Source organism: Triticum aestivum, chromosome 3B (genome assembly GCF_018294505.1).
Source record: "Triticum aestivum cultivar Chinese Spring chromosome 3B, IWGSC CS RefSeq v2.1, whole genome shotgun sequence".
Lineage (NCBI taxonomy): Eukaryota > Viridiplantae > Streptophyta > Magnoliopsida > Poales > Poaceae > Triticum > Triticum aestivum.
The window spans coordinates 805,705,040-805,777,128 of record NC_057801.1 but is presented as its reverse complement, the minus strand read 5'-3'; the positions used below and the strand labels follow the sequence as shown (position 1 = coordinate 805,777,128).

Sequence of the window (72,089 nt, the reverse complement as noted above, 5' to 3'; positions counted from 1 at the left end):
CCGTTAGGTATCTCGGGAACCCTGTTCACATCGTTCGGGGCCGTATGGGAAACCTCGGCCGGACTCCCTGCGGATGGAACCTGAATAGGCGATAAACCTGGACTAGAGGCTTAAGTGTTTAGGTAGGTCGTGGTCTACACCCACGTCGGCTTTCGCTTGAAGTCTGCCGAGCACATATCGTGTGCAGACGCTAAGTGGTGGAAACATGTATGAAGAAGTACACCCCTGCAGGGTTATCATAATCTATTCGAATAGCCGCGTCCGCGGTAAAGGACTACTTGGTTGCCTATACAGTTCATAGACAAGTAAATGGAAACTGCTAAAAGCCTCAAGATAAGTGTGAGTGCCGAGGATGGCTCTTCCGTAGGAAGACGGAGGTGGATCCTCGGTAGTGTATTGAAGTGGTGAGTAGTGGACTCGTGTGCGCAAAACCATTTCAAGTTGGAGTATCGTAGGATAGCCTAGCCAAGAGTCAAAGCTGGCTTGCTGCAATAACTCCACCAACCCTTCTTGATAATATGCATGTATGTAGGATCTGATGTAAGTCTTGCTGAGTACCTTTGTACTCATGTTGCTATAATCTACATTTTTACAGAAGACGCTGCAACCCCTTCTGATGGGTTCTATGTAGACGTTGACATCAACGAGTAGGCTAAAGACCCAGGTGGTGACCCTGAGCTTGTGAAGGACCACGTAGTATAGCTAGGCTTTCCAAGCCTCTTTTATTTTACTAGTTGTCTGTACTCAGACAAGTTACTTCCGCTGCTGGTTTGTATGACTGTATGACTTGTATGTTGGGTCGTGAGACCCGTACCTTTGTGTATGTTATGTATGGCTCCCTGAGCCTTAAATAAAGTACTTGTGTCGTAGAGTCATGTTGTGATGCTTCGTTGTATTTGCACATATCGAGCATATTGTGTGTATGATTGAAATGCTTGGTATGTGTGGGATCTGACTATCTAGTTGTTTATCTTTAGTAGCCTCTCTTACCGGGAAATGTCTCCTAGTGTTACCGCTGAGCCATGGTAGCTTGCTACTGCTCTGGAACACTTAGGCTGGCCGGCATGTGTCCTTCTTCGTTCCTGTGTCTGTCCCTTCGGGGAAATGTCACGCTTTGAGTACCGGAGTCCTGTTAGCCCGCTACAGCCCGGTTTACCGGAGTCCTGCTAGCCCAGTGCTACAGCCCGGACCCACTTGCTGATGACCGACACGTTCGAAACTGGGTCATGGATGCCTGTCCCTGTAAGTCTGTGCCACTTTGGGTTTACGACTAGTCATGTCAGCCCGGGCTCCTTATCATATGGATGCTAGCGACACTATCATATACGTGAGCCAAAAGGCGCAAACGGTCCCGGGCAAAGGTAAGGCGACACCCGTGGGGATACCGTGCGTGAGGCCGCAAAGTGATATGAGGTGTTACCGGCTAGATCGATGTGACATCGAGTCGGGGTCCTGACATGGACGATGCCCTACAATGCCCGTATGTACGGTCTCTGGAGATGTCCCTCCTGGGCACCATCCATGGCTTCTACATCAGGGTGCTCGCCGTGCTGCCATGATACGCCGCGCATCACCACGTACGCGGTGTGCTCCTCGTCGGCCACTGCTATGCCCCAATGGACACTGTCTCCAACATCATCCTCAGCACCGTCTGGTATGATGGAAAGTTCCCGCTCCCTGTGGCTGATCGTGGGACACGGGCGCATGACATCCTTGACACCTTCACCATGCTCAGGGTGGTCACTTGCTCCTTGCACGGCCTCATAGCTCTCCTCCATGCCAACTCTGGCAACCATCTGCCATTGCACGAGATCTTGAAGTACCTCTGCTACAGGAAGTGCGATTTCGCCACCATGGCACAACCACATCTACACCGGAGCTCTCCCAACCCTTTTGCCAGCGCCGCCGCTGCCGCCCGTCACCCGCAAGCGTTCGTTTGGGCAACATTTCTTTCATCCTTGGCGTCGACGAAGCTAGAACAGATATGGTCCTTGATGATGAGTGCCACTGTCAACAACACCGCGCTCTCTCACTGGTGGAAAAACAGGCTTCCGTCCAGCCCCATAAGTCGCGAAGCTGTAGGAACCGCGACTAATGGGACCTTTAGTCGCGGTTCTGGAGGTGAACCGCGACCAAAGGCCTGGGCCCAGGGCGCTCGGTGGCCAGCTGGCGCACGTGAGGGTCTTTAGTCGCGGTTGGCCAGGACAACCGCGACTAAAGGCCTTCGGGCACCTTTAGTCACGGTTTGCCAGGCCAACCGCAACTAAAGCCCCTCCCCTATATATACCCATCCAGCAGCCAACACTTAGCCATTTGGAGCCATTCTCTTCACAAGTGGGTGTAGGTTTGCTTTTGGTTCCTCTTATGCACATAAGGTGTTTGATGAAATGCCCCAAGAGCATGAAACAAACATGACATGAAGTGTTGGAGCCACACTCCTCGATCGCGGTTAGCAACTTGATGAACCTTTGATGTGTCATTGATAAAATATGCATGTGTGCAGTTCATTGTTTAATTTATATTGTTTGTAGCTAGTTAGTTTAACAAATGCATGATGGTTAATTATATATTTTATATTATAATAATGCAGATGAATCGGCAATGGATGTACGGTAACCGACTCTCCGGCGAGTTCACTACGGGTTTGAAAGATTTCCTCGTAGTGGCTAATGCGAACAAGCAGGGGGGTTTTGTTATCTGTCCATGTGTTATCTGTAAGAATCAGAAGGGTTACTCTTCCTCAAGAGATGTTCACATGCATCTGCTTCGGCACGGTTTCATGCCAAGCTATAATTGTTGGACCAAGCATGGAGAAAGAGGGGTTATAATGGAAGAAGATGAAGAAGGGGATGATTTCATCGATGAAAGCTATCTTGCTCATTTCGGTGATACTTTCATGGAGGATGCTGAAGGTGAAGGGGAAGGTGAAGAAGAGGCACGTGATGATCCCGTTGATGATCTTGGTCGGACCATTGCTGATGCACGGAGACGCTGCGAAACTGAAAAGGAGAGGGAGAATTTGGATCGCATGTTAGAGGATCACAGAAAGGCGCTGTACCCCGGATGCGATGATGGTCTGAAAAAGCTGGGCTGCACACTGGATTTGCTGAAATGGAAGGCAGAGGCAGGTGTAGCTGACTCGGCATTTGAAAACTTGCTGAAAATGTTGAAGAATATGTTTCCAAAGGATAACGAGTTGCCCGCCAGTACGTACGAAGCAAAGAAGGTTGTCTGCCCTCTAGGTTTAGAGGTTCTGAAGATACATGCATGCATCAACGACTGCATCCTCTACCGCGGTGAATACGAGAATTTGAATGAATGCCCGGTATGCACTGCATTGCGTTATAAGATCAGAGGCGATGACCCTGGTGACGATGTTGAGGGCCAGAAACCCAGGAAGAGGGTTCCCGCCAAGGTGATGTGGTATGCTCCTATAATACCACGGTTGAAACGTCTGTTCAGGAACAAAGAGCATGCCAAGTTGTTGCGATGGCACAAAGAGGACCGTAAGTCGGACGGGGAGTTGAGACACACCGCAGATGGAACGCAATGGAGAAAGATCGACAGATGGTTCAAAGATTTTGCAGCTGACGCAAGGAACATAAGATTTGCTCTAAGTACGGATGGCATGAATCCTTTTGGCGAGCAGAGCTCCAGCCATAGCACCTGGCCCGTGACTCTATGCATCTACAACCTTCCTCCTTGGTTGTGCATGAAGCGGAAGTTCATTATGATGCCAGTGCTCATCCAAGGTCCGAAGCAACCCGGCAACGACATCGATGTGTACCTAAGGCCATTAGTTGATGAACTTTTACAGCTGTGGGGTGGTGTCCGTGTGTGGGATGAGCACAAACAAGAGGAATTTGACCTACGAGCGTTGCTTTTCGTAACCATCAACGATTGGCCTGCTCTTAGTAACCTTTCGGGACTGTCAAATAAGGGATACAATGCATGCACGCACTGCTTACATGAGACTGAAAGTGTACATTTGCCAAATTGTAAGAAGAACGTGTACCTTGGGCATCGTCGATTTCTTCCGAAAATTCATCCAGTAAGAAAGAAAGGCAAGCATTACAACGGCAAGGCAGATCACCGGCCGAAGCCTGCGGAACGCACTGGTGCTGAGGTATTTGATATGGTCAAGGATTTGAAAGTCATCTTTGGAAAGGGTCCTGGCGGACAATCAGTTCCGAAGGGAGCTGACGGGCACGCAGCCATGTGGAAGAAGAAATCTATATTCTGGGAGCTAGAATATTGGAAAGTCCTAGATGTCCGCTCTGCAATCGACGTGATGCACGTTACGAAGAATATTTGCGTGAACCTCCTAAGCTTCTTGGGCGTGTATGGGAAGACAAATGATACAAAGGAAGCACGGCAGGACCAGCAACGTTTGAAAGACCCTGATGACCGGCATCCGGAATGGTTTCAAGGTCGTGCCAGCTACGCTCTGACCAAAGAAGAGAAGGTCATCTTTTTTGAATGCCTGAGCAGTATGAAGGTCCCGTCTGGATTCTCGTCCAATATAAAGGGAATAATAAACATGGCGGAGAAAAAGTTCCAAAACCTGAAGTCTCACGACTGCCACGTGATTATGACGCAATTGCTTCCGATTGCTTTGAGGGGGCTCCTGCCGGAAAATGTTCGAGTAGCCATTGTGAAGCTATGTGCATTCCTCAATGCAATCTCTCAGAAGGTAATCAATCCAGAAGTTCTACCACGGTTACAGAACGATGTGATCCAATGTCTTGTCAGTTTCGAGTTGGTGTTCCCGCCATCCTTCTTCAATATTATGACGCACCTCCTGGTTCACCTAGTCGAAGAGATTTTCGTTCTCGGTCCTGTATTTCTACACAATATGTTCCCCTTCGAGAGGTTCATGGGAGTATTAAAGAAATATGTTCGTAACCGTGCTAGGCCAGAAGGAAGCATCGCCAAGGGCTATGGAAATGAGGAGGTAATTGAGTTTTGTGTTGACTTTGTTCCTGACCTTAAGCCGATTGGTCTTCCTCGATCGCGGCACGAGGGGAGACTAAGTGGAAAAGGCACGATCGGAAGGAAATCAACGATATGTATGGACGGCCATTCTCTGACTGAAGCACACCACACTGTACTGACCAATTCCAGCTTGGTGGCTCCGTACTTTGAGAAACACAAGAATATTTTACGTTCTGACAACCCGGGGAAGCCTGAATCCTGGATTAGGAAGGCCCACATGGAGACTTTCGGCAGTTGGTTGAGAAAACATTTAATGAATGACAATGATGTTGTAGATCAGCTGTACATGTTGGCCAAGACACCATCTTCGACTATAACGACTTTCCAAGGGTACGAGATAAATGGGAATACATTTTACACGATCGCCCAAGATAAAAAGAGCACCAACCAAAACAGTGGTGTCCGCTTTGATGCAGCAACCGAGAATGGGCAAGAGGTCACATATTATGGTTACATAGAGGAGATATGGGAACTTGACTATGGACCCTCCTTTAAGGTCCCTTTGTTCCGGTGCAAATGGTTCAAGCTAACAGGAGGTGGGGTAAAGGTGGACCAGCAATACGGAATGACAATGGTGGATTTCAACAATCTTGGTTACCTTGACGAACCATTCGTCCTAGCGAAAGATGTCGCTCAGGTTTTCTATGTGAAGGACATGAGTAGCAAACCGAGGAAACGGAAAGATAAGAAAACGATCAGTACATCATGCGATGATCCAAAGCGCCACATTGTTCTTTCAGGGAAAAGAAACATCGTGGGAGTGGAGGACAAGACAGACATGTCAGAAGATTATAATATGTTTGCTGAAATTCCGCCCTTCAAAGTGAACACCGACCCAAGCATTAAGTTAAATGATGAGGATGCTCCATGGATACGGCACAATCGTAAGCAAGCAGGGACACAAGGGAAGAAATGATGTGTAATAATTTATTGTACCAAACTTTGTTGAATGGATCATGTGAATTATATTACCCGTGATGTGTTTGGTGTCCATTTTCGAATGATTCGAGATACCACTGATGATACATGAAATTTGGAGTGATTTAGTCATACTCCTGCCTAGGCGTATAATATGCATACTCGTAGTCTTCATAGCCGCCGTCGTCGTTGTACTGGTAGTCGTCGCCTTCTAAGTTGCCGCCGTCATCTAACCTTTAGTCCCGGCTGGTTGGTGCAACCGGGACTAAAGGTTAGACAGGACGCGTGGGTAGCGCACGACGCCCTGTCGGAGGAACAAGACAAAGCAGAAGCGGCGCCGTGCCTATAAAAGGAGCATCGATACGCGCGAAGATAGAGGCGTGAAGAAATGGCGGGAAGACATAGGCGGGAAAGAACTGGCGGGAAGACTGGCCGGGAAGAACTTGTGGGAAGACAGAGGCGGCCGGGAAGAACTTCTCTGAATTTTTTGATATATTATTTGTATTTTTAGAATTTTGAAATGAATTAGTTCTATTTTTCTGAATTTTTTGATATATTATTTGTATTTTTAACATATTGAATTGAATTAGTTTTATTTTTGACATATTATTTGTATTTGCCTCGTAGGGTTTGGAGACGGTTCGTAGATACAAAGGACGTAGAACTTTATATGCATTAAATTATGTATGGAAACTTGTTCAAAATTGTATATGGTCATCCGATGATATTGAATATATATTGTATATTCCTCTTGAATTCTTTTTGGTTCTAATTTCAAATTTGTTTGAAATTGTACATTCATATGCATGTATGTAGTACCGTAGAATATGTGAAACTCCTTCAAAATTAAAATAAAGCACAAAAGAAATAAAACAATACAAATTAAACAGAAAACAATACAAATTAAAAAGAAAACAATACAAATTAAACAGAAAACAGGTTTGGGGGGGGGGCTAAAACCCTAAACCTGCGGCGGCCTTTAGTCGCGGTCGGCCAGACCAACCGCGACTAAAGGTGGGGGCGCGGGAACGCAAAAAACCCGCCAAAAACCCTTTAGTCGCGGTTGGGCAGGCGACCCGCGACTAAAGGGTACCTTTAGTCGCGGGTCTCGTCGCCAACCGCGACTAAAGGGGGGGGCTATAAATACAAGGCTCCCTCGACGCCGCCCGCCGTTTCTCGCCTGTTCGTCTCTGCCGCGCCCTCGACGCCGCCCGCCGTCGCCCTCGCCCTCGACGCCGCCCGCCGTCGCCCTCGCCCACCGCGCGCGCGCCGCCGGCCGGCCTCGGTACTGCCGCCTCGCTCGCCCGCCCTCAACCCCACGCGACCTTCCTTCCTCTCCGATCATTCCTTCCCAGTCACCGCCGCCGCCCTCCCCGTCCGTGGCCGCCGCTGGTCGGGGACAGCATGACCCTCTCCGCCGGCGACGTGCCGACCATGTACACGGTGCTCGCCAACTCGCTCAGCGTCGACGAGGCGACGCGGCAGCACCCCGCGGAGTCGGCCCTCGCGCAGTGCGAACGCCGCCCCGGGTAGATGAGCAAAATCAGGACCGGGCCGGCCTTGAACGCGTAGTTGTTTTCAAGATCCTAAAAAAAAAAGTTGTAGCCTTGAACGCACGGCGGGACGACGTGTACGCGCAGGCGTGGGAGCCCGCTGCCAGCTACGCCCGCGAGACGGAGCGCCTCTCCGCCAAGGAGTCCCTCCTCGCCGTGAGCTTCTCCCACCTCGTCCCCTGTTCCCCTTCCTTGCAGGACGAATGGATAGTTGGCTACAGCCGGCAAAAAAAATTGAAAACACAAACAATTTTCTGAAACTCCGGAACAAAATTTGAAAACACGAACAAATTTGTGAAAATCGAACATTTTTTGAAAATATGAACATTTTTGAAAAATAGAACATTTTTTAAAAGGAGAACATTTTTTAAAAAGAAAAAGAAAAAGAACAATAAACAAAAAAAGAAAAGAAAAACGAAACAGAAAAAGAAAGGAAAAGAAATGAAAATAAAAAAAGGGTTGGGAACCCTCGTAGGTGCGTTCGCTCGACAGTTTCGGCGTCGGCTACAACGGGCCGGTGCATTAGCAGCAGTACAGCCGCGGAGGCTGCAACTGCAGCCCGGCTAAGACCCAGGCTCGGCCATATCCAGCCCTGTGTGACGCTCTTTGCATCAAAAAGTCGACGCGTCTCACAGGACGTAGCTCACCTGGGCCTGCCCATTTTGGGTTCGCGACATGACAAATTGGAATTTCCTCCCTCTCCGTGACGCCGTCGTCTGCCGCCCCGTCTCGCGCTCTACCGCGACACCCTCTCCCACCCCTTCCTCGCCCCCTCCTTTTGCCACCGCCCTTTCGCCACCGCCACCGCCACCGCCCCCCTTCTTCACTTAATTAATTTGTTTTTACTACATGTTTTCAGGACTGACATAATGGCGGACGATAGAGCTGACCCGATTATGGACAACTATGATCCGGACGGTGAAGCACATATGTTCGGCATCATAAACGGCGATATTCTATATGTGCCGACCGGAGAAGAAGAAGATGATATCTCTTCTTATCTGAACCTTGACGGTGAAGATGAAGGGCGCCGTCAGCAAGATGATGCCGAACAAACGTCGATAAACGACGATCTTCAAATGGAAGTAGCAACCACCTCCGGCGCCGAGGTATATATATACATTGAGCCTCTGGTGATACAAACTAACTGATTTGAATAAATATGTGTGTACTAACGCGCGCGACTCTTTCTTATTTTAGCCCTCGGCCGGATCGTCGAAACAATCGAGTACGTCGTCAAAGCGTGGCGCAACCAAGACGATGAAACAAGGAGAAACATGCACCATCGAGGTTGTCGACAGTGCAACCGGCAGGCCGCTGGAGCCCCGCAAGAACGCCACCAAGTTTGTCAGCCAATGCGGAGCCATTGTTAGAGACAACGTCTCGATCACCGTCCAGGAGTGGAATGAGCCAAAGAAGGCACGAATTGATGGTTTCACTTTTGTCGATAAGAGAACAAAAAAAGATTGCTTCAAGAAGCTTATGGAACATTTCGTTCTACCTCCGGAATACAACAAATTCGATGAGGAGGGTAACAAGATTGAGGAAAACAAGGAGAGGAGGAGGCTAGTCAAACAGTTCGCTCTTCATAAGATGGCCGACGCATTCCGGAAATTCAAGCAAAATCTAGCCCATGACTTTGTCAAGCAGAACAAGACTCCGGATTTCAAAGGACAATATGAGAAACTGAAACATGATTGGCCAGAATTTGTGAAGCAAAAGAAATCGGAGCAGTTCATTCAAATATCGAAAAAAATAAGGAAAATGCGGCTAAGAAGGAGTACAATCATGTTATGGGGCCAGGAGGGTATCGCATTTGGGTGCCTAGGTTGGAGAAGATGGAGAACGAGCTGAGGGCGCGAGGAATCCGTCCAGGTACGGAGGGATGGGACCCAAGGGCCAAAAGCTGGTGGTACGGGCATGGGGGAACGCTGAACCCGGAGACAGGGGAGTGTGTTTACCGGGGCAAATTAATTAAACCCACCCAAGCCCTTATTAACGCAATGAGGGATGCTCAACAGGGGAAGATCAAGTTCAACAGAGAGAACGACGCGCTGACAAAAGCCCTCGGGAATCCTGAACACGGAGGACGTGTACGAGGCATGGGGCACATTCCGTGGAAAATAGGGTTCCCCCAGAACGATGACCCGTACGGTTACAGAAGCCGTAAGAGAAAGATGGATCGGGAAGCAGATGTTGTGGCGCGGTTGGCATCGGAAATGGATGTGATGAAGAAAACCATGAGTGTACTAGTAGCCGAAAGAGATGCAGCTCGGGTGCAGCATGAAGATCATCCAGCGGATCTCGGAAGCCAGCAGCGGAGAAGCAGCGCGGCTTCCACGGAGGCCCCACCGGCTGGTGCAGATGCACCGACGATCGAAATTACTGCACCGGAGCCTCTGGTGGTCGAAATTACTGCACCGGAGCCTCTGGTGGTCGAAATTACTTCACCGGAGCCTCCTCGCTACCCCGTGGACGATATAAAGGAGATGAAAGAATGTCATCTGTATTATCCTATCGGGAACATGTCCATGAAGGTAGCCATCGGCAGTGCTTTACCATGTTTACCTGGAGCACTCCACCACAACAACCCCATTCAAGATGGCTATGCTCGTGTCACGGTGGAGGACATAGTCCAAGGGTTTGAGGACCTGGAGATTGACATTGCTACACCTGAAGGGGAGAAAAGACTTGGAGATGTCAAGCGCCATTTCATTCTATGGCAAAAGAAGTTTATCAAGTTTCCAGGCGAGGCGCCAAGGACAACAAGTCCACCCCCTACGGTGGTGGTGGTGGCGGTGGCGGTGGTGGTGGTGGTGGTGGCGGTTCACCTACACCTCCGTCACGTCAGCCGACGCCGCCCCCCAGTCCACAACGTCCGGCGGGTGATCAGCCGCCGCCCCCCAGTCCTCGTCCGGTGGGTGATCAGACGCCGCCCCCCAATCCACCTCCGGCAAAGAAGCAGAAGCAGTCCTGGATTATTAACCCGGACCCTTATGTACCTAAGACCACAAAGGTACCGGAGCCATCACTGAAGCCTCTCCCCACAAGGCCTTGGGAACGTAGTGCCGAGGAAGTCGACGCGGCCGCGGCTGCTGATTTGGAGAAATGGAAGGCGGACTGCAAGAAGAAAAGAGAGCCCGAGCCCAAGCCAGTATTTTCTGATGAGCAAAAGAAGTGGGCTAAGTCATTTTTGAGCACACCGTCCCAAGCCGCGAAGAATCTGCCTAACGACTATGCACGTGAACTTCGCAGGCAGGCACTCATGTTCAAGGAGAACAAAGAGCGGGAGAAGGCCGAAAGTAAAAAAAGCGGGAAACAAGTTGCCCAGCTCGGGGAACAAAGTAAACAATCGATTGCCCCGCTTATAGTGGAAGCCTTCTGTCCGGATGCCCCCGAGATCATACAAGCTGCGGCAGCACAGGGATTGACTGTAACGAGTGCCAGAGAACAAGCGGCCAACTTAGGTATTACTCTTCGTGAACTGTTAGGCCTTGATGAGGCGCCAGTGAAGGAGGTAGTAATTACATATGTCAAGAATGGGCCTCTCGTCGAGCCTGCGCAGGAAAAGGATCTACCTCCACAAATGAAAGGTCTGCTGAAATGGTACAAGGGTTACATAAAAAATAAAAACGCCAAAGAATATATTTATGCGGAAGTTAGACATGAGCATCACTTCAAACATTACTATGTACAAATTGAACTGAGTGAATTGTTCCAGCTTTTCAATCTGCGCGAGCTCGATAAATCTATCATCAGTTGCTACGTTCTGTAAGTGATTTATTAATTTCTACCCCATCTCGTTCATATTGCCTGCACTATATATATGTCCTAACTATATTGTTGTGTCCGCTATTATACATGCAGAATGAAGATTAAGGAATGCAGAGTAAGGAACATCCATGATGTTGGGTTCATTGACCCACACATCGTTAATGGACATGTGTTGGAGCGTTACCCCGCCGACGTGGAGGCAGACCTGTGGCAGTTTCTTACAAAGCAGGAACTCAAAAGTGATATTCTATTTCCTTACCATTTTGAGTGAGTGTTTCTGTCTTGAGCACATTCTCTTTTGTTTACTCCATGCATGGTATGTGGCCGGCTAATCGATGAGTTATGCATGACGTACTGTGCATGTATCGTGTCCGCAGGTTCCACTGGATTCTGCTAGTAATTAAAGTTAACACCTCAGAATGTCTCGTCCACGACTCTGTGAATATGGATCCAAAGCTTTGGGGCGGCATGAGAAGAATGCTGCAGAAGTAATTATTTTCATTCATTTGCGCTCTATATCGATCGGCCTATTTCGTTCATTTCCTAATATCAAGTAACTAATTAATAACTCTCTTGTTCATTTAATTTTCTTTGCCTCGTAGGGTTTGGAGACGGTTCGTAGATACAAAGGTCGGTGAATTCAAAAAAGAGCTAGAATTCAAAATGTTAAAGGCTAAGAATGCTGGGGATATTCAGCCACCGGAGACCAATCTATGTGGATACTATGTCTGTGAGATGATCCGGAGATACACCTCTGAGCGGGTTCCGAGTGATACCAATGCTCAGAGGAATAACCTCCGGTGGATGCTTAGTCCAGAAGCTCGCTTCCGACCACTTCAAGAGGAACTAGCTGGATGGTTCAGCAGGGAAGTCCTCCATCCTAAAGGAGAACACTATTACGAGGACGTAGAACTTTATATGCATTAAATCATGTATGGAAACTTGTTCAAAATTGTATATGGTCATCCGATGATATTGAATATATATTGTATATTCCTCTTGAATTCTTTTTGGTTCTAATTTCAAATTTATTTGAAATTGTACATTCATATGCATGTATGTAGTACCGTAGAATATATGAAACTCCTTCAAAATTAAAATAAAGCACAAAAGAAATAAAACAATACAAATTAAACAGAAAACAGGTTTAAGGGGGGGGGGGCTAAAACCCTAAACCTGCGGCGGCCTTTAGTCGCGGTTGGCCAGAAGAACCGCGACTAAAGGTCCTCCGCCCCGACGGCCACCTGGCGCCCACGTGGACGGGCCTTTAGTCGCGGTTCTTAAGCAACCGCGACTAAAGGGGGGGGGCCTTTAGTCGCGCCCGTTCGGTCGCGGTTGCGCAACCGCGACTAATGGCAGTTGCGAACCGCGACCAAAGGCCCTTTTTCCACCAGTGTCTTACGAGTCTTTGACCCACATATACAACATCCTCAGAGAGGAAACTCAGACGGCGATGATCCTGCCGGCTCCCAGACTATGCAGGACGGCAGTGTGCATTCTCACGAGGAAGAGGGAGACCTATGCTCACCAGCAGCGCTTCATTCGCGGTAGGATTGAACAGCTACTGCTGGAATGCGTGTGTCGCCATGCTTCAGAACCAAAATATGATCTAGATTTTATATGCGGTGTAGCCATAACATTAACCGGTCACCAGGATCAATGCTACCATGTCAATTTCATGGTGGCCACCAAATCCACATCCAAGAACACGCTTTTCTTTGCCGAGTTTTGGTGGGCATATCATCAGTCAAAGCCCTCCTTATGCTACCCTCAACCCCAACCGTATAACACGGGTAAGTACTAAATAAATAGACTTTTCAACCTTATTAAGTTGAGTTCTCCAGTATTTATTAAATAGTGCTTCTTAAATTTTTGGGTGCAAACTTCTCAAAATAAATGTGCATCCATTTGGCGTCTCCGGGATGATAATGGTGTGTGGGTAGAGGATAATGAAACCATGAGGTCGCTTATAGCTGATTATTTTCAAGTTTTGTTCTCCTCTGATGTTGATGTACCGGATGTAAATGTTTTAAATAAAGTGAAACCAAAGGTGACGTGATACATAAATAATTCTCTCTTAGCCCCTTACACAGCGGAAGAGGTGAAGAAAGCCCTTTTCTCCATGGGGGATCTCAAAGCCCCAGGACCGGACGGGTTGCATGCCATTTTTTACAATTTTTTTTGGCCAGTCCTGGGTGATGATTGGGTTCGAGAGGTCTTACAGGTAGTGAATTTGGGCGTGATACCGGAGGGGTGGAATACAACTACAATAGTGCTCATTCCCAAGGTGGACAATCCAGAAAAGATCACTCAGTTCAGACCAATCAGTCTCTGCAATGTTTATAAGATAATATCAAAGATGTTGTCTTCAAGACTCAAATTGTTATTGCCTGATGTAATCAGTGAGACCCAAAGCGCCTTTGTCCCGGGTCGAATCATTACGGACAATGTCATAGTTGCGTACGAATGTTTACACACAATGAAGAAGAGGAAGAATGGAAAGGTGTGGACACATGTGCTGTTAAGCTGGACATGCACAAGGCGTACGATAGAGTTGAATGGTCTTTCTTGGAAGCAATGCTAATCAAGCTTGGTTTTGATAGCAGATGGGTGAAGCTAATAATGGCCTGTGTACCGTCAGTTGAATATAAGGTCAAGTTTAATTCCAATGAGACCAATCCCTTTATGCCAACAAGGGGATTACGCCAGGGCGACCCTCTATCTCCGTACCTATTTCTGTTATGTGCGGAGGGCCTATCCGCACTCATTTCCCATGAGGAAGCCGAGGGAAACTTAAATGGTGTTCAGGTGTGTCGTGATTCTCCTGTCATATCTTATTTGTTATTCGCTGACGACTCACTTATCTTGATGAAGGCTACTCCGCAAAATGCACATTCTTTGAGATCACTTCTGGATGATTATTGTGCAGCATCGGGACAGTTGGTGAGTGAGGCAAAGTGCTCTATTTTCTTTAGTCCGAATACAGATGTGGATGTTAAAGCAGAGGTATGCCAAATCCTCAACATAATGACAGAATCATTGTCGGAGAAATATCTGGGTCTACCTTCGATGATTGGAGTGGATAAGGTGACTTGCTTTGAGCATATCATTGAAAGATTTCAAATCATGATCAATGGATGGAAGGAACGGACCCTCTCTTTTGGTGGCAAAGAAGCTTTAATTAAAGCGGTGGCCCAAGCCATCCCAACATATGCGATGAGTGTGTTTAAATTCCCAAAGAAAATTTGTAAGGGGATCACTGACGCAATGTCGCACTATTGGTGGGGTGACGAAGAAGACCGGAGAAAATGCATTGGTTTGCATGGTGGAGAATGTGTGTGCCGAAGGAGAAGGGTGGAATGGGTTTAAGAGATATACACAGTTTTAACATGGCCCTGTTAGCTGAGCAGGTTTGGAGGCTTATTGAGAATTACGATTCTCTTTGCGCCAAAGTCCTCAGATCGAGATATTATTCAAATGGAGATATACTCAACTGTGAGCTAAATAAGGGCTCTTCATTCGTATGGCAAAGCATTTGGGCGGGGATCCAAGTTTTTAAGAAGGGTCATATTTGGAGAGTGGGGGGCGGAACAAAAACAAACATTTGGGAAGATTGTTGGATCCCCAATAGTGCCTCAAGGAAAATCCTTACTGTGCGTGGAGGTCAGATGCTCTCGAAAGTATGTGAGTTGATTGATCCACACTCGGGAGAATGGGATGAATAGTTAATCCGAGATAACTTCTGGCATATAGATGCGGAACGTATTCTCCAAGTTCCCCTATATCAGCAAGTTACAGAAGACTTTGTTGTGTGGCATCTTAGCAAGAATGCTCAGTTTTCAGTTTGCTCAGCTTATCATAAACTATGGGAAGATACTTATATTAAGGAAGATGAGAGGAATACATATCAGAGTGGCTCAAACCCACACCCAGTTTGGAAGAGAATATGGCAACTGAAACTACCAACAAAGATTAAGATATTCATCTGGAAATGCTTACACAATGCAATCCCGTGTTACAATGTTCTCGCAAACCGTCATATAGGCAGTAAGTCACACTGCCCACATTGCACAGAAGGAGCAGAAGATGTTCGTCATGCATCGTTCGCTTGCAGCAGAGTTAGAGAAGTCTGGGCTGCGTTGGGACTTGAATTCTTGGCTTCAGGAGCTAGTACCAATCAAATTTGTGTAGGTACACTTGAGTTTCTTCTTTGTGATGATGAACACCAGGTACATGGATGGAATTTACCTGCCCGAAGTTGTAGCGGCAACCTGTTGGTATCTATGGTGGCAACGCAGACAGTTTGTTCGCGGAGAAACAATCCAAAATCCTCAGCGGACGGTGATGGCGATCCAAGCTGTAACCATGAACTTCGTCCGTGCTACTGGGAAAATGGGGAGCTCTCGTAAACTGAATAAGTGGCCGGTGGTTCTTGCAAATCAGCAGGTTCTGAATGTGGATGCGGCATTTTATGTGGTCGAACACTCAGGAGGATGTCGGGCCATAGTTCGTGATAACCGCGGTAACTTCATTGGTGCAGCCACGGCAAAACTAACTCATGTAGCTGATGTGGTTTGCGCAAAGGCGGCGGCACTTAGAGAAGGCCTCAAGTTTCTCCAGAATTTGGGATGCAACAGTGTGATAGTAAGGATGGACAATATGATTGTCATAGATGCCATGAAGGAGAATGAAGGCCAAGGCATGGTGGCGGCACCTATTCTGGAGGAGTGCATGACCCTTTTGCAAGATTTTGGGAAGGTTTCCATAGAGCATTGTACCGTGAGTCAAATGTAGTTGCTCATGAGCTAGCTAGGTGGGGAAGCGTAAACAGTCCGTCTGTGTGGGTTGATGCATCACCGAATTTTATTGTAAACATTCTTGTGGATGATGTAGCAGTGATTGATAAATAAAGCTAGCCATGAAGGCCTTCCCGTCAAAAAAATTGGTTTTGCCAAATGGTCGTTGCTACTACGGCCAGGAGTCCGCATGTAAGCTGGTGTATCCGGATGATTCCATCGACTACTTCTCGTGCGACATTACTCATGGTGGACTCAATGACATGGAAGGCATACTAGACACCGACTTTGTGTACTTTGACTCTGAGAGGAACGTGGAGGTTGCCAAGGTCTTGGAGAGGATGGGAAAGAAAGAAGAGGTCATGCAAAGGTCCTCTACCGGAAGGCATGCTCAATGGACCACTGGTCCTTTGTGTTAGTTTATCCGTTCTTCGAATTAATGTAGAAATGTTTGGAGAAAGTTGGATACAGAAGTTAACGAGAAAAGTTGGGTGTGGATTAGTGTAAACCTCAAACTTGTTGATTGCTAGCTTTTTCATTATCGACGGAAGCAAAATGATCAACCATTTGCCATCTGCCTCCGCGGTGATGATAAATTGTAAACCATCACTATATGTAAAACCTGGAAAATAGGGAAGGCCCATACTAAAGCCACTCGTTGCCCTTATTTGCTATTAGTCCTGGTGTTAAACGAACTCCCGGGATTGATGTGTGATTAAGGTATTCAGAATCCCGACTCGACTCCTTGGATCCTACGGAAGCATGTCAATCCAAGTCCCACTATGAATCTGGATTGGGTAAAATCCATGTTGATACGCGATCCAAATCATTCAATCCTATACAAAACTATAGAATCCGACCATGGTATGGACTATGCCCGATTCTACTAATTTATCTAAGTCATTTGTTTAGTTCTAGCAGATTATTAATGCCATCATCCAAACCCTTTTTCACATGACTCATAGCCCTTTATTCCCTCCCAAGCCCAAATGCTCAACCACCGACATCTTTGATCTGGATCTCAGAAACCCTAGATCAAAACTGAAGATCGGGCTGGTTGACGGATGGAATTGGCGTGAGAAGGCGGATGCGTCAAGATTGATCGGAGAAGGAGAGTAAAATCCTTCAAGGTTCAGCACTGCGGGTTAGCTATACAAGTGATCGGCCATTCATGTAAAAGAAACCTTCTATGTAAATTTCGTGTGTCAAAGGTTTAAATGTTCTATATATTCCCCTCTCATATTGCCATACAAGCAAGCTAGATAGTTGGTTAGCCATGAAAAGAAGTGGAATACAGCTCGCATTGATGTGTACGGTTCTTGTTTTATATTTAGTGTTAAAAATCTATAGAACTGATATAAGTTTCTGGCGCAGATATAAAATATCTTATTTGATTAAATCTAGTAGAATCCTCGATTCCACCACTCGATATTCATCTGACTCTGAATCCCGACTCTGACTACCTTGTGTGTGACTGCTTAGGCGATTAGCGCTTCCCTAAAAAAGAATAGGCGATTAGGGCTGCCATGCTGCCTGCTGCCTTCCTGCAGTTTCTCGCTCAAATTGAGATTAGATTAGGGGCAACGCCGGCACCGCAACCCCACAATCCTACACATATCAATTTTCCAGCCTACTATGCATGGTTAGCACTAAACAATCTACAAATCTCTTTCAACTCTTACATTATAACCGTAAAAAATGATGTAATTATTTTAATTGTGTGATATTTGATGTTTATTCCAAGACTTGCAGTTAGGAATAGAACAGTGCCGCTAAACACTATCAAGATCAATCCAAATTTTACACTATATATGAATATTTGAATAGAAGTTCTGTAGTTCGAAGATAGTCGACTTGCTTGGGCATTGCAGCAAAGTTATCTTCTGATTAAATTATTAATATTTTTGATCTTTCAGCAATTGTAGACAAATCTAGGCTAATACAAACGTAACCATGTTGTTGTAGCCTCGAAGCATAGAATTATTATAACATTAGATAGTTATCACATGGGATGATTTTTCATCGAATTAGCCCCCTATACCCAAATCCTAGCTCCGCCACCGCTCACCCTTGCACCATGCTCAACATCTGCACATTGCATCATGCATGATGGACGAGCTATGTTATGCGCTCAATAATGTTGAATCCCGATTCTTCTCTTTTCCTGAGAGTAGAAAGGTTTGGTTGCTCCATCATCATACTCAGAACATCTAACCCTTGGAAAACAACATGAAATTTAATAGTGGAACCAGCATGAAATTTTGGTAACACATTGCAAAACACTCTCTTGGAAAACAATTTGTCATGTAGTACCAACGAATTGCATAGAAATGAAATGAAGTAGTTATCTCTCTTTGTTATCATCGTTGATTGAAGAATAAAGTGTTTTTTGAGTTTCATGAAGCATCTTAAAACTATTTGCTTTAAAAAGTTTAACTACCTAATAAATCAATAGTTTGGAGATCAATTTACTGGTGAAATAAAAGATCTCTTCATACAACAAAGCTCTAACTAGAAAACTTGAACACTATCACTAGTCCTATTTGTACAATGTCAAGGAAATAAACACTTGTTTACAAGACATATTTGAATTTAGGAAGAGAGGACCAACATGTAGCGCCCTTTCATTGGAACTAGTGAACAAACACATTCAATGAACAACAGGATATCATGCTTGTAGAGTTACGGGAATTCGCCGGGGAGTATATGGGCCTTATTGGGCTTTAGGGGAAAGAGAGAGGGGAGGCTGCCCCCCCCCCCCCCCAAGGCCTAGTCCGAATTGGACTAGGGGGGGGGACTTGTCGGTAACGAGATTGAACTAGGTATGATGATACCGACGATTGAACCTCGGGCAAGTAACATACCGATGACAAAGGGAACAATGATTGTTGTTATGCGGTTTGACCGATAAAGATCTTTGTAGAATATGTGGGAGCCCGTATGAGGATTCAGGTTCTGCTATTGGTTATTGACCGGGGACGAGTCTCGGTCATGTCTACTACATGGAAGGGCATAGTCCAATTCAGACTAGGCCTTGGGGGGGGGGGGGCAGCCTCCCCTCTCTCTTTCCCCTAAAGCCCAATAAGGCTCATATACTCCTCGGCGAATTCCCGTAACTCTTCGGTACTCCGATAAATACCCGAATCACTCGGCATCTTTCCGATGTCGGAATATAGTCGTCCAATATATCGATCTTTACATCTCGACCATTTCAAGACTCCTCGTTATGTCCCCGATCTCATCCGGGACTCCGAACTACCTTCGGTACATCAAAACACATAAACTCATAATACCGATCGTCACCGAACGTTAAGCGTGCGGACCCTACGGGTTTGAAAACTATGTAGACATGACCGAGACTCGTCTCCGGTCAATAACCAATAGCGGAACCTGGATGCTCATATTGGCTCCCACATATTCTACGAAGATCTTTATCGGTCAAACCGCATAACAACAAGCGTTGTTCCCTTTGTCATCGGTATGTTACTTGCCCGATATTCGATCATCGGTATCATCATACCTAGTTCAATCTCGTTACCGGCAAGTCTCTTTACTCGTTCCGTAATGCATCATACCGCAACTAACTCATTAGTCACATTGCTTGCAAGGCTTATAGTGATGTGCATTACCGAGAGGGCCCAGAGATACCTCTCCGACAATTGGAGTGACAAATCCTAATCTCGATCTATGCCAACCCAACAAACACCATCAGATACCATGTAGAGCACCTTTATAATCACCCAGTTACGTTGTGACGTTTGGTAGCACACAAAGTGTTCCTCCGGTATTCGGGAGTTGCATAATCTCATAGTCATAGGAACATGTATAAGTCATGAAGAAAGCAATAGCAATATACTAAACGATCAAGTGCTAAGCTAACAGAATGGGTCAAGTCAATCACATCATTCTCTAATGATGTGATCCCGTTAATCAAATGACAACTGATGTCTATGGCTAGGAAACTTAACCATCTTTGATTTAACGAGCTAGTCAAGTAGATGCATACTAGTGACACTCTGTTTGTCTATGTATTCACACATGAATCAAGTTTCTGGTTAATACAATTCTAGCATGAATAATAAACATTTATCTTGATATAAGGGAATATAAATAACAACTTTATTATTGCCTTTAGGGCATATTTCCTTTAGTAACATGCGATAGCTCACCATGTGTGGCGACGAGATCGTCGGTAGCCATCCTCTCTCATTGTCCTTGAACCATTGGCCACCCTCGTGGGTTGAGGTCGCAGTGGATCCCACTGTTGCAGGCTTGTGAGGTGGTAGTGGTGATGTTGTTGGGTTTGTAGCCCTCCCGAACCCCGCTTGTTCGGACAAGGCACGATACGGCAACCACTGCATTGGTTCTCCCAAACCCTAAGTAGTTACCGACAACCGCGACAAAGGAGGAGGGCTCGGTGGGCTTGGCGGGCCGAGGAGGAAGGCGAGGAGGACCGCATGGGAGGTGGTGAAAGGCAAGGAGGACCCAGTGGGGGTGACGAAGGCAAGGTCTGGGAGGATGACATTGGGATTCAGAAAATAGGTGAGTGGCGGTGGAGGAGTAAGTCACACTAGAGTTAGCAGCATGGCACGAGCAATGTAGGGTTTTTGCCCGTGTATGATGTGATGTTTTCTGCTAGTGCAACTTTATTCAGTTGCTACATCTGCCTATGGTGGGCTTATTTAAGCTTGAATTACTATGGAAATGATTGGATAACAATAGGTACAATAGTTAACATATAGAGTATAGTTTGGATTAGTGTAAACCTTAGACACCACTATGAATACATTTTTATTTACAACTGAAATAAAGTGATACTATCTACCATCTGGCTCCTCGGTGATGGTTACATCATTATTACTACATGGGACAAAAAATTCATGTGTCTTAGATACCGTTAGGTTGAAGTATCCTGGATGATTTGGATCTGGAAGAATAACACTCTCGCTGTTTAACATTGCACCGACATCTGACATGGTGGGTCGATCATCTGCACTTTCTTGTACACACGTCAGTGCAATGTTAATGTACCGCCTAGCATCTGATGTACAGATCTCCTTTACAATTGATGCATCTAGAAGCTCAACCCATGTTCCTCCTTCCCATAGTTGCCATGACTACAGAAAGCGAGAAAGTATCTTCATCACATGCATATACATGATACAAGCTATAAGTCCACTGGAAAAATAACATGACCGTGCACACGAGGGTATAGAAAAGACTCACATATCCAATAAGGTTAAGAAAGTCTCCATACTGATAGAAACCAGAATTCCCTTTTCCGCTAAGGATCTCAAGGAGTAACACACCAAAGATGAACACATCTGATTTGATTGAGTAAATGCCTTCAGATGCATACTCCGGAGACATATAACCACTGAAATGAGTTAGAAGCACAAGAAAATATCATATCAAAATATACAATTCGGTTCGTCAACTAATAAAAGGTATTCTAGGCACTACTTATGTTGTAATTAGTAAATAAGAAATATGCTTACTATGTTCCTACTACCCTCTTTGTGCTTCCTTGGATATCATTGGAGCTGAATATTTTTGCTAGGCCAAAATCAGAAAATTTTGGATTCATGTCCTTGTCCAAAAGAATGTTACTGGCCTTAAGGTCTCTGTGTATGATGTGTAACCGAGAGTGCTTGTGGAGATACAGAAGACCTTGGGCTATCCCTTCGATTATCGCACGTCTATTGTTCCAATCAATAAAAGCTGTCCTGTTTCTTTCTGCACATTAGAGAGTGCATTTTATAGAATGTATGGACCACAATACAAAATATGGTTAAAAATACAATGTGCATACCAAATATAAAGAAGTCCAAGCTCTTATTTGGCAAATACTCGTACACCAATAGTTTTTCCTCTCCCTGAATGCAGCATCCCAAGAGCTTGACAAGATTATTGTGCTGTAATTTTGCAATAAGTTCAACTTCATTTTTGAATTCTGTAAAACCCTGTCCTGAATGTGAGGCAAGCCTTTTGACTGCAATTTGCATTCCATCTGGTAATTGGCCCTACAAATATGTATACAAAACAAAATTGGAGGCATCATTTTTTACTGAAATGACAAAACATGGATTACAAGTCATCCATTGGAAAATATGACAAAATAATCAAGTTATCAAGATTTTCTTTATTTGCATTTCCGCAAAGTTCTATGTTTTTTAGCGCACACGCAAGAATGTCTTGATTAATGGCCAGTCAATCTTAGATTTATCTAAGCTAATCTTTATATATTTTTAGAATGAACTCAGGATTGAATCTTTTCAAGACAATGCATTTACCTTGTAGACAGGGCCAAAACCACCTTGTCCAAGTAGATTTTCTTTGGAGAAGTTATGTGTAGCATGTAATATCTCAGAAAAGTCAAAGAGAGTGAACTCTGAACTCTTCTCCTCTAATCTCCAGACCAGTTCATCTTCTTCCAGTCTATTGGTGGCAGCCTGGTCGTTTAAGTTTACCTTTCCTAAATTGAGAGAACATACAAATATACATCATTAATCTCGGACTGAAACTTAACCTGGCTGGCTACATCAATAATTTTCAGTTTTCGGGGAACATTGTTGTGAATGAACCATCATTAGAACAAACCTTGTCTTCGTCTTCTCATCCATACAACAGAACAGATAAAGCATAGAAGTATTGACAGTAGTGAAGCCACCACAGCAATAATCAGCAACACCCTCTTGCGTGAGTTGTGTCCTAAAGAAAAAAAGAGACTAATTCATGTATAGTTCTCATATATAAACAAAAACGGATTCATTTAGTGATAGAAAAATAAATATATCTTTTTACCAAGTGGTAGACAATAATGACAAATCAGCCTGACAAATTAAACATGGATCGGCCATATATTTGACAAAGGAAATTTCACCCATTTTTCAGTGACCTTTGAACCGTTCCGATTCTAACGGTTTACCCCAATGTCAGTGAACCTCCTTTTCTTTTTGATTCACTTAGCTTAGTTTCTAAAAACTTAGTTTTTCTACTTATTTATTTTTATTCATCTGTTCTAAGCTCAGGTCTACTAGTACTTAAGAAGCTACTTATCATAAAGATCTAATAAGAGATTTTTGAAAGTGGAGATTACCATATTGTGCAAAAGTAAATCAGCTGCCATGAAAGAAAATTTAGTATAGATTATACTCCCTCCTTTTCAAAGTACTTGTCACGGTTTTAGTTCAAATTTGAACTAAAACCATGACATATATTTTGAATGGAGAGAGTATATATCAGTACATATAAGTTCTTTTTACTAGCTGCATGCATCTCGACGCAAAGGGAATTCCCTCATTTAAAAAGCTTTTCTCCACAATTTTTCTGAATCAATTAATCAAATAGAAGCCATGTCGCCAGGATGACCTGGACAGGGTGAGAAGTTTGCATACCCTGCTGTTCTTGGACGGTCGCCTGCACCAGCCGGGGAGGCGCCGCAGCTGGTGGATACGACTGGGAATGTGGGTACCTGGTAGGCGGCATGGTGCCGTTGACGGCCGGAATTGCAAGCATGGGGACCCCTTCGTAGAAGTGGTATAGCTCGTACCTCATGCTACACCATGTCCCGAGAATTCGACCACCTTCCGCTCCATCTAGGGACTTGATCGTATGCTTCAAAACAAGCTGTAAACAAGCCGTGCAGTCGTCGGGCGTGAGGTCGGGACGTGGATTTTTAGAGCATATGCATCCAGGCCCTGCTATCCTAGCTCTCCAATATCGCTTTAAGATCCGTGCGGTACAACTAAGTTTCTATACAAAATTTTCTCTTTTTTGCTTCTCCCACATAGAACATATCTTGAAGTTGGAACCTATGCAGGATGGCAAAGCTTTCTAACTAGAATCTAGGATAAATCTTTCAGATTTTTTTGTCCGACGTAAATACTTAAAATATGATTTTTTAATCAAAAAAAACGTATTTTGTATATTTATGTTTGACAAAAAAATCTGTACGATTTATCCTAGATTCTACTCAGAAAGCTTTGTCACGCCGCATAGGTTTGAACTTCTAGATATGTTCTATGTGGGAGAAACAAAAAAGAGAAATGTACTTGCACAGATCTTAAAGCAAAAAATGGATGGCTGGATAGAGAGGGCCTGGGTGCATATGCTCTAAAATATATTTTCGCGTGAGGTCGGGCGTGCACTGCATGAGGCAGTACACCGTGGGGATGAGGTTGATGCCTAAGCGCGAGGTGGTGAACCTCCTCGAGCTGTTTGCAGCCGCTTGGGCCGTGCTGTTGAGACGCATCAACAGCAGGTGCTTGGCGGAGTCGCCGCCTGTGGTGAAGTTGAGGTTGTTCCGGAGGGTGATCCAGCTCATCTGATCTTGGGTGCTGTTGGCAACAAGAAAATTATGGTTGGAGAACCTGAGCATGGAGGCATCATAGTACAAGGTGGCGTCCTTATTGTATGGGCAGATCTGCTGGGCATCAGGGAAGGCGGCAGCCACGCAGGTCTCGCAGTCGGAGGCATCGGTGGTGTCCCCGCGGCAAAGCGCGAGGGCGTAGACGATGTCCGGATCATGGCCAGCCGTGGCGGTGGCGAAGAGTGTGGTGTTGGACACGGCCTTGTTGGGAAGGGTGGAGGAGAGGAGCAGGAGGTTGGCTTGGTAGGTGTTGTTTGATGTGTAGTTGCCGCTGCTGCCGCCGCAGACTTGCCATTCGGCACCAACAAAAGGAAGGAGAAGAAGGAGGAGGACGATAGCCATGTCCATCGACTAGCTAAGCTTATACCGGGCAGTGGCAAAAGATCGTTGATGGTTTTCTATTTATGACGATGCGAAATACTAATGCAACACCGATCAAGTTGCTCCTATGTCAGCATCACATTCATGGTGATGTATTGGGACGGGACGTACTGACCTACGTTTGAGTGGGGTGAGCATGATTCTTGCAAAGACCCAAGACCCAAGACCGAACCCAAAAGACCGAACCTAACCGAAAGCTGCCCATCTTCTACCCTCTCGTCGACTTTGGTCTTGGTCTTGCTGTCGCCGTCGTGGGTTCACCGTCTTCTATTCATCTTCATACGTAGCCAGCCGAGTCGGAGTCGCCGGGTCGTGGACGTGATGGGTGATCACGATAACACCAACGCCCGTTTGGGAGCCTGCATTAGTCTCAGCCAGAACCGGGCAGAATGTTTTTAGCTTGTTTGGTTGCCTGGGTCGCATCAAAAAGTTGCCCACATGAAACTTAAAAGGGGGGCGTTGGTTCCCTGCTTTGCCTCACATCAATCGTGCAAAATTTAAGTTGTTTGGTACCCTGCATGGGCTCTTCAACCAGCTGGCCCGTGAATGCAAAAAGGGGCCTCTCAGCCAGGCCGAGGGAAATGCAGGAATCAAGCGTATCAGCACGCGTGCAAGCTTGTTCGTTTGCTGCTTTTTTCATCCCTTTTGTCTTCACCGCATCAATCAAGCACCGCAGCCAGGGCATCTCCTCCTCGTAACCTGTCGCCGCCGTCCTCAAGCAAGCAACAACGTTGCCGCCGCCTCCCTGGACCAAAGGTCGCCGCAAGGCTCCTTTCCATAGCCTGTCCCCGTAGCCCTCGACCAAGGATGGTCACCACATTCATCAAATGCCACTACCACCGTCCTCGCCAAGCGTCGTCGCCTCCCTCGACCAAGCATCTCCGCCGTCCCCAGATCCCTGGTCAAGTGTCGCCGCCGTCCTTGTCAAGCGCTGCCAGATCCCTCATCAAGCGCCGCCACCGTCCCCGGATCCCTTGTGAAGCGCCACCGCTATCCTAGGCAAAGTGCCGCTGCCGTCCCTGGATCTCGTCGCCCTGCGCTGCCGTGTGATCCCTATTCCTCACTGATTTTAGCCACATTCATCACCTCGTATAGGTATATCACATACAAGTTCACCAAACACCCATCCCGACTCGTCCTTGCATCATCTCGACCAGTCCACACTCACCCAAGATCCTCCATGCAATGCAGCCCAAAGCAACCCAGGGAACCAACCCAAAGAGTCTCTAGGCTTCCATCTAGGAGATTGGCTGGCTCGGCCATTTTTCTAGAGCCAGGCCTGAGCGCTGCAACACGAGGCACGTGGGCATGGGTGGTTGCAGGCATCGATGCGACCTCGAGGCATCGCGTTGTTTCCCAAAGCCGCGACATAAATTATCCCCACCTCTCTCTCTCTCTCTCGTCTTCCCCACTCACACCGGTGGCAGCGAGCACCGGGGCGAGTGACTGCAAGGCGATCCTAGGCGGCCGCGAGCACTGGATTGACAAGCGCATCGGCAATAGCAGTAAGCCCTTACCCTGTCTCTCGATTTACTGCTTCCGAGTCGCGGTAGATTTGATTTTAGGACATGATGGGAGCGTTAGGGAGGGGATTGAACACATCGGGGGGTGGGTGAGGATTGGTTTGGGGGAAACACGGCCGATGAACCCTAGAATCCATCGGTGCACCGATAGACCGATGGATTGTAGGGTCAATGCGAAGGCAGTATGAGTCATGGAAATGATGATAAGGATGACTACATTGGAAATGAGGGAGATGATAAAAATGGCTAGCGTGATCTCTATGGTGATGAGCCATATGATAACTATGGCCATGGGCGGTATGGTAACTATGGTGATGATGGTGATGATTAGCTATAAAAGTTTAATGATCTTTAAGTCATGCCAAAATGAAATTATGCTTATGGAAAAAATTATCTTGGTGGAATATTTATCTTATGCAAAATGTGATATATCTCAGTTACTATTTTGTTCTGCATTCGACACTTGGTAATTAGTGTTGCAATTTGGATGCAACTCAATACTTTCAGGATACGCTATTATAATGTATGTTCTTTGGTATGGGCTTGTGTATGAGATGTATTTGAAATGCCAATAGTTTGAAATATTGCTACCGTGTGCAACACCCCTTGGAGAAAGCGACATATGAGGGGGCCTATGATGGAATAAACATCTTGGGTATATAATTTTCCAACGGGGATGTTGGTGAATTTATAAATTGACGATGTTCACTCACCTCTCAACTAAATGGATCCCTGATGGGTTGTATACACTTTCGGCCATCTAAATAGCCGATGGTTTAGTCCTCCCCATGATTATAGCTATGTCCGAAACGGTCAAACATACCATTGACTATTATAAAATCCGCCAGGAAGCAATAACCCTCGGAAAACACTCACCAGAGGAGGAACCTTCAACTATAATGTCACTGGGCTATTGTGAGCCTGCTGGTGGCAACAATAAGCCCCATGGCTCACTGTCGAATTACTACCACAGGGAAAGATATTATCTGACTATACCGTCGGCTATTAGAGTAATGGCCGGCAAAGCATAGCCGGTAGGAGATTACAGGTGGTGCACCGTCAGTTACAGTGGTAGTTGATGGTGAATACAAGTATCTGGCAATGATTTCACCATCGAAAATAAGGGGATTTCTAGTAGTGTACATTTTTTAGGGGTGCTTCTTTACTTACTTGTTCAAAACAGAAGTAAGTAATGCATACAAAATAAAATAGAAGAAGAAATCTAAGAAAATACAAGAAGAAAGCGAAGGAAAGCAAAGAGAATAGAAAAAGAAATCAAAGCAAAGAAACAGAAATAGAAAAAGAAAGCAACACAAAGAAAAGAAAAGAAATAAAGAAAATACATAGAAGAAAGAAAGAAAAATAGGCAACGTGAGAAAGAAAAAGAAAAACACATTTGCCTAGTGTTGGATGTCGGACACTTGATGAAGGGTCCACTGTCGGTCCGTCGTCCACAAAACCGTCGGTGGCACGACGTTGCCGAGTGTTTTTTCCATGACACTCAGCAAAGGTTTTGCTTCGCAGAGTTTTGTTATTTTGCTGAGTATTTTTCCCATTACAGTTGGCAAAGGGTTTACTTTGTTGAGTTTTGTTCTTTTGCTGAGTGTTTTTTATATGACACTCGTCAAAGGACCTTTTGCCGAGTACCCGACAAATTACACCTGCCAAAAGGCCGAACATTCAGCAAAGATAATTTTTCCAGTAGTGAACAAAGAATTGAGACTGCAGTGTCCTAGTATGCTGGACAGGGAGGCTAACAACATGTGCTCCTTTTTATCTTTGCCATCTGAGCTCAATAGTTTTCGTAAACGGCAAAACTTTGAATAACATGTACGAGTTTATTTTCACCTAGCTTGTTTTTACGTCACTGTTTTGCTCACATATGTCACTGTTTTGTTTACATATGTTGATGCAAATATATACAAGTAAACTTGACTGTATGCAGCGACCACTACCTCACATTTAATATTATATTATTATTGTAAAAATATTTTTTTTTAAATAGTTTTTAAAAAATTCAACTCAAAATTTAGTCTGGCCAAAATCATTCAAGTTATTTAAAATTCAATGAATTTTCTCTTGAATTTTTCAAATTCAGGAAGTTTCATAAACAATTTTGGCTACATAATTAGAGGCTCATCAACTTCCGGGTATTTCGCAAAATTGGCTTGGAAAAAAGAGTTGTCAGTGAAATGCGCACACATGCAGCGAATTGGGCTGGCCTATTTTTTTTAAAAAAAAGCTTTGTCATTCCGGTTTTAAAAAACTTCTAGAAAGTTGAAGTCGATATTTATCAGTTTTAGAAATCTTCTAGAAGGTTTCAAGAAAAAGTTTTTTCTTTTTGTCTGGATTTTTAATTTTATTTTCTATTTCTGCTCCTTTTTTTTCTTCTTTAGGTTTTTTCCATTTGCTTAAAGTCATAATTTACAAAAATGTTCAAATCTTAAAATTTCTACATAATTTCAAATATTGTTCCCTTTACTCAAAAATTGTTCAGAAATTTAAATTTGTTGCATTTTTTTAAAGAACGTTCAGAAATTCGGAAATTATTCAACTATTTTTTATAGAAGTGTTGAAATCTTCAAATTTTGTTTATATATCCAAATGTTATTTGAAAACTTTCAAAAAAAGTTTGGAATTTCAGGAAACTTTCATGGTTACATTTTTTTGATATGTTCACAAATTTCCAAAATATGTTTGAAATTCCAAATGTTGTTTGTGTTTTCCAAACATTGTTGAACTTCAGATTTGTTTCAAATCCCGCCTTGCAGTAAGTTCATTAATGGTTGCATGCTTGTGTTAGGGATTTTTTTGAGGAAGTATGCTTCTATTCAACTCATAAAGTAATACAAAGTTCTTGATCCATACAAGCACACCCTAACACACGCACAAATAACTAAAATAACAAAGAGCAACGTAAAACAAACAGTAAAACATGAAGATCTCCGGAGCTCTATGTCATAATCCCTAACCCTTGCTAGAAGACTCCTGCAACACAAGCATCTGCAACTAGATCTAAGTAGGTCATCATCTTCAACCACGGTATAATCGGCATCATGTTGCTCCCCTTTTTCTTCGCTTTCGCGCCGAAAAGACAAGGACACACATATGCATCCAACACACTTGCACTAGCCTTCGCCATCTGTGGCTTCGAGTACCGATGTATCTGCCCCTTCCAGATGAAAGAGAACTAGGATCCGGTTCCGACGCCGCGGTCGGGCCAACTACCCGGGAAAAGCAGGATATTCCTCTAGCGGCAGCATAAAGGAGGAAGAAACGCATCATGAAATCATACCGACACCGAGGAAGGAGAATCTCTATCTCCACACAACCACCACCCATCTGAGGAACGACCTGACCAGTGTCGGTCGACCTCCATACACCATAGCCCGCGATCTCGATGAGATTCGGGGATCCCCCACCCCGCTGGCTCCTAGACGAAGGCAAGAGCCCCGCCTGACCGTGAACGAAACCCGAGGAAACTTATTCAGACGCAACGCTGCCGCGATGGCCTGATCCGAGGTTCCCTCTCCCTCCAGCCATTGGAGCGGCCGGCAGAGGGAGAGGGAACTAGCAGTCTGAGCCGGTCACCCATCCTCTCACTACTCCAGCCTGAGCATGCTTAACTTTCGAGTTCTATTCTCCCTAGTTTCCAAGTCTGCAGTTGTTCTTTACCTGACAATAGTAAGCTGTCAATCCTATTAACCATCAGCAGTTTAGCTTGAGCATGAAGTCACACGTTTCACCGTTTGAGTTTGAAACTATTATTCTAAATAATAATAATAATTTAGTAACACTAATACTTCTTGAATAAGTAGTTTGACTATAGTTTGACCACAGTTTGACCAGATTTGACAATAGTTTGACCACAGTTTGACCAAAATTCAAAAAAACTAAAATAATTATTTAGTAACACTAATATTTCTTGAATAAATAGTTTGGCCATAGTTTGACTAGATTTAACAAAAATTCAAAAAAACTGAAATTTGAGCATATATTTTTTTCCTTTCAAAATTTGAGGATTCTAAAAATTTGCAAATAGGCCTACGTGGCAGAGTTTGAAAATTGCCCTTTAGTCCCGGTTTGTGTCTCCAACCGGGACTAAAGGTTAGACCCCATTGACCCCTTTAGTCCCGGTTTGTGTCACAAACCGTAAACTGGGACTAAAGGGGCTCGTGGGGCCCCGGCCTGCCGCCAGCCTACCATCATCCCTTTAGTCCCGGTTTGTGATACAAACCGGGACTATAGGTCAGAAATGAGCGGCACTAATGCATAGCCATTCGAACCGGCACTAATGGTCACATTAGTGCCGGTTCATTTACAAACTAGGACTAAAGGGTTGAACATTAGGCCCTTTTTCTACCAGTGGATGTTGACCAAGCTTTGACATTTTAACCATCCAAGCCAGCGGTTCACTTCGCTTTGTCGAGCAGCCCTAATACGAATATTAACTTGTACGAAAAAAGTTTAGATAAATATTTAGGGAGCGCAGGTCATGTTTAGAAAAGAATAGAGATAAACAGAAATAAAACTCCCCTCCCCACACTACTAGGGAAAACTTATACACAAAACTTTAGCAGTAGTGCTTGTTAAAAAAACTCGCTACTGCTAGACAGCAGTAGCACATGCAAAATAAGCGCGCTGCAGATACATGTATAGCAGTAGTGCTACTCGTTGCAAAAGCGCTACTACTAAAATTCCAACCACTAAGCCGATAGGCTACACATAGTAGTAGCGATCTTTCAAGAACCTCGCTACCGCTAAGATTGTTATAGCAGCGCGTTTAGATGTAAGGCGCTACTGCTAACGAAAATAAAATAAAATGAAAAAAAATAGAAAAGTAAATGAAAATGAAAGAAATAGAAAAAGGAAAAAGGAAAAAAATAAAATGTAAAGAAAAATAAACGGAAAAGGAAAAAAAAGGTCGAAGGCATAGCAGTAGCGCGTTTGCTAAAACGTGCTATAGCTAACTTAGCTATAGCGCGTTTTGACTAACGCGCTACCGTTATGTTTCACTTAACCAGCGGTTTCCCTACCCCCGGACACCACTTCTCCGCCGTCTCCCCAATTCGCCGTTGCCCCACTTCGCCGTCGTCTCCTGCCGGCGTTGATGCCCGCAACCTCACCGTCTCCCCCCGAGGCCACGCTCATCCTCACCGTCGCCGCCCGAGGCCGCCCAGCCTCACCGTCGCCGCCTCTCGAGCCGCCTTCGACCTCCCCGTCGCCGCCCTCGACCTCACCGCCGCCGCCCGAGCCCGCCCAGGACCGCCACTGCCTGAGCCCGAGCCCGCCCTCCCCGCCCCTGCCTCCGTCGCCGAGCACCTCTCGCCCACAGTCTCTCCCCTCTCTGTAAGCCCCCACCCCTCCTCTCTCTCTGCATTTTAATTAGTAGATGTTATAGCAAAAATTAGTTAGGGCAAAAAGATGTTAAGTAGTAGATGTTAGAGCAAAAATTAGTTTAGAGCAAAAAATTAGTTTAGAACAAAAAATTTAGTTTTGAGCAAAAGATGTTAAGTAGTAGATGTTAAGAGCAAAAATTAGTTTAGAGCGAAAAATTTGGTTTACAAAAAAAGTTAGTTAGGGCAGTAGGGTTTAATTAGGGTTTTTGTTTTCTTAGATTTTTTAAAGAAAAAAATGAAGAAAATATTGTAGCAGTGCTGCTAGTAGTATATAGTGATACTAGTAGATGTTAATTAGGTTAGGGAAGTAGTGGTACTAGTAGATGTTAATTAGATGCTTTTTAGTTAGGGCAGTAGGGTTTTGCTAGATTAATTAGGTTAGAAGTGCTGCTAGTAGTTGTGGTACAGTAGGTTGATTAGGTGAAGTTAAATGAATAACCTAAATGAATGAAATTAGTAGTTATCTATTTTTTTTCTATCATCATTATAGAGCACTAAAGTAAACTGAATTTTGTTCTATTAGTAGTTAAATGAATTTTCTTCTACACTTAGTTTTTGAATTAGCTTGTGAAATTTGGACATGTGGTTGCTCGTGTATATTTGGACATGTGTTGGGGTGTCGAAGATGGATATTTGAACACTGTTTCCAGGGAATGAAGCCGAGTGGCATATGTTTTGCCAGAATATTGATTCATTTCTGTTCCGGCAAATTTCAGGTTCTCGATTTGTCCACTTTTTAGCAAAAGTCATGCCGAAATTTTCCACGAATTTTGGCATGACTTATGCTACAAACTAGGACATATCAAGTGCCCGGGATTTGCCGCACTAGGAAGGAGTCAATGTTCCTGCAAAGCATAGGCCTTTTTTATGTCATTAATCATTTTATTAGGTCTAGAATTAATTGACTAGATTTAATCGTAAGAAGACAAGGGACAGCAGGCCCGCCTTCAGCCATAAGACCGACTTCTGCTGCATCCAGCAACCGAGTGATTCTCTTAATGATGGATTCTATGTCCTACACCACATGCTGGAGTACAGACAGGATCATCAGAATCATCGCATGTCACCTAGATCCGGTGATGCCCATATTCTGCAATGGGCAAAGGACTTAGGAGATATCGAGGATCATCGACTTCGAGCTGAGTTCTATCACATCCAATGCGAACTTTCCCAAATCATCATGAAGAAAAGGTCATCAAAAAACAGGGATGTTCTACGAAGAAGGACAAATGTCGCAGGATGACGTCCGTACACGCGTAGCCTCTCAGCGTCTCGAGCTGCAGCCTTTCACTAAGCTCGGGGACTATCTTCCTGACATGGATGGATGGCACAACATGTAGTGATTGTCGATATATGATAATGTGACTGTTTAGTCCATACTTTCTGTATGACAAAACTTTGAGTTATGCACGACGAAACTTTATTTGTGATGTAATTAAACCGTCCTCCTCGACTAGTGAAGATCACTCTAGTTAGGGCATTTTGGGTACGATAAACTTTGTTATTTATGCTTATGATATGTTGCTTCTATTTTTGCCAAGTCTGTCTCTTTCTGTTGCTCAACTATATATATTGCATATCAACGACTCATGTGATGATGCAGGTGCATAGATCATCAATGGCGAAGAAGTGCTACGCTAGGAGTATACAACGAGTGGCCGGAGTGTCAGGCCCAGGTGTACCGGTTTCCGGTTTCCGAGCGACAGCTAGTAGTTGGTTTAGGTTCACGCTAATGCGAGAGAGGGATACGAACTCATGTACTGCATAGTTCCGCTCTCACTCATAATGATAGCTCTTCTCGCGTATATCATTGTTTAGATGGATGACGATGTAGTTGCAAGTAATCAAGACTTGTATCGCTATTTTTGAGATGATGACGAGAGACCACTTTGTGTTGGATGATGATTATGGTGATGACATGATTTGATGAGACTATTTGTATGTATATGCTATGATTATATTTGTATGTGTATGATATGCTAAAGATTATTGTATAAAGCCTATTCAAATATGATATTAGGAGCAGCGCTCTGCACTAAAACCTCGCTACTGCTAGCCATGTATAGCAGTATCGTAGGATGACAGACGCTACTGCTATACGTTAGCTGTAGCGCCTTATCAGTAGCGCGTCATCCTGAGCTACTGATAGGCAAAATACCCACGCTATTGCTAGGGTTTTCCATAGTAGTGGCACCAGCCTCCTATTGCTACGCAAGCACAAACCTAAGCACCGCCACCGCCTAGGTTTATATCTGTGTTGCCAATGCTGAAGCTGCTGCTCCGCCGGCCCCGGCGGTCTCCGCCTCTCCCTGTGGTATTCACAGTTCAAACCGCTGTTTGGTCCCCTCTTAGTTCAAATTTCCTTACTCTGCGGCTGTTCCTGGTGCATACGGTGGATGCTTGCTAGTACATACTACTTGGTGTAGATTCTGGTACTAATTGGACCGACTATTGGAAGTTATTGAACTTGATGGCTAACCATTTTGAAGAGCCGGTTGATCTATATGATTTTCTAGACATACGAACCGTTGGGAATTTCAAGTCCCATCCATGCTAATCATAGTAGTACATGTTAGTCTGTTCACAGCAAGCTGCGGATGCTGTCCAGGCTTTTTTTTCTTTTCTCCTGTAACGAACACAGGCAGGTGCTGAGATAAGGCTGAGTTATATTAAGATTGGTACCTACTAGGTAGCAGAATTGAGCAGTAAGTTTGTTTCAAAATCTGGGCATAATCCGTGCGGAATATCAGTGTACTCCTAAAATAATAGTTGTAGCTCTTGTTTTTATGTTTCCATTGACGCTGGTTTCGCTCAAATCTGATTATTAGTTTAGGAGTTAAACCCAAAACGTTGCTACTGTTCAGTAATAGCGAGGCTGCCAGAAATCTGTTTATATATGTGCAACCAAGTTAGTGCCAGTTTTGGTCCTTGTCACCTTAACTAAACTTGTAAAGAATTCACTGTAAGTCGGTGGAGATGTTTCACGGTACATCATACTCCTCCTAGGACCCAGTAGTATTAAATAATCTCAGCCGTTGAATTAGATGGGTAATTTTGTCAATTTTTGATTGGTAGTTTATATAACCCCTTGCCGCCGCGGTCATCAATGCCATCCGTCTATACGGCAGTCTGCCATGTACTCCTTGTGTGTTCGCTCATCCGGCCACGATCTTGCGGTGTTGCAACCGTTGTTCTTCCATCCTGTGTTCTAGCGAGATTCGATTGTATTGTATGCATGTGTTGCTTCTGTGCAGCCCCCGACTTGTGTACGTATACCATTCATGATCACCGGGATCTGTTTGCTGCTAGTAATATCGTACTATTGCATCTGGACATGATCGATCTAAACAGGGAGGCGTACGTGGTGTCTTCCTCGGCAAAAGGCACCGACCGGCAACGATCGATTGACGCCTGCATCTCTGCTGGAAAGTAATCGATGAATCGGGCCTCCACCAACAGTCCCAGAATGGATGGGCTGCATCATGAAGACAACATATGCTTTTGATTTTGCCTCATTGCCTGTATAGTTTTAGTATTTGTTTTGTTTGGCTTTCGATTTTACCCTTTTGATAGAAAATACTACTGGTATTGTTCAGTAGTATTGATGGATCTAGCCCATTGAGTGGCCAAGAATGGACGGCTCGTAGTAATTAGATGTACTGTAAAAGATCTCCGGAACAATGAGTGACACAGCAACTCAGTCGAAGTATCAGCTAAACTGAGAACTAGGTATTTAGGCATTTCTTGGGGGAAATATCCGGGTACTAATGAAGTAGAGTTGTAATCAGTGTGGATTAGTTCCTAAGTGTAGTTTTACTCCACAATTTTGGAAAGTGCCGGTTCCAAGGTGCAACTCGGTTCTCGTTCAGGTTAAGGCAAGTGCATCACGACCTTGTTCAATGGTACGTCATTGTTGGATTTATTTGGTGTTATTCGATCCTTGTGTTCTGATTGCTGTTCGGTTTCTGGTATTTTTTTTGTACTCTCGTGTGTTTTGAGTTTTCTAAACTTATACTTCCATTATTTCATCCTAGAGTTTTCAGTTGTGCGTGTGTCAACTTTTCCGTTAACGCCAATCGTTAAAAGTCCGCTCTGTCATTCAGTGTTCAGTTCAGACATTGGCTGACTTTTCCGGTAACTCGTGTTGTGGAATGTCCGCTATGTCATAAAACATTCAGTTCAGACATTTGTTGATATATCCGGCAACCACCGTGAAAGTCCGCTATGTCGTTCAATGTTATTATGGATGTTCATTATGCTTGTGCTTGTAAATGCTGGTGTTGATCCAATACTGGGTTATTTCATGATTATGTTTGTGTTCATATATTATTATAGATGTTTTACAGTTATGTGAAAATTACAGTTGTGCCACTTCTTGGGAGATACTTGATTACTTTGATTCCATTGCATAGCAAGTTGGATATTTTATTTATATCATGCATTGATATCCTGTTGTTCGTTGAATGTGTTTGTTCACTAGTTCCATTGAAAGGGCATAGATACAGGGGTAGTGCTACATGTTCGTTCTCTCTTCCTAAATTCAAATATGTCTTGTAGACAAGAGTTTATTTCGGTGACATTGTACAAATTTCACTAGTGATAGTGTTCAAGTTTTCCAGTAGAGCTTTGTTGTATGATGAGATCTTTTATTTCACCAGCAAATTGATTTCCAAACTGTTGATTTATAGGTAGTTAAACGTTCTAAAGCAAATAGTTATAATAATTCTATGCTTCAAGGCTATAACAACGTAGTTACGTTTGTACTCCCTCCGTTTCCAAATTACTCGTCGTGGTTTTAGTTCCAAATTACACGACGAGTAATTTGGAACGGATGGAGTATTAGCCTAGATTTGTCTACAATTGCTGAAAGGTCCAAAATATTAATAATTTAATCAGAAGATAACTTTGTTGCTAATACCTTTCAATATAGCTTATCCTGTAATGCCCGAGCAAAAAGACTATCTTCGAACTACAAAACGTCTATTCAAATATTCATATAGAGCGTAAAATCCGGGTTGATATTTATAGTGTTTAGTGACACTCTTCTATTTATAACTGCAGGTCTTGGAATAAACATCAAATATCACCTAATTACATAATTACATCAATTATATATTTTTAAGGGGCATAATGTAAGAGTTGAAAGAGATTAGTTAATTGCTTAGTGCTAACCGCATAAGCATTAGTCTTGATCACGGCCGGTTGGTCTTGGCCGAGCCGTCCGCGGGAGCTGGCAACAAACAAACAGTTGCACGACACGTATGGGTCGTGTGGCCGTTCAGTCAATGCGTACATGTAGTTAACTGGTTAGTGGCTGGAGTTAAGTCTCTAGGGCCGGGTATGTGCCCGTGAAAGAAATCGATGTTCGTGCGTCGTGGCGTTCATGTGCCGGGAAAACAGTGTGTTTCTTCTTCCACCTTCATATATGCGAGTGAGAGAGAGAGGGTCCGGAGTTATCCCAACAAACCGCTCATAGTTGGCTGGAAAATTGATAAGTTTAGGATCGTGGGGTTGCCGCGCCTGCATTGCACCTAATTTAATCGCAATTTGAGCGAGAAATTGCAGGAAGGCAGCATGGCAGCCCTAATCGCCTATTCGTTTTTAGGGAAGCGCTAATCGGCTAATCAATCACACATCAATGACAGGAGTTCAGGCCACGGGAGTTCAGGCCAGGACTAATAGCAAATGAGGGCAACGAATGGCTTTAGTATGGGCCTTCCTTGTTTGCAAGGTTTTACGTATGGTGGTGGTTTACCATTTACCATCACCGCGGAGGAGGCAGATGGCAAATGGTTGATCACTTTGCTTCCGTCGTTAACGAAAGAGCTAGCAATTAACAAGTTCAAGGTTCACACTAATCCACACCCAACTATTCTCGTTAACTACTGTATCCAGCTTTCTCCAAACATTTCTACATAATAATTCAAAGCATGAATAAACCTAGCTAGCACAGAGGAACACCGGCGGTCCATTCAGCACGCCTTCCAGTAGAGGACCTTTGCATGACCTCTTCTTTCTTGCCCATCCTCTGCAAGACCTTGGCAAGCTCGACGTCCCTCTCGGAGTCGAAGTACAAAAAGTCCGTGTTTAGTATGCCTTCTGTGTCATCTAGTCCGCCATGAGTAATGTCGCGTGAGAAATAGTCGATGGAGTCATCCGGATAGGCGAGCTTACGTGCGGACTCCTGGCCGTAGTAGCAACGACCTGTTGGGAGAGCCAAATTTGCACCAAATGAACACACATTTATTTTGAGAAGTTTGCACTCCTTAAATACTTGAGAACTCAACATATTAAGGTTGAAAAGCCTACTTATTTCATACTTACCCATGGTATACGGTTGGGGCAGAGGGCAGCATACGGAAGGCTTTGACTGATCTTGATATGCCCACCAAAACTCGGCAAAGAAAAGTGTGTTCTTGGATGTCGATTTGGTAGCTGCCATGAAATTGACGTGGTAGCATTGATCCTGGTGACCGGTTAATGTTACGGCTACACCGCATATAAAATCCAAATCATATTTTGTTTCTGAAGGATGGCGACGCGCGTATTCCAGCAGTAGCTGTTCAATCCTACCGCGAATGAAGCTCTGCTGGTGAGCATAGGCCTCCCTCTTTCTTGTGAGAATGCTCACCGCCATCCGACAGAGTTTGGGAGCCGGCAGTGTCACCGCCTTCCGGGTTTCCTCTCTGAGGATGTTGTATATCTCGGTCAAAGACTCATAAGAAAGCGCGGTGTTGTTGGCAGTGGCACTAATCATCAAGGACCGTATCTGGTCTAGCTTCGTCGGCGCCAATGATGAAAGAAATGTTGCCCAAGCGGACGCTTGCGGGTGACGAGCAGCAGCGGCGGCGCTGGCAAAAGGGTTGGGAGAGTTCCGGTGTAGATATGGCTGTAACATGGTGGCCAAGTCGCACTTCCTGTAGCAGAGGTACTTCAAGATCTCGTGCAACGGCAGATGCTTGCCGGAGTTGGCGTGCAGGAGAGCTACGAGGCCGTGCAGGGAGCTAGTGACCACCCTGAGCATGGTGAGGGTGTCAAGGATGTCGTGCGCCTGCGTCCCACGATCAGCCACGGGGAGCGGGAAGTTGGCGTCATACCAGACGGTACTGAGGATGATGTTGGAGACAGGGTCCATTGGGCCGTAGCAGTGGCCGGCTAGGAGGATGCCGCGTACATGGTGGCGCGCGGCGTAGCTTGGCAGCATGGCGAGCGCCTTGAGGTAGAATCCATGGATGGTGCCCAGGAGGGACATCTCCAGAGACCGTACGTACGGGCATTGTCGGGCCTCGTCCATGTCGAGAGACCCCACGTATGCGCAAGGGGAGTCGTGCGGCTCCGCCGTCGTGTCTGTCGCCGACGGTGCTGCGGTGGAGTAAGAGATTAGCGTGGACTGCGTGTCTTGAGGACGCCGTAGAGATGCGATGTGGTCGCCGGCTCGCTGGACAATGGTGGTGTACGCGATCCGGCCATCTCCAAGGTAGATGCAGCTCGTAGTGCCTTCTTCAAGCGGCGGCGGTGACTGCAATGTAGCCATGGCGGATATGTCGTCTTGGTGGCGCAGCACGTGGAGGATGTTCTTTACGTCTTGGACAGCCAGCCTATTCCGACCGCCATCGTGTCGTAGGATGGGGGCAAGTATCTCGAGCTTCTGCGGTGGAAGCCACGCCGTAGCGAGCGACACGAGGCTGTCCGGCGAAGGGTGTTGCATGTGCATAGCAGCGAGCCTGAGAGACTGCCGCGTCCTGCTGGAGCGAGGGTCCGGCGGTGCAGGACGGGCGTCGTAGAGCTCGTGCTCGACGAGCAGAACCGCCATGGCGATGTCGGCACGCGCCCAGATGAGGTACCGCCGGGCTTGCTCCTCGCTGAGCAGCCCGAAGTAGGCCCGCATGAACTCGAGGAGGCACCCGCTGGACCTGCACGCGACGCCGTGCCATGCATCCCTGCTCGAGTTTCGGCGGCGCGACGGCATCCTGAGTCCTGGAGCGGACGGCGCCGGGCTAGGGTTTGCGTCAAACTCGAATCCGTGTGGGAGGAGGGAGATTGTGTTGAGGACGATGTTGGTAACGGGATCGAGGAGGCCGAGGCAGAAGCCGCCGCGGTGGGCGAGCTGGGCCAGGTCGAGACCGTCCGGCATGTCCTCGACGGGCAGCCGCCGGAACGCCTCCTCGTAGTGGCCGACGAGGATGACGCGGAGGGCCTCGAGCGCGGCGGGCGAGACGGGGTCGTCGGCGAGGCCATGGTCCGTGAAGCAGGCGATGGTGCCCCTCGTGGGGTCGTACTCGTCGGGCGGCGGCGGCGGCATACGCATCGGATGGACCATGTATGGATGATCTGGTGGGTTCGCTGGAGTCTTGCAGGTGACGCACGATGGGTTCGTTCCGCTCGATTCTCTCGATCGCAGGTTTTGTATAGGGTAGGCTCGTTTGTTTCCTTTTCTAAGCGAAACGGGCCGGGCGTGTTGGGTTTGAGCCCATCTCATGCCAAAAATATATATGGACGCCACAAACACATGTATTTTCCTATTTGATCTCGAACGCAACCGAATCTGATTATCTGTCGTACCGGCCCGAGTCCAGACCGACAGAAGTCATCCACAGGTCTAAACATTTTTCGGTGTAAGAAAGCGGAAGGGCCCAAGGCTGCAACGTGAGAGCAGACCGGATTCCCCTGCATCTGCATCCATGGCGAAGCGACGGCGTGCCGAGGATGTCGACCGGCTGAGCGACCTGCCGGACTACCATGTTTGTCGATGGACGGCCACATCTGAATCTGCACCACCACGATACTGGCGTTGCATGTGAGCAACCGTCTGGCAGCCTACATCACAATGCGTACACGCATGGCGCATGGCTTATACGCCCTCCGTGACCGGCGACGAGCATAGCCACGTGAGGTGACCGTTCGCCGTGTGGGCACACTTGGCTTTGACCAGTATGCACTGAGTTTTTAGTACGTCACGGATTTTTTGGGCCGTGTCAACGCTTTGTCATGCGCCCCGTCATCGACACATGGCTTACAGAGTCATATAAACCCAGAGGCCGATATAAAACTCTTGGCGGCAAAATGTGTTTTTTCTGTAGTGAACTGTGGGGAGCGAAACCCGGTACACACTATTGAAGACCACGAGATATGGGCGTCGGCGTTATCTTGATCAGCCATCACGTCCACGACCAGGTGACTGTGCGTCCGCTGGCTACGTACGAAGATGAATAAAAAATGTGACCCCACGACGGCCACAACAAGGCCAAGACGGCGACGTAACCAAAGTCGCCGACAGGGTAGAAGATGGGCAGCTTTCGGTAAGGTTCGGTCTTTTGGGTTCGGTCTTGTGGCTTTGCAAGAATCATGCTCGGTCAAACAACAAATCTTGATAACAAAATACATATATACGTCCCAGCAGAGCATCACCATGATTTTTTTTTTGATAAAAAGATGTTTCTTCCCCTATTTTATTTTTCCAAGAGTATGTCAATGACGTATCTTAATTTTATAGAAGAGAGCACAGGTCAATATAGAAGAAGCCTATTGATGAAAACGCTCTAAAACTCTAAAGATTAACCTATGCCTACACTCTCACAAAACGCTCTAAAACCTACACCACCCAAGCCCGCCGACCTCCACTCCTTCAATACTGCAACGATGGCGAGGGCCAGATCTTTCGCAATTATCTGCTGATTCGTCCGATGGAACACTCTGGCGTTTCATCCCCGCCCTATTTTAGACTACCTACAGTGAGGAGTAACTATAAATAGTATGGAGTAACATATGTATAGTGTCATGCAAGATTTTATGGCCAGCGGTCTGCGCTGGCGCACCGGCCCAACTGTTGGGCGGGTCGAGCCCCAGCCATCCGATGCAGTTAGCGTGAACCGTCAGATCTACGCGTGAGTATGTACCTAACGAAACGTTGCAGCAAAAAAGAACATATTTGTTGCAACCGTGATAAGACCCGCCACAACGAGGAACACAAGGGAGCTGGACCCCCCCCCCCCCCCCGCCCCCACGCGTCTGCCCGTCCCCGACCTGCGGCGGCGGCGGCCGGATCCGCCGGTTTTTTGTACCTCGCGACCTAATCACCTCGAGGAGGGGCTCCCCCATCTATCAAGGGGCCTTGGACTTGCTTCAACCATGTCTTACATCCGTAATTACCTCCTTGCCGCCATGGATTTGTGCTCGAGCTCCGCTGCTGTTCATGGCCGAAGTCCCCTGAGGCGGCAAGACCCTGGTGGTAGTGGACCGGTTCTGGAACGGTACTACAACCCTGGTGTGGTCTTTCAAGATGCAACACGACATGGCCAGGATGAAATTGATCTGGTATGAATTCCAATTGCAAACCCTAGATCCTTTTGTTCACAAAAAATGTTGCAACCTTTGATGTCAATTGATGAGCATGAGATTGAAAAGAGATGTTGTCAACATACTTGTGCTTGATTTTTGTGTAATATTTCTAAGATGTTGTCAATTAATGGTAGTAAAATGTTTCTTCCTGCTGTCTACTAGTAAAATGTTACAAGTATGTGTTGCACTTGCTACATGCTACTTTTTGAATGTTACATGCTACATCCTAAAATGTTGCATGTAGGAATTGTTTTTGGAATTGTGATTGACATGGTGTGTCCTCTTTTTTTGTTCGCACTTTTTGCATGGTTTTTCACGCAGCAAAACAAAAAATGACTTGGGCGCTCATTTTGTTGCAGAATGTTGCTGTGGAGCCATCGATTTTCCTTGATAATGATCTGCAAAATGCTGCGCACCAAGAAGAAGAGGATGGCATTGATCTGAATGATACTCCGGAAACTAACAGTGACGATTCCTTGCAGCTGAACACGGATGGTGCAGCTCCAAATCATGGAAATGCCCATGTGGCGCATGACAATGCCAATGGAAATGTTGCAACACTTGTTGATGAAACAGATGAAGATATATCATGACAACCAATTGTCCCTTTTGTTGGAATGGTTTTTGACAATGTTGAAGAAGCTCAGCGTGTTTGCAATGAATATGCCTCGAAGATGGGCTTTGGAACTCGAATTGTGACATCAAAGCATACTAGGAAACAAAACTCGGAGCAGAAGCGCATTCTAATCTATATCGTTTTTGAGTGCATACACTCACGGAAAGATCCTTCGAAGAATGTCGGTGGAAGCATTTCTGACGGTGCTGCAACAAATCAATTTGATGATGTTGATATGAGATATGCTAGTAATAAAAAATCAGCAAGCAAACAAGCTGGCATCTATATGGATGTGAGTGACAAGAGGCGAAGAAACTGGTTGGAGCGGTATGATTGCAATGCTCGTATGCGTGTTAACCTCAAAGACGGTAGCTGGGTTGTGATAGTTTTTGAGGTAGATCACACACACCAACTTATGTTGCAAAGGGGGCGTCAGAGATTTTGCCGCTCTCATAGAAAAATCCCGGATGCAGACATGCAGTACATCACATCACTGCACTATCGCAACATATCAACGGCTAATATGATAGGCTTGCTTGGAGATGCACGGTGTTGCGATCCAAGGAGTTTGCCGTATGTGAAGACTGATGTGACAAATGCAAGAGCTAAGCTGCGAAGGGGCCTGTCAGAGAGTGATTTGGAGCTGACAATCAAGTACTTTGAGAGAAAACAAGTGGAGAATCCCAACTTCTTTTTCTCGAAGCTAGAAGAAGATGGAGCTATTTGGGCGCTTTTCTGGGTTGATGGGAGAAAAAGGGCCTTCTGTCCAAAGTATAAAAGATTGTGTGTTTTTCGATACCACATTCTACACAAATCGCTACAACTTGCCCTTTGCTCCGATTGTTGGCAATAACAACCACACACACACTGTTTGCTTGGGATGTGCTTTGTGGCCTGATGAGACCATCAAAATGAATAACGAGCATCCGTTGAACATTATGACTGATCAAGACTAGGCAATAGCTACAGCCATCTCAGTGGTATTTCCAGATTCAACACACAGATGTTGCAAGTGGCACGTCTTCCGGGTTGCAAGGAAAAAACTAGGGAAGATGCTGACAAGGATGAGCCTTTTGCCGAAGCACTTTATGGTTGCATTAATGCTTCATATACCATTGAGGCATTTGAAGAACGGTGGAAGCAGATGGTCAAAGTAATTTGGTGTGGCTGATAAGAAACACCTCAAAAACATGTGGAACAGTAGCGAGATTTGGGATCCTGTGTACTTTAGGAATAAGTTCTTCCGATTCACAGGAACAACCGGGCGCTCCGAGGGCCTGAATTCCTACTTCAAGACTTTAAGTCATCATGGAGACTAGGTTTGGACATTTGTGCAGCTGTTTGAGCTTTGCCAGGAGCTAATGCGTGATCGTGAAGACAATGTTGGCTTCATTAGTGAAGCGACTAAGCCGCCACTCTGGGGCAAGTAAGTCCAAAGTCATGTAGCATTTTTTTTAGTTTTCCTGTATAGTTTGGTTGCAGCATTTCTTTGAAACATATGTAGCACTTCTTATTGATGTTGGAAGATTTTTTGTTTGCAGTTACAACATTGAAAAGCATGCTGCAGATTTCTATACCAGAGAGGTATTTTCCAAGTTTCAAAAACTATTGGCTATATCAATAGGCTATGGGCTGGAATATCAGCTGCAAGGGAATGTCATCTGGTTTTGCCTTGTTGCAAATGATGGGATCAACCCTAAAGTGTACACAATGCGTGTTGACCCTGAAGATCAGACATACATGTGCAGCTGCAACATGTTTGAGATGTGTGGGCTGATCTGCCCACATATCATCCGTGTCATGGTGCACCTGAATGTGCAAACGATACCTATGACTTACATGCTTCCAAGATGGTCTAAGAGAGCAACCGACCTTGTGACTGAACCAGGCGATGGGCATAGAGCTATGCATTTCGGCGTCCCCACGACAAACACCCTAAAGTTTAACTCTCTCTGCCGGAAGTTTGGGAAACTCGCTTCTGATGCATGCTTCAATGATGAAGCTTATAGTTTTGTCTCTGGTCTAATTGATCAGGGTAGTGTTGGAGTTGCTGCAATAAAAGCTAGAGCAACTGATGGGGTAGTAGGAGAAGAGGAAGCCCAAGGTCATGCAACAAATAAACAAGTCTCAGGGGGCCAAGTACAGGGCAGCGGGATCCACCCCCCATAGGACTGCGGAACCCACCAAAGTCAGCAAAGAAGGGGCGGCCAAAGGAAAAAGAGAAGCGAAGGAAGCCACTAATTGAGCTTCGAGAAGATGAAATGAAGAAGAAAGCAAAGAAGGACACAGCGAAAATGAAGAAAGCTACAAAGCCAAGGGAAAAGAATACTCCATGCAAATATTGTGAAGATGAGAATCACAACGTGAAGAACTGCCAACTCCTTGCCGCTTTTCTTGCTGCGAGTGCGAGCGCGAAAGTTCCGGGTGTCGAAACAATCCTTAGACTTTAGGATGTTTCATGAGGTAAAAAAGGATGAATTACCTTGTAACACCCCAAGACTTATGATAAAAAGTTGTGTTGACTAGTTGTGAATGTTTGTGTTGTGGGATTGCAACATATTACTACATGTGTGGTTTGAAAAAGCAGAATGTTGATTTTTGAAGTATTATGGTGCCAACTTTTTTTTTAAAATAGTACTTGATGGTTGTTGTAACCACAGCTTGATCCATTTTTAAAAAGAACATGATTTAAGCTTTTGGAAGCATGGTTGCAGCTTTTGGAAAACATGGTTGAATCTTCTTGAAAACATGTTTGAAGCTTTAAGGAAATATGGTTGCAGCTTTTGAAAAACATGGTTGAATCTTCTTGAAAACATGCTTTGAAGCTTTCTGAAAAGCATGGTTGCAGCTTTTTAAAAACATGGTTGAAGCTTCTGTAAACATGGTTGAAGCTTGTAGTAATCATGGTTGAAGCTTTTGAAAAAATATGGTTGAATCTTTTTGAAAATATGGTTGCAGCTTTTAGGAAACATGGTTGAAGCTTTTTAAAACCATGGTTGAAGCTTTTTTAAACATGGGTGAAGCAAGATAACAAGTTTGAAAAGGAAAAGCCTTGAATGATTTAAAGTGTTGATTTGGCTATGCAGCAAAAGTTGGGAAATGAAGCTTATTTACATTATGCTTCCAGCAAAAATATTGTAGGGACGTAGCTAATTTCCAGGTAAAATGTATATTTTGGCTCTGCGACAAATCTAACAGAAGGTTGTATCTATTTTCTGTGAGCTTCCAGCAATTTAAGTGTGACAATGTAGCATTCACATATTATTTTCAGGAAAAATGTTTTGACGGGAAAAATGCACAGAGATTCCATTGAAACTTTGATGGATGAAGCTCAGAACCAGGGAAACAAAAAAAAATTGCCGATGCATGATCATGTTGGCAAAAACAGAAGAACACATCCATTAAAAACGAAAGAAGTGCTTCATCCAAAGATCAAGTTATCATCGGTTTACATACCAAAAGAACACATATGTTTACCGAGGGTATCATCAGTTTACATACGAATGCACTACTCTAATCCTATCAGAACGCTAGCACCTCAAACATGATCTAGACCTAACGAAGAAACGAGCTTGTTCATCTTGAACCCTCCAGAAAATTAAGCCGCCAACTCTTCCCTGAATGACCGCTCCATTGGGGCATTGTTCATTGGCTGAATGAAGAGGTTGTGCTCCACATCCATGTGATATTGCGCCATGTCTTCCTGTAAAAATGAATGCAAAAAGTAGGCAAATATGATACTAGTTATTCTTGTGTTGCATGAGTATTGAAAACAAAGAAAGTAGATTGCAACAAAATGACAAGACAAAAAAATAAAAATGTGTACCTGCTTGAACTCTCTCATTGAATTCCCATCACAGTTCTCCACATATTTGAGCCCAAAAAAAGCCACAATCACATCGGTGAGATAAAAAAAGTTCTCCATCATACTTTACATGCATAGTTGAAACAAGAAAATGTTGAAATGGAACACATGGTTATCTTGCTTTGGGTAATCCTCTAGGTTAACACGGGTGAAGGATCCAACACTGAAGCAAATATGCCCTAGAGGCAATAATAAATTTATTATTTATTTCCTTAATTGATGATAATTGTTTATTATTCATGCTAGAATTGTATTAACCGGAATCTTAGTACATGTGTGAATACATAGACAAAACACATAGTCCCTAGTATGCCTCTACTTGACTAGCTCGTTAATCAAAGATAGTTATGTTTCCTAACCATGGACATGTGTTGTCATTTGATGAATAGGATCACATCATTAGGAGAATGATGTGATGGACATGACCCATCCGTTAGCTTAGCATTATGATTGTGTCAATTTCATTGCTACTGCTTTCTTCATGACTTATACAAGTTCCTCAGACTATGAGATTATGCAACTTCTGAATACCGGAGAAACACTTTGTGTGCTACCAAACGTAACAACGTAAATGGGTGATTATAAAGGTGCTCTACAGGTGTCTCCTAAGGTATTTGTTCGGTTGGCATAGATTGAGATTAGGATTTGTCACTCCGTGTTTCTGAGAGGTATCTCTGGGCCCTCTCGGTAATACTCATCACTATAAGCCTTGCAAGCATTGTGACTAATGAGTTAGTTGCGGGATGAAGTATTACGGTAACAAGATTGAACTAGGTAATGAGATACCGACGATCTAATCTCGGGCAAGTAACATACCGATGACAAAGGGAACAACGTATGTTGTTATGCGGTTTGACCGATAAAGATCTTCATAGAATATGTAGGAACCAATATGAGCATCCAGGTTCTGCTATTGGTTATTGACCGGAGATGTGTCTCGGTCATGTCTACATAATTGTCAAACCCGTAGGCTCCGCACGCTTAACGTTCGATGATGATTGGTATTATGAGTTTATGTGATATGATGTACCGAAGATTCTTTGGAGTCCCGGATGTGATCAGGGACATGACGAGCAGTCTCAAAATGGTCGAGACATAAAGATTGATACATTGGACGATTATATTTGGACACCGGAAGTGTTTCAGAAAAGTTTCGGATAAAACCGGAGTGCCGAAGGGTTACCGGAACCCCCCGGGGAAACTAATGGGCCTCGATGGGCCCTAGTGGAGAGAGAGAGGGGCCGGCCAGGGCAGGCCGTGTTTCCCTCCCCTTGAATTCGAATAGCACAAGGAGGGGGGGGGGGCGCCCCCTTGCCTTCCCCCTCTCCCTATCCTTCCTCCCCCTCTCCCTTTAGGGGGAAACCTACTATGACTTGTAGTCCTAGTAGGATTTCCCTACTGGGGAGCGCCCTAGTAGGGCCAGCCGGCCTTCCCTTGCACCTTTATATACGGGGGCAGGGGGCACCCTAAGACACACAAGTTGACAATTGTTTTAGCCGTGTGCGGTGCCCCCTTCATAGTTACACACCTCGATCATATCGTCGTAGTGCTTAGGCGAAGCCCTGCGCCGATAACTTCATCATCATCGTCACCACGCCATTATGCTGACAAAACTCTCCCTCGACCTTAGATGGATCTAGAGTTCGTGGGACGTCACCGAGCTGAACATGTGCAGATCGCGGAGGTGTCGTACCTTCGGTGAAGACATACGACTACATCAACCGCGTTGTCATAACGCTTCCGCCTTCAGTCTACAAGGGTACGTAGACAACACTCTCCCATCTCATTGCTATGCATTTGCTAGAAATAGATCTTGTGTGATAGTAGTTTTTTTTTTGAAATTACCGTGTTCCGCAACAGTGGTATCAGAGCCAGGTCTATGCGTAGATGTTATATGCACGAGTAAAACACAAAGTGTTGTGGGCGATAATAGTCATACTGCTTACCAGCATGTGATACTTTGATTCGGCGGTATTGTTGGATGAAGCGGCTCAGACCGACATTACACGTACGCTTACGCGAGACTGGTTCTACCGACCTGCTTTGCACATAGGTGGCTGGTGAGTGTCTGTCTCTCCAACTTTAGTTGAATCGAGTGTGGCTACGTCCGATCCTTGTTGAAGGTTAAAAAAGCACACTTGACGAAAAATCATTGTGGTTCTGATGCGTAGGTAAGAACAGTTCTTGCTAGAAGCCCGTAGCGGCCACGTAAAACTTGCAACAACAAAGTAGAGGACGTCTAACTTATTTTTGCAGAGCTTGTTGTGATGTGATATGGTCAAGGCGTGATGTGATATAAATTGTTGTATGAGATCATCATGTTTTGTAACAAAGTTATCGGCAGCTGGCAGGAGCCATATGGTTGTCGCTTTATTGTATGCAATGCAATCGCCATGTAATTGTTTTACTTTATCACTAAGCGGTAGTGATAGTCATGGTAACAATAGTTAGCGAGATGACAACGATGCTACGATGGAGATCAAGGTGTCACGCCGGTGAAGTTGGAGATCATAACGATGCTTCGGTGATGGAGATCATGAGCAAAAGATTATGATGGCCATATCATGTCACATATTTTGATTGCACGTGATGTTTATCCTTCATGCATCTTATTTAGCTTAGAACATCGGTAGCATTATAAGATGATCCCTTACTAAATTTCAAGGTACAAGTGTTCTCCCTGAGTATGCACCTTCGCTACAGTTCGTCATGCCGAGACACCACGTGATGATCGGGTGTGATACGCTCTAAGTTCACATACAACGGGTGCAAGCCAGTTTTGCACACGCAGAATACTCGGGTTAAACTTGACGAGCCTAGCGTATGCAGATATGGCCTCGGAACACTGAGACCGAAAGGTCGAGCGTGAATCATATAGTAGATATGATCAACATAGTGTTGTTCACCATTGAAAACTACTCCATCTCACGTGATGATCGGACATGGTTTAGTTGATTTGGATCACATGATCACTTAGATGATTAGAGGAATGTCTATCTACGTGGGAGTTCTTAAGTAATATGATTAATTGAACTTTAATTTATCCTGAACTTAGTAGCTGATAGTATTTTTCATGTCTATGCTATTGTAGATAAATTGCGCGTGCTACAGTTCCTTTGAATTTTATTGTGTTCCTAGAGAAAGCTAAGTTGAAAGATGATGGCAGCAACTACACGGACTGGGTCCGTAACTTGAGGATTATCCTCATTGATGCACAGAAGAATTACGTCCTGGAAGCACCTCTAGGTGCCAGGCCTGCTGCAAATGCTACTAATGGCGTTAAGAATGTCTGGTAGAGCAAAGCTGATGACTACTCGATAGTTTAGTGTGCCATGCTCTATGGCTTAGAATCGGGACTTCAAAGACGTTTTGAACGTCATGAAGCATATGAGATGTTCCAAGAGTTGAAGTTAATATTTCAAGCAAATGCCCGAATTGAGAGATATGAAGTCTCCAACAAGTTCTACAACTGCAAAATGGAGGAGAATAGTTCTGTCAGTGAACACATACTCAAAATGTCTGGGTATCATAATCACTTGACTTGGCTCGGAGTTGATCTTCCAATTGATTGTGACATTGACAGAGTTCTTCAATCACTGCCACCAAGCTATAAAGGCTTCGTGATGAACTATAATATGCAAGGGATGAACACGACTATTCCCGAGCTCTTCGCGACACTAAAGGTCGCGGAGGTAGAAATCAAAAAGGAGCATCAAGTGTTGATGGTCAATAAGACCACTAGTTTCAAGAAAAAGGGCAAAGGGAAGAAAGGGAACTTCAAGAAGAGCGGCAAAAAGGTTGCTGCTCAAGAGAAGAAACCCAAGTCTGGACCTAAGCCTGAAATTGAGTGCTTCTACTGCAAAGGGACTGGTCACTGGAAGTGGAACTGCCCCAAGTATTTGGCGGATAAGAAGGATGGAAAAGTGAAATGTATATTTGATATACATGTTATTGATGTGTACTTAACTAATGCTCGCAGTAGCGCCTTGGTATTTGATACTGGTTCTATTGCTCATATTTGCAACTCGAATCAGGGGCTACGGATTAAGCAAAGATTGGCTAATGACGAGGTGAAGATGCATGTGGGAAATGGTTCCAAAGTCGATGTGATCGCGGTCGACACGCTACCTCTACATCTACTACCAGGATGTGATCGCGGTCGACACGCTACCTCTACATCTACCATCGGGATTAGTTTTAGACCTTGTTATTTGGTGCCAACGTTGAGCATGAACAGTATATCTGGATCTTGTTTAATGCGAGATGGTTATTCATTTAAATTAGAGAATAATGGTTGTTCTATTGATATGAGTAATATCTTTTATGGTCATGCACCATTAATTCAAATAGTTCAATTAAGCACTTACTAAAAATAAACTAGTTTTATTAACTTTCTTACTAAAAATAAACAAGTTCGATATTAAAATTTTCATTAGATCATCAAATCTCATATACCTGAATTTTCTTACTAAAAATAAACTAGTTCTATTAATTCAACTGTTCAACTAAGAACTTACTATAAATAAAAAGAAATAATTTTCATACTAATTCAACTAGTTCTATTAAGAAATTTTCATACTAATTCAACTAGTTATATTAAGAAATTCCTAAAAATTAGTAAAAGACAGTAAAAACAGAGAGGAGGAGGGGGAGAAGGGCGGTGTGAGGAGGGAGGAGGAGGAGGAGGAGTGAGGAGGGGGTGGGAGGAGGGAGGAGGGCTGCCGGCGGAGGAGGCAGGAGGGAGAAGGGGGCGGCCAGGGAGGGAGGGGCGCAGTAGGGAGGAGGGAGGAGGGGAGCAGGGGAGGAGGGATGAGGGAGGGACTACCTCAGTTCCGTAGGAGCAGAAGCGTCTGGGAACGATGGTCGGGCGGCAGCGGCGGCGGTGGACGACGGGGCGGGTGCGAGGAAGAGTGAATGAGTGGGAGAGTGAGAGGGTCGGCTGCGCGGGGACAATAAGTTAGGGTTCGTAGTAGCGCTAGTCGAATAAAAGCGCTACTACTACGGAGAGTAGCAGTAGCGCTGGGTGAGGTTACGCCCTGCTGCTAAGTGGGGCTGGCCATGTGCGCCTGATAACCCACAAGTATAGGGGATCAATTGTAGTCTCTTTCAATAAGTAAGAGTGTCGAACCCAACTAGGAGCTAAGGGTAGAACAAATATTCCCTCAAGTTCTATCGACCACCAATACAACTTTACGCATGCTTGACGTTCGCTTTACCTAAAACAAGTATGAAACTAGAAGTACTTTGTAGTTGTAACGGGATAGGTTTGCAAGAATATAAAGAGCACGTAAATATAAACTAGGGGATGTTTAGATAAAGAAGCAATAAAGTTAGTATAGCGAGTGCCGAAAAGTGGTGGTAGGAGTTGCGAAATTGTCCCTAAGAAATTGACTACTTTACTAGACCGATAGCAAGTTTTATGTGGGAGAGGCCACTGCTAGCATGTCATCCCTCACATGGAATTATATGCACTTATGATTGGAACTATTGTCAAGCATCCGCAACTAATAACGTTCATTAAGGTAAAACCCAACCATAGCATTAAGATATATTGGTCCCCTTCAATCCCGTATGCATCAATTTCTATGCTAGGTTGAAGCTTCTGTCACTCTTACCCTCCAATACACAGTCTTATCAACATACAACTAACCCTATGGTGTGATCCACGCGCGCGCTCATATGATGGGCACCAAAGGGCAGCACCATAACCACAAGCAAATTGAACCAATCATAGCAATTCACCAATTGACGATAGGACAACAAAAATCTACTCAGACATCATAGGATGGCAACACATCATTGGATAATAATATGAAGCATAAATCACCATGTTCAAGTAGAGGGTACAGTGGGTTGATGGAGAGTGGTCCTTTGTAGATAGATGGGGGAAGGTGATGAAGATGTTGGTGAAGATGACGGAGGTGTTGGTGTAGATTGCGGTGATGATGATGGCGCCGGCGGCGTTCCAGTGCCACCAGGAGAGAGGGGGAGAGAGCCCCCCTTCTTATTCTTCTTCCTTGACCTTCTCCCTAGATGGGACAAGGGTTTCCCCTCTGGTCCATGGTGTCCATGGTGTGGGAGGGGCGAGAGCCCCTCTGAGATTGGATCAATCTCTCTGTCTCTCTCTGTTTCTGCGTTACTGATTCTGCCCTTTCACCTTTCTTATATTCCCGGAGATCCGTAACTCCGATTGGATTGAAATTTTGAACATGATTTTTTCCGGATATTAGCTTTCTTGCAGCGAAAGAAGGGCACCAACCGCCTTACAGGGTGTCCACGAGGGTCAGGGGCGCTCCCCCTGCCTCGTGGGCCCCTCGAGCGTCATCTCGCGTTGATACCACTTCCAAAAATTCACATATATTCCATTTGGACTCCGTTTTATATGGGTTTTCTGCGAAACAAAAAACATGCAACAAACATGAACTGGCACTGGGCACTGGATCAATATGTTAGTCCCAAAAATAGTTTAAAAAGTTGCCAAAAGTATATGAAAGTTGTATAATATTGGCATGGAACAATAAAAAATTGTAGATATGACGGAGATGTATCAGCATCCCCAAGCTTAATTCATGCTCGTCCTCGAGTAGGTGAATGATAAAAAAGATAATTTTTGATGTGGAATGCTACCTAGCATAACCTTGATCATGTAATCTAATCATGGCATGACTATTAAGACACGAATGATTCAAAGAAATAGTCTATTATTTGACATTAAGACAATAATACTTCAAGCATACTAATAAAGCAATCATGTCTTTTAAAAGTAACATGGCCAAAGAAAGTGATCCCTACAAAATCATATGGTCTGGCTATGCTCCATCTTCACCACAAAAAATATTCAAATCATGCACAACCCCGATGACAAGCCAAGCAATTGGTTCATACTTTTGATGTTCTCAAAACTTTTCAACTTTCAGGCAATACATGAGCGTGAGCCATGGACATAGCACTATAGGTGGAATAGCATATGATGATGGATGTTGTGTCGGGAAGACAAAAAGGAAGACAGTCTCACATCGACGCAGCTAATCAATGGGCAATGGACATGCCCATCAATTGATGTCAATGCGAGGAGTAGGGATTGCCATGCAACGGATGCACTAGAGCTATAAGTGTATGAAAGCTCAAACTGAAACTAAGTGGGTGTGCATCCAACTTGCTTGCTAATGAAGACCTCGGGCATTTGAGGAAGCCCATCATCGGAATATACAAGCCAAGTTCTATAATGAAAATTCCCACTAGTATATGAAAGTGATAACTCAAGAGACTGCATATATGAAGAACATGGTGCTACTCTGAAGCACAAGTGTGGTAAAAGGATAGTAACATTGTCCCTTCCTGTTTTTTTGTAGGCTTCTTTGGCCTCTATCTATTTTTTTGGGGGCTTCTTTGGCCACTTTTATTTTGATCATGGGACAATGTTCTAATAATGATGATCATCACACTTTTACTTACTTACAACTCAATATTACAACTCGATACTAGAACAAAGATATGACTCTATATGAATGCTTCCGGTGGTGTACCGGGATGTGCAATGATCTAGCATAGCAATGACATAAAAACCGACAAACCATGAAAACATCATGCTAGCTATCTTACGATCATGAAAAGCCATATGACAATGAATGCTCAAGTCATGTATATGATGATGATGGAAGTTGCATGGCAATATATCTCGGAATGGCTATGGAAATGCCATGGTAGGTAGGTATGATGGCTGTTTTGAGGAAGATATAAGGAGGCTTATGTGTGATAGAGCGTATCGTATGACGCGGTTTGGATGCACCGGCGAAGTTTGCACCAACTCTCGAGTTGAGAAATGGCAATGAACGGTACCGAAGAGGCTAGCAATGATGGAAGGGTGAGAGTGCGTATAATCCATGGATTCAACATTAGTCATAAAGAACTCACATACTTATTGCAAAAAAATATTAGTCATCGAAACAAAGTACTACATGCATTCTCCTAAGGGGATAGATTGGTAGGAAAATACCATCGCTCGTCCCCGACCGCCACTCATAAGGAAGAAATCTAGGTAAAAACTCAGCCCCAAATCAGATTAGCCAATGAAGAAAACTGCCATTGTTTTGACCACCAAATTAGACCAGAGACAAGAGGGGAATCAACAGAGAACAAATCACACGGGTTGCCCTCTTCTATACCTTGCGCTGCCGCCTGCTTCTTTGGCAAGAACCACCTCGGCCAGGTCCTGGAGTCCAGCCACCGCCGCCGCCCCGGATGCCTGTCCCGTCGCCTTTCCCTCCTTCGCAACCAGGCAAGCGACCTCGCCGGCACAGGCCGACGCCAGCCGGTGACCCTCTGTCCCTCTCCCATCTGTTGTCAGGCCTCACTTTCCAATTTTCTCTCTCTTTCTCCCTCGCAGCCTGGTGCCGCGCCGGTCGGGCACGAACTCCGTCGCGCCGCCCTGACCACGTCATCCTCTTCCTCATGCATCTGCCATCACCGCAGCCACTCACCTCCGCCTCGACGAAGAGCGCCGCAGCCTTGTGCCGCACGCCGGACGGGCACGACCTCCGTCGCGCCACCATGACCGCGGCCTCCTCCTCCTCACGCATCTTCCATCACATCAGCCACTCCTTCTGCCGAGCACAGGCAGATGCGGCCATGCCCGTGAGGAGGAGCGCCGCCGCCGCAGCCGCACCTCGAGCGCCGGAGAAGAGGGCCAGAAGAACGTGCCAGGAGGGTGGCCGATGATGAGGTGTGTGGAGGCAGGACGAGGCGGAGGGGAAAAAGAAGGCGTGGGGCTCTGGTGCGCTAGGTTTTTGGCAGTAGATTGGCTCGACGCGGTGCGGGCCACAGGTCCATCCCTCTTTTTATTGCCAACCTGTTTTTTCCACCCGAACACAACCACGCGCTGTGATTGCGAGATGGGCCCGTGCAAAAGAGAGGCCCAGTCGTCATCCGCTCTAACCCAAGCACATAGCGTTTTCGACAGTAGAATGAATGACCAGATGTTTACCACGCAGTTAGAAGGTACACTGTCAGGGGACAGCAGCGCACATCGTGCGGGCTGGATGGATCGAAATCGCGAAGCCCCCAGGTATGCGGGTAGTCTAGCGTCATTTATATGTTTCATTATTATAATGATATCGGTAAAGCTCAACACTAAAATAATATCCAGAAAGGTAATAAACTCCTCCCTCCGTAGTGATTTAAATGCTCTTATATTTATTTACAGAGGGAGTAAGAAACTAAAGTCAAAAGCAACTGAAGGGGGGATTATATTAATTTTCAACTTTGGTAACATGGATCTTGGCAGACACCGGTAAGCCCCTTTGTACCATGGACACGATCTTCTCCATTTGTGCAGTATCTTGGCCTTCATGGTCATCTCTTGGGTTGTACTTGATTTCTACCAACTTAAGGTTGGAGATTGTGCAACCCATCTCAAAAATGTTAGAAGCAGCAGCAACATATGGGAACTCTTGGCACTGCACAAATGAACAAAGAAAGTAATTTAGGACCTATGACATATATATATATACTAAGATAGAAAAATTAACCGATTGAGGTTAAAAGTTTGTACCCCACAGTTGTTGAGAGTAAGCTTCTCAAGGGCGGGCGTATTATGCAAAAAGGACCACAACGTCTGAATGTTGTCACCTATCTCACACTTGTCAAGGACCAAGGTCTTTAGGTTGCGGAGTTGTGGAAATTTGTTTTGCTTCTCATGAAGTATTGCCTGCAACATAGGACGGGGAAGCAAATCATCTCCAATTGTTGGCGCCGTAGTTTGATAGAATCCTGCTGGAATTGGAGTACCCGGTGATGGATAATTCGGAATATGTTGCTCTGCTACTGCCTGTATATATACATTGTAGAGAAGAAAAGAGGGTTAAGTATACATGCATTCTCGAGAATAAATAAATGTGCGTATGGAAATTGAAATGATGTGCACACCATATCTTGGAAGCCTGACAACTCCAAGCAAGTGACGTTGGATAGTGATCGGAGAAGTTTGCAGAGCGCTGTGAGCAAATCTTTGTCATCTTGCCAATAGTAGCAACCCCCATGAACCTGTTGGAGTTTAGGCCTGTCCAGAAAGTGGATGGATGCTTGGATAGGGGAAGCCGCCTCACATACGGTGACAGAAAAAACTCCGAGGCGACGAAACTGAACGACGAGGTGCAGCGAGGCGAGGCGAGGGGCGTCGATGAGGAATCCCAACCGTGTTCCTTCGTTGGATGTGGGGGAGTTATCAACGATGAGGTTCTTGAGCGTCTCAGACGCGATTCTTGAGATTTTGGACATCTCCGTGCTCCTGATCTCGAGGTCTTGTAGGATGGGGAGCCCGGAGCTGAGGTTCTTCTCAAAATCCTTGTGGAGACAGACGTTATGGAGGCGCAGCTTGGTGAGGCGGTGGGTGCCAGGGCCAGACGCCAGAGGAGGCAGCTTGATGCCGGAGACCTCGAGCGTCGCTGGGGAGCACCGGAGGCCACGTCGAATCCACCTGGTGTGCGATCTGCAGTAGGAACGGTCGTGGAGGAGGCGCATCCATATGGGCCAGGATGAGGGCACGCTCAACCGCAGGGTGCCCAGCGGCGAGGCACACGCGCCGCGACGGAGCAAGAGACTGTCGACAAAATCGTCGAATTTGTCGAGCTCCTTGTCCTCCTCCTCGTCGTCGTCCTCGCTAAACCGGGGTTTGAAGCTCACCTTGTCCTGTCGGTGAGCCACGGATGCCCACTCCCTTGCGTCGATGTCGAGACACGGCGCCGTGAGCCAGAGGCGGCGCCATGTCGACGACAGCGCGCAGGTCTGCACGAGCTGTCACATGATGTCGTGGAGGAGGCCGTCCGGCAGCTCGCTCAGCCGGTCGACATCCTCGGCACGCCGTCACTTGGCCATGGATGCAGATGCAGGGGAATCCGGTCTGTTCTCACGTTGCAGGGCCCTTCCGATTTATTGACGCCAAAATTTGTTGGACGAGTCTACGTAGCGGCCGGCTGCTCGCTGGCATGCGCGAGCGGCCGGCTTAAAATAGAAATTCTTTTATATGCTAGCGTCTGCTCTGCATAGACATGCATGTGTGTAATTTTTGTCCGCTAGCGCATGTATCTTTTAGCATTTAATACATTCATATCGGTCACAATCAGTTGGAAAAAACAGATCACATATGCATTTGTTTCGGTTTTCAAATTTTCAAAAAGCTATATCTTCCAAACCGCGCGTCGGAATTAAGATCCGTTTTCACCGCTGGAATCCTCGCAACGTGCTCTTCAAAACTATATCCCGCATGGGGATGTTTCGACGAACTAGTCTTCCTGCCAACTAAACATCAATGTGTGTGCAACTAGACTAGATTGCCGCGCCAACTGAGCATATGTGTGTGTGCCAAAAAAGTCCTGCCAACTAAACATCAATGTGTGTGCAACTAGACTAGATTGCCACGCCAACTGAGCATATGTGTGTGCAAATAGTGTCCTGCCAACTAAACATCAGTGTGTGTGCAACTAGACTAAATTACAAGCCAACTAAGCATATGCGTGTGCAATTAGTCTTTCTGCCAACTAAACATCAATGTGTGTGCAACTAGACTACATTACAAGCCAACTAAATATCAATGTATGTGCAACTAGACTACATTACAAGCCAACTAAACATCAATGTGTGTGCAACTAGACTACATTACAAGAGGAGGTTGCACATCGACTTTCGTCGAGGCAATAGACTAGTCGCACATCAAAATTGTCGTGGTTGCTAGGTTGTAACCTCATACGAAGGCGCAGCTCCAAACATTAGTTTTGGAAAAAAGTTGCACGATGTAGTAATAAAGTTGCACAATGCAATAATAGAGTTGCACTATATAGCTCCAAAGTTGGCATTGAAAAAAATTCGTCAAAATATACCCATACGGGATCTAGTTTCAAAGATCTCGTTGCGAGGATTTCAATGGTGAAAACAGATTTGAATTTCGACGCGCGGTTTGAAAGATATAGCTTTTTGAATTTTTAAAAACCCGAAATAAATGCAGATGGATCTGTCTTTCTTAAACAAAAGGAGCAGTGTGAACGTATTTAATGCCACATCTACATGCACTAGCAGACAAATAAATTATCACATGCATGCGCTGTGAGAGCCGGCCGCTCGGTTCGACCAAAAAGTGCGCGGCCACTTTTTAGATTTCAGGAAATTTGTTTAGATACGATTCTCCGGGACCCTAATAACTTCCGCCGGTCGGGACTCCGTTACGACAGACAATCAGATTCGGTTGCGTTCGAGATCAAATTGGAAATCCATTGTGTTTGTGGCGTCTATATTTTTTGGCCTGATCATTGACATGAGATGGGCTCAAACCCAAGACCATCGATCATTGACATGACATGAGATGGCCCGTGCGCTTTGAAAAAGAAACGAACCTGCGATCGATCGAGAGAATCGAGCGCAAGGAACCCGTCGTACCTCATCTCCAACCCATCCACCAGATCATGGGTCGTTCTCGACACATGGTCCATCCGATGCGTATACCGCCGCCGCCGCCCTACGAGTGCGACCCAACGAGGGGCACGGTCTCCTGCTTCACGGACCACAGCCTCGCCCTTGACCCGTCTCGGCCGCCACGCTCGAGGCCCTCCGCGTCATCCTCGTCGGCCACAAGGCGTTCCGGTGGCTGCCCGTTGACGACATGCCGGACGGTCTCGACCTTGCCCAGCTCGCCAACCGCGGCGGCTTCTGCCTCGGCCTCCTCGACCCCGTTACCAACATCATCCTCAACACCATCTCACTCCTCCGACACGGCGCCGTCCGGTCCAGGACGCAGGATGCCTTCGCGCGCCGCCGAAACGCGAGCAGGCATGCATGGCACGGCGTCGCGTGCAGGTCCAGCGGGTGCCTCCTCGAGTTCATGCGGGCCTACTTCGCGCTGCTCAGCCAGGAGCTGCAGGCCGGGCGGTACCTCGTCTGAGCGCATGCCAACCTCGCCATGGCGGTCCAGCTCGTCGAGCACGAGCTCTACATCGCCCGGCCCGCGCCGCCGGACCCTCGCTCCGGGAGGACCCGGCAGTCTCTCAGTCTCCCACGGCCTAAAAATCGCCGGATGAATGCCCGAAAATGCGCCGGCCTATGCACTGGGGAGCCAAACGAGTGGAGATGCTCTTACCCCCATCCTACGACACGGCGGGGTCGGAATAGGCTCGCTGTCCAAGACGTAAAGACCATACTCCACGTGTTGCGCCACCAAGACGACATCTCTGCCATGGCGACATTGCGGTAACTGCCGCCACTTGAAGAAGGCACTACGAGCTACATCTACCTTGGAGACGACCGGATCGCATACGCCACCATTGTCCAGCGAGCCGACGACCACCTCACATCTCTACGGCATCCTCAAGACATGCAGTCCATGCTAATCTCTTACTCCATGGCACCACCGCGGGCGACAGACATGACAGCAGGGCCTTACGACTCCCCTTCCGTGTACGTGGGTCTCTTGACGTGGACGATGCCCTACAATGCCCGTATGTACGGTCTCTGGAGATGTCCCTCCTGGGCACCATCCATGGCTTCTACATCAGGGTGCTCGCCGTGCTGCCATGATACGCCGCGCATCACCACGTACGCGGTGTGCTCCTCGTCGGCCACTGCTATGCCCCAATGGACACTGTCTCCAACATCATCCTCAGCACCGTCTGGTATGATGGAAAGTTCCCGCTCCCTGTGGCTGATCGTGGGACACGGGCGCATGACATCCTTGACACCTTCACCATGCTCAGGGTGGTCACTTGCTCCTTGCACGGCCTCATAGCTCTCCTCCATGCCAACTCTGGCAACCATCTGCCATTGCACGAGATCTTGAAGTACCTCTGCTACAGGAAGTGCGACTTCGCCACCATGGCACAACCACATCTACACCGGAGCTCTCCCAACCCTTTTGCCAGCGCCGCCGCTGCCGCCCGTCACCCGCAAGCGTTCGTATGGGCAACATTTCTTTCATCCTTGGCGTCCACGAAGCTAGAACAGATATGGTCCTTGATGATGAGTGCCACTGTCAACAACACCGCGCTCTCTTACGAGTCTTTGACCCACATATACAACATCCTCAGAGAGGAAACTCAGACGGCGATGATCCTGCCGGCTCCCAGACTATGCAGGACGGCAGTGTGCATTCTCACGAGGAAGAGGGAGACCTATGCTCACCAGCAGCGCTTCATTCGCGGTAGGATTGAACAGCTACTGCTGGAATGCGTGTGTCGCCATGCTTCAGAACCAAAATATGATCTAGATTTTATATGCGGTGTAGCCATAACATTAACCGGTCACCAGGATCAATGCTACCATGTCAATTTCATGGTGGCCACCAAATCCACATCCAAGAACACGCTTTTCTTTGCCGAGTTTTGGTGGGCATATCATCAGTCAAAGCCCTCCTTATGCTACCCTCAACCCCAACCGTATAACACGGGTAAGTACTAAATAAATAGACTTTTCAACCTTATTAAGTTGAGTTCTCCAGTATTTATTAAATAGTGCTTCTTAAATTTTTGGGTGCAAACTTCTCAAAATAAATGTGCATCCATTTGGCGTCTCCGGGACGATAATGGTGTGTGGGTAGAGGATAATGAAACCATGAGGTCGCTTATAGCTGATTATTTTCAAGTTTTGTTCTCCTCTGATGTTGATGTACCGGATGTAAATGTTTTAAATAAAGTGAAACCAAAGGTGACGTGATACATGAATAAGTCTCTCTTAGCCCCTTACACAGCGGAAGAGGTGAAGAAAGCCCTTTTCTCCATGGGGGATCTCAAAGCCCCAGGACCGGACGGGTTGCATGCCATTTTTTACAAATTTTTTTGGCCAGTCCTGGGTGATGATTGGGTTCGAGAGGTCTTACAGGTAGTGAATTTGGGCGTGATACCGGAGGGGTGGAATACAACTACAATAGTGCTCATTCCCAAGGTGGACAATCCAGAAAAGATCACTCAGTTCAGACCAATCAGTCTCTGCAATGTTTATAAGATAATATCAAAGATGTTGTCTTCAAGACTCAAATTGTTATTGCCTGATGTAATCAGTGAGACCCAAAGCGCCTTTGTCCCGGGTCGAATCATTACGGACAATGTCATAGTTGCGTACGAATGTTTACACACAATGAAGAAGAGGAAGAATGGAAAGGTGTGGACACATGTGCTGTTAAGCTGGACATGCACAAGGCGTACGATAGAGTTGAATGGTCTTTCTTGGAAGCAATGCTAATCAAGCTTGGTTTTGATAGCAGATGGGTGAAGCTAATAATGGCCTGTGTACCATCAGTTGAATATAAGGTCAAGTTTAATTCCAATGAGACCAATCCATTTATGCCAACAAGGGGATTACGCCAGGGCGACCCTCTATCTCCGTACCTATTTCTGTTATGTGAGGAGGGCCTATCCGCACTCATTTCCCATGAGGAAGCCGAGGGAAACTTAAATGGTGTTCAGGTGTGTCGTGATTCTCCTGTCATATCTCATTTGTTATTCGCTGACGACTCACTTATCTTGATGAAGGCTACTCCGCAAAATGCACATTCTTTGAGATCACTTCTGGATGATTATTGTGCAGCATCGGGACAGTTGGTGAGTGAGGCAAAGTGCTCTATTTTCTTTAGTCCGAATACAGATGTGGATGTTAAAGCAGAGGTATGCCAAATCCTCAACATAATGACAGAATCATTGTCGGAGAAATATCTGGGTCTACCTTCGATGATTGGAGTGGATAAGGTGACTTGCTTTGAGCATATCATTGAAAGATTTCAAATCATGATCAATGGATGGAAGGAACGGACCCTCTCTTTTGGTGGCAAAGAAGCTTTAATTAAAGCGGTGGCCCAAGCCATCCCAACATATGCGATGAGTGTGTTTAAATTCCCAAAGAAAATTTGTAAGGGGATCACTGACGCAATGTCGCACTATTGGTGGGGTGACGAAGAAGACCGGAGGAAAATGCATTGGTTTGCATGGTGGAAATGTGTGTGCCGAAGGAGAAGGGTGGAATGGGTTTAAGAGATATACACAGTTTTAACATGGCCCTGTTAGCTGAGCAGGTTTGGAGGCTTATTGAGAATTACGATTCTCTTTGCGCCAAAGTCCTCAGATCGAGATATTATTCAATTGGAGATATACTCAACTGTGAGCTAAATAAGGGCTCTTCATTCGTATGGCAAAGCATTTGGGCGGGGATCCAAGTTTTTAAGAAGGGTCATATTTGGAGAGTGGGGGGCGGAACAAAAACAAACATTTGGGAAGATTGTTGGATCCCCAATAGTGCCTCAAGGAAAATCCTTACTGTGCGTGGAGGTCAGATGCTCTCGAAAGTATGTGAGTTGATTGATCCACACTCGGGAGAATGGGATGAATAGTTAATCCGAGATAACTTCTGGCATATAGATGCGGAACGTATTCTCCAAGTTCCCCTATATCAGCAAGTTACAGAAGACTTTGTTGTGTGGCATCTTAGCAAGAATGCTCAGTTTTCAGTTTGCTCAGCTTATCATAAACTATGGGAAGATACTTATATTAAGGAAGATGAGAGGAATACATATCAGAGTGGCTCAAACCCACACCCAGTTTGGAAGAGAATATGGCAACTGAAACTACCAACAAAGATTAAGATATTCATCTGGAAATGCTTACACAATGCAATCCCGTGTTACAATGTTCTCGCAAACCGTCATATAGGCAGTAAGTCACACTGCCCACATTGCACAGAAGGAGCAGAAGATGTTCGTCATGCATCGTTCGCTTGCAGCAGAGTTAGAGAAGTCTGGGCTGCGTTGGGACTTGAATTCTTGGCTTCAGGAGCTAGTACCAATCAAATTTGTGTAGGTACACTTGAGTTTCTTCTTTGTGATGATGAACACCAGGTACATGGATGGAATTTACCTGCCCGAAGTTGTAGCGGCAACCTGTTGGTATCTATGGTGGCAACGCAGACAGTTTGTTCGCGGAGAAACAATCCAAAATCCTCAGCGGACGGTGATGGCGATCCAAGCTGTAACCATGAACTTCGTCCGTGCTACTGGGAAAATGGGGAGCTCTCGTAAACTGAATAAGTGGCCGGTGGTTCTTGCAAATCAGCAGGTTCTGAATGTGGATGCGGCATTTTATGTGGTCGAACACTCAGGAGGATGTCGGGCCATAGTTCGTGATAACCGCGGTAACTTCATTGGTGCAGCCACGGCAAAACTAACTCATGTAGCTGATGTGGTTTGCGCAGAGGCGGCGGCACTTAGAGAAGGCCTCAAGTTTCTCCAGAATTTGGGATGCAACAGTGTGATAGTAAGGATGGACAATATGATTGTCATAGATGCCATGAAGGAGAATGAAGGCCAAGGCATGGTGGCGGCACCTATTCTGGAGGAGTGCATGACCCTTTTGCAAGATTTTGGGAAGGTTTCCATAGAGCATTGTACCGTGAGTCAAATGTAGTTGCTCATGAGCTAGCTAGGTGGGGAAGCGTAAACAATCCGTCTGTGTGGGTTGATGCATCACCGAATTTTATTGTAAACATTCTTGTGGATGATGTAGCAGTGATTGATAAATAAAGCTAGCCATGAAGGCCTTCCCGTAAAAAAAAATTGGTTTTGCCAAATGGTCGTTGCTACTACGGCCAGGAGTCCGCATGTAAGCTGGTGTATCCGGATGATTCCATCGACTACTTCTCGTGCGACATTACTCATGGTGGACTCAATGACATGGAAGGCATACTAGACACCGACTTTGTGTACTTTGACTCTGAGAGGAACGTGGAGGTTGCCAAGGTCTTGGAGAGGATGGGAAAGAAAGAAGAGGTCATGCAAAGGTCCTCTACCGGAAGGCATGCTCAATGGACCACTGGTCCTTTGTGTTAGTTTATCCGTTCTTCGAATTAATGTAGAAATGTTTGGAGAAAGTTGGATACAGAAGTTAACGAGAAAAGTTGGGTGTGGATTAGTGTAAACCTCAAACTTGTTGATTGCTAGCTTTTTCATTATCGACCGAAGCAAAATGATCAACCATTTGCCATCTGCCTCCGCGGTGATGATAAATTGTAAACCATCACTATATGTAAAACCTGGAAAATAGGGAAGGCCCATACTAAAGCCACTCGTTGCCCTTATTTGCTATTAGTCCTGGTGTTAAACGAACTCCCGGGCTTGATGTGTGATTAAGGTATTCAGAATCCCGACTCGACTCCTTGGATCCTACGGAAGCATGTCGATCCAAGTCCCACTATGAATCTGGATTGGGTAAAATCCATGTTGATACGTGATCCAAATCATTCAATCCTATACAAAACTATAGAATCCGACCATGGTATGGACTATGCCCGATTCTACTAATTTATCTAAGTCATTTGTTTAGTTCTAGCAGAATATTAATGCCATCATCCAAACCCTTTTTCACATGACTCATAGCCCTTTATTCCCTCCCAAGCCCAAATGCTCAACCACCGACATCTTTGATCTGGATCTCAGAAACCCTTCAAGGTTCTGATCGGAGAAGGAGAGTAAAATCCTTCAAGGTTCAGCACTGCGGGTTAGCTATACAAGTGATCGGCTATTCATGTAAAAGAAACCTTCTATGTAAATTTCGTGTGTCAAAGATTTAAATGTTCTATATATTCCCCTCTCATATTGCCATACAAGCAAGCTAGATAGTTGGTTAGCCATGAAAAGAAGTGGAATACAGCTCGCATTGATGTGTACGGTTCTTGTTTTATATTTAGTGTTAAAAATCTATAGAACTGATATAAGTTTCTGGCGCAGATATAAAATATCTTATTTGATTAAATCTAGTAGAATCCTCGATTCCACCACTCGATATTCATCTGACTCTGAATCCCGACTCTGACTACCTTGTGTGTGACTGCTTAGGCGATTAGCGCTTCCCTAAAAAAGAATAGGCGATTAGGGCTGCCATGCTGCCTGCTGCCTTCCTGCAGTTTCTCGCTCAAATTGAGATTAGATTAGGGGCAACGCCGGCACCGCAACCCCACAATCCTACACATATCAATTTTCCAGCCTACTATGCATGGTTAGCACTAAACAATCTACAAATCTCTTTCAACTCTTACATTATAACCGTAAAAAATGATGTAATTATTTTAATTGTGTGATATTTGATGTTTATTCCAAGACTTGCAGTTAGGAATAGAACAGTGCCGCTAAACACTATCAAGATCAATCCAAATTTTACACTATATATGAATATTTGAATAGAAGTTCTGTAGTTCGAAGATAGTCGACTTGCTTGGGCATTGCAGCAAAGTTATCTTCTGATTAAATTATTAATATTTTTGATCTTTCAGCAATTGTAGACAAATCTAGGCTAATACAAACGTAACCATGTTGTTGTAGCCTCGAAGCATAGAATTATTATAACATTAGATAGTTATCACATGGGATGATTTTTCATCGAATTAGCCCCCTATACCCAAATCCTAGCTCCGCCACCGCTCACCCTTGCACCATGCTCAACATCTGCACATTGCATCATGCATGATGGACGAGCTATGTTATGCGCTCAATAATGTTGAATCCCGATTCTTCTCTTTTCCTGAGAGTAGAAAGGTTTGGTTGCTCCATCATCATACTCAGAACATCTAACCCTTGGAAAACAACATGAAATTTAATAGTGGAACCAGCATGAAATTTTGGTAACACATTGCAAAACACTCTCTTGGAAAACAATTTGTCATGTAGTACCAACGAATTGCATAGAAATGAAATGAAGTAGTTATCTCTCTTTGTTATCATCGTTGATTGAAGAATAAAGTGTTTTTTGAGTTTCATGAAGCATCTTAAAACTATTTGCTTTAAAAAGTTTAACTACCTAATAAATCAACAGTTTGGAGATCAATTTACTGGTGAAATAAAAGATCTCTTCATACAACAAAGCTCTAACTAGAAAACTTGAACACTATCACTAGTCCTATTTGTACAATGTCAAGGAAATAAACACTTGTTTACAAGACATATTTGAATTTAGGAAGAGAGGACCAACATGTAGTGCCCTTTCATTGGAACTAGTGAACAAACACATTCAATGAACAACAGGATATCATGCTTGTAGAGTTACGGGAATTCGCCGGGGAGTATATGGGCCTTATTGGGCTTTAGGGGAAAGAGAGAGGGGAGGCTGCCCCCCCCCCCCCAAGGCCTAGTCCGAATTGGACTAGGGGGGGAGGGGGACTTGTCGGTAACGAGATTGAACTAGGTATGATGATACCGACGATTGAACCTCGGGCAAGTAACATACCGATGACAAAGGGAACAACGATTGTTGTTATGCGGTTTGACCGATAAAGATCTTTGTAGAATATGTGGGAGCCCGTATGAGGATTCAGATTCTGCTATTGGTTATTGACCGGGGACGAGTCTCGGTCATGTCTACTACATGGAAGGGCATAGTCCAATTCAGACTAGGCCTTGGGGGGGGGGCAGCCTCCCCTCTCTCTTTCCCCTAAAGCCCAATAAGGCTCATATACTCCTCGGCGAATTCCCGTAACTCTCCGGTACTCCGATAAATACCCGAATCACTCGGCATCTTTCTGATGTCGGAATATAGTCGTCCAATATATCGATCTTTACATCTCGACCATTTCAAGACTCCTCGTTATGTCCCCGATCTCATCCGGGACTCCGAACTACCTTCGGTACATCAAAACACATAAACTCATAATACCGATCGTCACCGAACGTTAAGCGTGCGGACCCTACGGGTTTGAAAACTATGTAGACATGACCGAGACTCGTCTCCGGTCAATAACCAATAGCGGAACCTGGATGCTCATATTGGCTCCCACATATTCTACGAAGATCTTTATCGGTCAAACCGCATAACAACAAGCGTTGTTCCCTTTGTCATCGGTATGTTACTTGCCCGATATTCGATCATCGGTATCATCATACCTAGTTCAATCTCGTTACCGGCAAGTCTCTTTACTCGTTCCGTAATGCATCATACCGCAACTAACTCATTAGTCACATTGCTTGCAAGGCTTATAGTGATGTGCATTACCGAGAGGGCCCAGAGATACCTCTCCGACAATCGAAGTGACAAATCCTAATCTCGATCTATGCCAACCCAACAAACACCATCAGATACACATGTAGAGCACCTTTATAATCACCCAGTTACGTTGTGACGTTTGGTAGCACACAAAGTGTTCCTCCGGTATTCGGGAGTTGCATAATCTCATAGTCATAGGAACATGTATAAGTCATGAAGAAAGCAATAGCAATATACTAAACGATCAAGTGCTAAGCTAACAGAATGGGTCAAGTCAATCACATCATTCTCTAATGATGTGATCCCGTTAATCAAATGACAACTGATGTCTATGGCTAGGAAACTTAACCATCTTTGATTTAACGAGCTAGTCAAGTAGATGCATACTAGTGACACTCTGTTTGTCTATGTATTCACACATGAATCAAGTTTCTCGTTAATACAATTCTAGCATGAATAATAAACATTTATCATGATATAAGGGAATATAAATAACAACTTTATTATTGCCTTTAGGGCATATTTCCTTTAGTAACATGCGATAGCTCACCATGTGTGGCGACGAGATCGTCGGTAGCCATCCTCTCTCATTGTCCTTGAACCATTGGCCACCCTCGTGGGTTGAGGCCGCAGTGGATCCCACTGTTGCAGGCTTGTGAGGTGGTAGTGGTGATGTTGTTGGGTTTGTAGCCCTCCCGAACCCCGCTTGTTCGGACAAGGCACGATACGGCAACCACTGCATTGGTTCTCCCAAACCCTAAGTAGTTACCGACAACCGCGACAAAGGAGGAGGGCTCGGTGGGCTTGGCGGGCCGAGGAGGAAGGCGAGGAGGACCGCATGGGAGGTGGTGAAAGGCAAGGAGGACCCAGTGGGGGTGACGAAGGCAAGGTCTGGGAGGATGACATTGGGATTCAGAAAATAGGTGAGTGGCGGTGGAGGAGTAAGTCACACTAGAGTTAGCAGCATGGCACGAGCAATGTAGGGTTTTTGCCCGTGTATGATGTGATGTTTTCTGCTAGTGTAACTTTATTCAGTTGCTACATCTGCCTATGGTGGGCTTATTTAAGCTTGAATTACTATGGAAATGATTGGATAACAATAGGTACAATAGTTAACATATAGAGTATAGTTTGGATTAGTGTAAACCTTAGACACCACTATGAATACATTTTTATTTACAACTGAAATAAAGTGATACTATCTACCATCTGGCTCCTCGGTGATGGTTACATCATTATTACTACATGGGACAAAAAATTCATGTGTCTTAGATACCGTTAGGTTGATTTGGATCTGGAAGAATAACACTCTCGCTGTTTAACATTGCAACGACATCTGACATGGTGGGTCGATCATCTGCACTTTCTTGTACACACGTCAGTGCAATGTTAATGTACCGCCTAGCATCTGATGTACAGATCTCCTTTACAATTGATGCATCTAGAAGCTCAACCCATGTTCCTCCTTCCCATAGTTGCCATGACTACAGAAAGCGAGAAAGTATCTTCATCACATGCATATACATGATACAAGCTATAAGTCCACTGGAAAAATAACATGACCGTGCACACGAGGGTATAGAAAAGACTCACATATCCAATAAGGTTAAGAAAGTCTCCATACTGATAGAAACCAGAATTCCCTTTTCCGCTAAGGATCTCAAGGAGTAACACACCAAAGATGAACACATCTGATTTGATTGAGTAAATGCCTTCAGATGCATACTCCGGAGACATATAACCACTGAAATGAGTTAGAAGCACAAGAAAATATCATATCAAAATATACAATTCGGTTCGTCAACTAATAAAAGGTATTCTAAGCACTACTTATGTTGTAATTAGTAAATAAGAAATATGCTTACTATGTTCCTACTACCCTCTTTGTGCTTCCTTGGATATCATTGGAGCTGAATATTTTTGCTAGGCCAAAATCAGAAAATTTTGGATTCATGTCCTTGTCCAAAAGAATGTTACTGGCCTTAAGGTCTCTGTGTATGATGCGTAACCGAGAGTGCTTGTGGAGATACAGAAGACCTTGGGCTATCCCTTCGATTATCGCACGTCTATTGTTCCAATCAATAAAAGCTGTCCTGTTTCTTTCTGCACATTAGAGAGTGCATTTTATAGAATGTATGGACCACAATACAAAATATGGTTAAAAATACAATGTGCATACCAAATATAAAGAAGTCCAAGCTCTTATTTGGCAAATACTCGTACACCAATAGTTTTTCCTCTCCCTGAATGCAGCATCCCAAGAGCTTGACAAGATTATTGTGCTGTAATTTTGCAATAAGTTCAACTTCATTTTTGAATTCTATAAAACCCTGTCCTGAATGTGAGGCAAGCCTTTTGACTGCAATTTGCATTCCATCTGGTAATTGGCCCTACAAATATGTATACAAAACAAAATTGGAGGCATCATTTTTTACTGAAATGACAAAACATGGATTACAAGTCATCCATTGGAAAATATGACAAAATAATCAAGTTATCAAGATTTTCTTTATTTGCATTTCCGCAAAGTTCTATGTTTTTTAGCGCACACGCAAGAATGTCTTGATTAATGGCCAGTCAATCTTAGATTTATCTAAGCTAATCTTTATATATTTTTAGAATGAACTCAGGATTGAATCTTTTCAAGACAATGCATTTACCTTGTAGACAGGGCCAAAACCACCTTGTCCAAGTAGATTTTCTTTGGAGAAGTTATGTGTAGCATGTAATATCTCAGAAAAGTCAAAGAGAGTGAACTCTGAACTCTTCTCCTCTAATCTCCAGACCAGTTCATCTTCTTCCAGTCTATTGGTGGCAGCCTGGTCGTTTAAGTTTACCTTTCCTAAATTGAGAGAACATACAAATATACATCATTAATCTCGGACTGAAACTTAACCTGGCTGGCTACATCAATAATTTTCAGTTTTCGGGGAACATTGTTGTGAATGAACCATCATTAGAACAAACCTTGTCTTCGTCTTCTCATCCATACAACGGAACAGATAAAGCATAGAAGTATTGACAGTAGTGAAGCCACCACAGCAATAATCAGCAACACCCTCTTGCGTGAGTTGTGTCCTAAAGAAAAAAAGAGACTAATTCATGTATAGTTCTCATATATAAACAAAAACGGATTCATTTAGTGATAGAAAAATAAATATATCTTTTTACCAAGTGGTAGACAATAATGACAAATCAGCCTGACAAATTAAACATGGATCGGCCATATATTTGACAAAGGAAATTTCACCCATTTTCCAGTGACCTTTGAACCGTTCCGATTCTAACGGTTTACCCCAATGTCAGTGAACCTCCTTTTCTTTTTGATTCACTTAGCTTAGTTTCTAAAAACTTAGTTTTTCTACTTATTTATTTTTATTCATCTGTTCTAAGCTCAGGTCTACTAGTACTTAAGAAGCTACTTATCATAAAGATCTAATAAGAGATTTTTGAAAGTGGAGATTACCATATTGTGCAAAAGTAAATCAGCTGCCATGAAAGAAAATTTAGTATAGATTATACTCCCTCCTTTTCAAAGTACTTGTCACGGTTTTAGTTCAAATTTGAACTAAAACCATGACATATATTTTGAATGGAGAGAGTATATATCAGTACATATAAGTTCTTTTTACTAGCTGTATGCATCTCGACGCAAAGGGAATTCCCTCATTTAAAAAGCTTTTCTCCACAATTTTTCTGAATCAATTAATCAAATAGAAGCCATGTCGCCAGCACTGATAGAAAAAGAGGCTTCCGTCCAGCCCCATTAGTCGCGAAACTGTAGGAACCGCGACTAATGAAGTCTTTAGTCGCGGTTCGGCAGATGAACCGCGACCAAATGCCTGGGCCCAGGGCGCTCGCGGGCTTTAGTCGCGGTTGGCCAGGCCAACCGCGACTAAAGGTGCCCAAAGGCCTTTAGTCGCGGTTGGCCAGGCCAACCGCGACTAAAGCTCCTCCCTTTTAGTCCCGGTTTGTGGCACGAACCGGAACTAATGGGGTTGAGACCTTTAGTCGCGGTTCGTGCCACGAACCGGTACTAAAGGTCCCATTTTCAAACTCTAACCCCCCCGGGATCGCCTTTTCAGTTTTAAAAAAAATAAAAGAAAATAATGGAAATGTCAAAAAAATAAAAGAAAATAAGTTTCTCATGTGATATGTGGTCTAGTTGTTGGGAAAATTTGCAAATGTGAATTTTGACTTTATTTGCAAAATCTCTCTGAAATTTGTAAAAATGGGCATAACTTTTGCATACTAACTCGGATGAAAAAGTTTTTTATATGAAAAATCATCTACTCGAAAAGTTACATCCAAATTTAACCGGGGGAACCCCGTTAAACATTTTCAAAATCCTCAAAAACCTAATAGAAAAAAAGTTACGGGGCTTGTAAGATCTAGAGTGGAAAAAATAGAAAAATATTCAAACAGTGGGCAAACTATGGTCAAACAATGGTCAAACTAATTATTCTAGAATATTAGTGTTACTAAATAATTATTTTAATTATTTCAATTTTGGTCAAATCTGGTCAAACTGTGGTCAACTGTGGTCAAACTGTGGTCAAACAATGGTCAA

At 44.9% G+C, this 72,089-nt stretch overlaps 3 protein-coding genes across 4 annotated transcripts in view; all 3 read right to left on the bottom strand.

Moving 5' to 3' along the window:
- Window positions 1-20,853: 20,853 nt before the first annotated feature.
- Window positions 20,854-24,749, bottom strand: LOC123066738 (cysteine-rich receptor-like protein kinase 10). 2 transcript variants are annotated; one of them, XM_044489772.1, is made up of 8 exons: window positions 24,166-24,749; window positions 23,434-23,690; window positions 22,637-22,747; window positions 22,330-22,511; window positions 21,849-22,059; window positions 21,535-21,772; window positions 21,263-21,413; window positions 20,854-21,153 (listed from the first exon to the last, which is right to left on the bottom strand). In XM_044489772.1, the coding sequence occupies exons 1-8, from the start codon at window positions 24,747-24,749 to the stop codon at window positions 20,854-20,856; spliced, it is 2,034 nt and encodes a 677-aa protein (XP_044345707.1). The 2 variants fall into 2 exon arrangements, with proteins under 2 accessions (XP_044345707.1, XP_044345706.1); XM_044489771.1 differs by having other exon boundaries at window positions 23,434-23,705; window positions 24,181-24,749.
- A 12,818-nt stretch (window positions 24,750-37,567) lies between these two features.
- On the bottom strand, window positions 37,568-40,144 carry LOC123066735 (uncharacterized). Its single transcript, XM_044489770.1, has 2 exons — window positions 38,035-40,144; window positions 37,568-37,914 (listed from the first exon to the last, which is right to left on the bottom strand). The coding sequence occupies exons 1-2, from the start codon at window positions 40,028-40,030 to the stop codon at window positions 37,655-37,657; spliced, it is 2,256 nt and encodes a 751-aa protein (XP_044345705.1). The 5' UTR covers window positions 40,031-40,144; the 3' UTR covers window positions 37,568-37,654.
- Window positions 40,145-68,787: 28,643 nt separating this feature from the next.
- The window catches only part of LOC123066734 (cysteine-rich receptor-like protein kinase 10), a 4,773-nt gene continuing 1,471 nt past the window's right edge, over window positions 68,788-72,089 (bottom strand). Inside the window, exons 2-7 of the mRNA XM_044489769.1 lie at window positions 70,487-70,597; window positions 70,180-70,361; window positions 69,699-69,909; window positions 69,385-69,622; window positions 69,113-69,263; window positions 68,788-69,003 (exon numbers count right to left, since the gene is read on the bottom strand). Coding sequence (XP_044345704.1) covers window positions 68,788-69,003; window positions 69,113-69,263; window positions 69,385-69,622; window positions 69,699-69,909; window positions 70,180-70,361; window positions 70,487-70,597 — 1,109 coding nt within the window. The remainder of the gene's footprint in view (window positions 69,004-69,112; window positions 69,264-69,384; window positions 69,623-69,698; window positions 69,910-70,179; window positions 70,362-70,486; window positions 70,598-72,089) is intronic.

What these genes read in the sequence shown, in the direction of transcription:
- LOC123066738 (XM_044489772.1), bottom strand. Translation starts at nt 24,749, where the DNA reads ATGGCTATCGTCCTCCTCCTTCTTCTCCTTCCTTTTGTTGGTGCCGAA. An exon ending in GATGAGAAGACGAAGACAAG is followed by an intron (nt 22,512 to 22,636) that starts GTTTGTTCTAAT and finishes CTCTCAATTTAG; the next exon opens with GAAAGGTAAACTTAAACGAC. An exon ending in CTTGGACTTCTTTATATTTG is followed by an intron (nt 21,773 to 21,848) that starts GTATGCACATTG and finishes TCTAATGTGCAG; the next exon opens with AAAGAAACAGGACAGCTTTT.
- LOC123066735 (XM_044489770.1), bottom strand. Translation starts at nt 40,030, where the DNA reads ATGGTCCATCCGATGCGTATGCCGCCGCCGCCGCCCGACGAGTACGAC. An exon ending in GCCCCAACCGTATACCATGG is followed by an intron (nt 37,915 to 38,034) that starts GTAAGTATGAAA and finishes CTCTCCCAACAG; the next exon opens with GTCGTTGCTACTACGGCCAG.